This window comes from Saccopteryx bilineata, chromosome 4 (genome assembly GCF_036850765.1).
Source record: "Saccopteryx bilineata isolate mSacBil1 chromosome 4, mSacBil1_pri_phased_curated, whole genome shotgun sequence".
Lineage (NCBI taxonomy): Eukaryota > Metazoa > Chordata > Mammalia > Chiroptera > Emballonuridae > Saccopteryx > Saccopteryx bilineata.
In genome coordinates this window covers 90,415,249-90,487,337 of record NC_089493.1, presented here as the reverse complement: position 1 = coordinate 90,487,337, position 72,089 = coordinate 90,415,249, and the positions used below count along the sequence as shown (strand labels likewise).

The following is a 72,089-nucleotide window of genomic DNA, read 5'->3' as shown; positions in this document are numbered from 1 at the left end:
TTTGAAAAGATCAATAAAATTGACAAACCCCTGGCTAGTCTCACTAAGGAAAAAAGAGAAATGACTCATTTAAACAAAATCTGAAATGAAAAAGGAGAAATTACCACAGACATAGATATACAAAGAATCATACTAAAATACTATGAAAGATTATATGCCACCAAATTTAACAAACTAGAAGAAATGTATAAATTCCTAGAACTATACAATTTTCCTAGACTGAGTCACAAAGAAGTGGAAAATCTAAACAAACCCATAAGCAAAAAAGAAATAAAAACAACTATCAAAAACATCCCCTAAAATAAAAGTCCAGGACCAGACAGCTACACTAGTGAATTCTAACAAACATTCAAAAAAGATCTGGTACCTATCCTTCTCAAAGTCTTCCAAAAAATAAAAGAAGCAGCAATACTCCCTAACACATTGTATAAGGCCAACATAACCCTGATATCAATGCCTGGCAAGAACAATACAAAAAAAGAAAACTACAGACCTATATATATCTAATGAATACAGATGCAGAAATCCTAAACAAAATACTAGCAAATTGAATACAACAACACGTTAAAAAGTAATACATCACAATCAAGTGGGATTCCTTCCAGGAGCACAAGGATGGCTCAACATACACAAATCAATCTGTGTATTATACTACATCATCAAAATAAAGGACAAAAATCATAGGATTCTTAAACAGATGCAGAAAAGGCATTTGCTAAGATACAAAATCCATCTGTTTCAGACATTCAATAAAATGAGTATAGAAGGAAAGTACCTCAACAAAATAAAGGCCATATACGACAAACTATCAGCCAATATATACTAAATGGTAAAAAAATTAAGGCTTTTCCTCTAAAATCAGGAACAAGACAAGGTTGCCCACTCTCGCCACTCTATTAGAAACAATAAGCAAATACAGTCAAGTTGCAGGGTATAAAATCAATATACAGAAGTTTACTGCTTTCCTTTATACCAATAATGAAACTTCGGAAAATGAACTAAAAAAAGCAAAACAAAAAAAAAACCCAGTTACTTTTACAAATGCAACCAAAAAATTTAAATATCTAGGAATAAATTTAACAAAGGCTGTGAAGGACCAATATAGTGAAAACCACAAAGCATTATTGAAAAAAATCAAAAAAGACACAATGAAATGGAAAAGCATTCCATGTTCATGGACTGAAAGAATCAACGTAGTTAAAATGGCCACATTACCCAAAGCAATATACAAATTTAATGCAATCCCCATTAAAACCCTAACGTCATTTTTTAAACAAATAGGACAAAAAAATCACAAGTTCTATATGGAATAATAAAAAAATCCCAAAGAACCAAAGCAATCCTGATAAAAAAAAAAAAAGAATGAGGTCAGAGGTATCACACTAACTAACTTCAAATTATACTACAGAGCTACAATAATCAAAACATCATGGTAGTGTTAGAAAACCAGACTTACAGACCAATGGAACAGAATTAAGAGCCCAGAAATAAAAGCACATATACATGGACAAATAATCTTTGATAAGAGAGCCAAAATCACATGATGAAGAAAAGAAAGTCTCTTAATAAATGGTGCTGGGTAAACTAGAAGGCTATATGCAAAATAATAAAGTTTGACTGCACCTTGTCCCCCATACACAAAAATTAATTAAAAATAAATCAAAGACCTAAATATAAGATCTGAAACAATAAATTACATAGATGAAAACATAAGTACTAAACTTATGGACTCTGACTTCAGAAAATTTTTTATGAATTTGACCCCAAAGGTAAGGGAAGTAAAGGCAAAAATAAATAAATGGAACTATATTAAACTAAAAAGCTTCTGCACAGCAAAAGAAACCAACAACAAAACAAAAGGCAGCCAACCAAGTGGGAGATGTTATTCACAAACAGCAGCTCTGATAAGGCATTAATGTCTAAAATACAGTGACACACAACTTTAATTCATTTCATAGCCAAGCTCATGACTCAATTTGCTCATGCCTCAAATCAAATTTCCCCATTTAAATTAATGAGAATGCAATTAATGTGTTCCGGCCCCCAAAAACCACACAAATTTTTTGTTTTATATGCTTTTGAATAAAAAAATGTACTTTATAAATAACAAATACATATATATACACACACACACACACACATAGTAAGAGAGAATGTAAAGAAACTGGTTTATGAAGTGTATTTACCTTTAAGTACAGTCGAAGATGCTGGCAGAGGGGAGGAGATTGGCGGAGGATGTTTTCATTTTATGCGCTATTGCTTAACATAACTTTCTACATTTAATTTTAAATTTTAACTTACACACTATCTATGTAACTTTATTGCTAAACTTAATTGCTATTTTTTTACTTTGCTTAATCATCATCATTTTCTTCACTGACTTTTGGCTTTTTCACCACACTTTCCCCGCTTTCACTTAGAGGCCTGAAGTTTGTTTCTTCCTTCCTTTCAGAACGTTCAGCAGGCCATCTAGTGGAGGGTGGCTGAAGCTCGTGATTCAAATATCCACTGGTGACTTAAAGCAAAAAATCCCGTAAGTGACTGCTCATCTCTCACATTGCTTGTGATTTAAAGTGCTTGTGTGTCAAGGCACCACTGTATATAAAGAACTCACACAGCTCATCAACAAACAAGCAAACAATCCAATAAAAAATGGAGAGAGGCCTGACCAGGCGGTGGCGCAGTGGATAGAACGTTGGACTGGGATGACAAGGACCCAGGTTCGAGACCCCGAGGTCGCCAAAAGCTTACCAGCTTTGACCCAAGGTCGCTGGCTCAAGCAAGGGGTTACTTGGTCTGCTGAAGGCCCGCGGTCAAAGCACATATGAGAAAGCAATTAATGAACAACTAAAGTGTTGCAATGCGCAACGAAAAACTAATGATTGATGCTTCTCATCTCTCCGTTCCTGTCTGTCTGTCCCTATCTATCCCTCTCTCTAACTCCGTGTCTGTCTCTGGGAAAAAAAAAAAATTTTTTTTTAAAGAATAAAATAAGATGATTAAAAAAAATGGGGAGAGGACCTGAACAGACACTTTTTGCATGAAGACATGCAAACAACAAATAGATATATGAAAACATGCTCATCTTCCCTAGAAATGTGCATCAAAACTATAGTGAGAATTCACCTCACACATGTTAGATTGGCTGTTATCAACAAGACAGATAATTAAAAATGTTGGAGAGGCTGTGGAGAAACAGGAAGCCTCATTTATTTACTGCTGGTGGGAATGTAAACTGGTACAGCCATTATGGAAGATAGTAATGTGGTTTCTCAAAAAATTAAGAATAGAATTACCATCTGACCCAGAAATCCCTTTACTGGGTACCTACCCAAAACTCGAAAACATTGGTACACAAGGACACATGCACCCCCATGTTCATTGCAGCATTATTCATGGTGGCCAAGACGTGGAAACAACCAAAGTGTCCCTCAATAGAGGACTGGATAAAGAAGTGGTATAGTGTATATATACAATAGAATACTATTCAGCCATTAGAAATGATGACATATTGCCAGTTATGACAAGATGAATGAAACTTGAGAACATTATACTAAGTGAAATAAGTAAATCAGAAAAAGCTAAGACCTATGTGATTTCACACAAATGTGGGATATAAAACTGAGCCTCATTGACATAGATAAAGTGAAGTGGTTACCAGGAGGAGGTGCACAGGAGGAGAGGAGTAAAGGGGGACAAATATAAGGTGATGGAAAATGAGTAGACGTAGACTTTGGGTGGGCACACAATGCAACTAACAGATCAAATGGTATAGAAATGTTCACCTGAAACCTATGTACTCTTATTGATCAACGTCACTCCATTAAATTTAATTTCTAAATTAAGAGAAAAATAAATGTGAGAGAAAAACAAGCACCTTTCTTGTTTCAGCCACTGAAGTTTCACTGTCAACCCAATTCTAATTAATACACACAGGAACAAGGGAAGAGAGCAAAATCATGTGAGGTGTAGGTTGTTACAATAAAAATGAGACCATCAATAACCCCAAATTGATGAGGCTTGCGGAGATTTAGGTTGCCCAAGCATAGGCCAGGTGTAAATTTTAAGAATTACATGTAAAGATATAATTATAAAAACAGAAGCATCACAGCTAACACTGTTAGACAAATGGCTAACCTCTTCTAACTAACTACTGTCTTACCCCACTTTACCTCAAATGTTCTGGCAAAGGAGAACAACAAAAGAAAATGCTGATTAATAAAAACAACTCTTAGTGGGGAATTATAAATTGCGATGCATCACTGACTATTTATAAGCCCGGAGGACCACAGAAATTCTTTGGGCTTCATTAGTCTCAGATGATTCTTATCAATCTTGAGACTATTACAAGCAGAGGTGAGCCTCTTTGGTCAGTCATTAGGCTTTCTTAGCCCCAAGCCAAGACCCAAACTGACATTCCCAATGCTCTGCATCCTCCTAGCCACCTCATAATTGACTGTCACAAGTCACAAGACAGCTTTGTGAGGTACCCAAAGTGCAGTTAGTTATCTACTGCACTTATGAATTTAATAATAAAATATGCATCTGACCAGGTGGTGGTGCAGTGGATAAAGTGTCGGCCTGGGACGCTGAGGACTCAGGTTCAAAACCCCAAGGTTGCCAGCTTGAGAATGGGCTCATCTGACTTGAGTGTGGACTGACCAGCTTGAATGCAGGGTTGCTGGCTTGAGCGTGGGATTATAGACATGACCCCATGGTAGCTGGCTTGAGCCCAAAGGTCACTGGCTTGAGCAAGGGGTCACTGGCTCTTCTGGAGCTGCCCCCTGCCCTTCAAGGCACATATGAGAAAGCAATCAATGAACAACTAAGGTGTCATAATGAAGAATTGATGCTTCTCATCTCTCTCTCTCTCTCTCTCTCTCTCACACACATACATACATGCGCGCACGCATGCAAAATTACTACTACTACTACTAATAATAAAATATGCAAGTTAAATTTAAAAGCCAAAGAAAGAACTATGGGCTTTAATTTTTAATTTTAACCCAATTAATTCCCATTGTTAAAACCAAAATAAACTTCTTAATAGGTGTTCTGAAAAACCACCTGTTTTGAGTATATCAGAAAACTTGAATCAACCCTCAAACCTTCTGTTCCTTAATAGCCTGACTCTGTTGGCATGCCCTTGGTTGCTCTCAGTGCTTAGGATACAGAAATATCCTGCTGCTGGATGGCCTGGAGCCGGCCCTGGTCCTTCTGTTTCTGGCTGAGAAATAGACGAATAGAGTGATAACCTTACTGGGAGATCCCGGGGACACAGCTTGGGCATGATCAAAAGACAGAGTTGACAGGTTAAAAGATAATAATGTAAGCGATAAGTAACGTTCTGACATGAGTAGTATATGCACACATTGGCCTCATTATTCAGGATATATCAGAGGTCAACTGTGCTTCCTAAGTGGGAACAGGTATTGATTTCCTTCTTATTTCAAACAGTAATGATAAAAATCATAAAAGTAACATGTCCAGGTTTTAGTAGCCTGTAAAATAAGGCTAGTTTCCATTAAAAAACAAACTTTAGGCCCTGGCCAGTTGGCTCAGTGGTAGAGTGTCGGCCTGGCGTGCGGGGGACCCGGGTTTGATTCCCGGCCAGGGCACATAGGAGAAGCGCCCATTTGCTTCTCCACCCTCCCCCCTCCTTTCTCTCTGTCTCTCTCTTCCCCTCCCGCAGCCAAGGCTCCATTGGAGCAAAGATGGCCCAGGCGCTGGGGATGGCTTCTTGGCCTCTGCCCCAGGCGCTAGAGTGGCTCTGGTTGCGGCAGAGCGAAGTCCCGGAGGGGCAGAGCATCGCCCCCTGGTGGGCAGAGCGTCGCCCCCTGGTGGGCGTGCCGGGAGGATCCCAGTCGGGCGCATGGGGGAGTGTGTCTGACTGTCTCTCCCCGTTTCCGGCTTCAGAAAAATACAAAACAAAACAAAACAAAACAAATTTTAAAGACTTCAAATGCCTATGTCCCAAATCAGGAATGCAATTTCCCTTTAATGTTTTGGGTAACTTCTCAATTTACTGGGAATGCTGACTTTATGTCATTTCACTGGTATTTCACATCCTTCCCATTGCTCTCTCTGTCCAGGTGTCATGTCCACTGTCCTGTCAGAGGCACTGGTGATGCTGCTTCTAACATTGCCTCAGCTTCAGGGAAGAGAGCTCTGTTTCCCTTTTACTGTTAGATCCCAAGATACAGTATTCTTTGCTGAATTGGGCAGATAAGAGCTGCAATTAGGTGAAAATGTCTTTGGAATTAAATTTTAAGAAAATTGGAATTTAAAAAATTCAAACAGGGCTCTGGCCGGTTGGCTCAGCGGTGGAGCGTCAGCCTGGCGTGTGGGGGACCCGGGTTCGATTCCCGGCCAGGGCACATAGGAGAGGTGCCCATTTGCTTCTCCACCCCGCCCCCTCCTTCCTCTCTGTCTCTCTCTTCCCCTCCGCAGCCAAGGCTCCATTGGAGCAAGGATGGCCCGGGCACTGGGCTCCTTGGCCTCTGCCCCAGGTGCTGGAGTGGCTCTGGTCGTGGCGGAGCGATGCCCCAGAGGGGCAGAGCATCGCCCCCTGGTGGGCAGAGCATCGCCCTTGGTGGGCATGCTGGGTGGATCCCGGCGGGGCGCATGCGGGAGTCTGTCTGGCGTCTCTCCCCGTTTCCGGCTTCAGAAAAATACAAAAAAAAAAAAAAAAAATTCAAACAGTAGTAAAATATGCAAAATTTAACATAGTTGTATAAACCTTTTTGTTTGTATTTGAGGATATTTCTGAAGGATAGAATCCTACCAGGAAACTTCATGGATTACACGCATATTTGATTCATGACTGTCATAGAGATGTACATTTACATTTTGTAAGTTATAACTATTTTATACTTCGATTTTAATTTATCTAAATTTTTTCTGGATCAAAGCAAAATTACATTTTAAAACCCAAAGTACACTGAAAATGTTCTCCCCCAAAGCTATATCAATACATACTCTCGCAGAGTTTCTCTAAGTTCTTCTAACATTGATATCAAATATATCATAGTCTATTCTAATATTTAAAAAATCTAATTTTGTTTGTCGGGTTAGTAATGAGGGTTAAGCATCACAAATGTTACTCGGTCTGAGAAAGCAATCAATGAACAACTAAGATGTTGCAACAAAAAACTGATGATCGATGCTTCTCATCTCTCTCCGTTCCTGTCTGTCTGTCTGTCCCTATCTATCCCTTTCTCTGACTCTCTCTGTTTCTGTAAAAAATAAATAAAATAAAATATTGATGGAAGTGTCTGGTTGTGTTTGACTTATTATTTGAAAATAAAGAAACGAAAAAGGCCTAATGATAGGGTTCTAAAATGTGGATGCTCTGGCCAGTGGCGCAGTGAATAAAATGTTGGTCGCTGGCTGGATCTTGGAGTCACCCTCTCCATCCCTTTCATCCCGAGGTCCCATACTGTTACAGCCCCAAGCCCCATGAGCCTCTGTGTTTAGGGCCTGGTCAGGAGATTGCCGGTTTGAACCCGGGTCAGGGCACGTATAGGAAGCAATCAATGGCACAACTAAGAGGAACAGTTCATGCTGCTTTTTCTCTCTATCACACTCTCTCTCTCTCTCTCTCCCCGCCCCCCATCCCTGTTCCTCTCTCTCAAAACAATAAAATGTGGAGATGGTAATTTTTTGAAAGGAATTAAATGAAAAAAAAGTTCTGATAACTTTGTTTATGAGATGAGCTTTGGAATAATTTAAAATAGTAACAGGAAAATAATTATGAGTCACCAACTTGTACCTATATGTTCATTTCTTTCCCTCTCAAAAGTTAAGGGAAGTAGCCCTGGCCGGTTGGCTCAGTGGTAGAGCGTCGGCCTGGTGTGCAGAAGTCCCGGGTTCGATTCCCAGCCAGGGCACACAGGAGAAGTGCCCATCTGCTTCTCCACCCCCTCCCCCTCTCCTTCCTCTCTGTCTCTCTCTTCCCCTCCTGCAGCGAGGCTCCATTGGAGCAAAGATGGCCCGGGCGCTGGGGATGGCTCCTTGGCCTCTGCCCCAGGCGCTAGAGTGGCTCTGGTTGCGACAGAGCGACGCCCGGAGGGGCAGAACATCCCCCCCTGGTGGGCAGAGCGTCGCCCCCTGGTGGGTGTGCCGGGTGGATCCCGGTCGGGCGCATGCGGGAGTCTGTCTGACTGTCTATCCCCGTTTCCAGCTACAGAAAAATACAAAAAAAAAAAAAAAAAAAAAAAGAAAAAGTTAAGGGAAATATATTGTAACATCTGATGTTGGAATTCAACTGTTCCACAGAGATACATCATTTTGATTTTTATCACTTGAATAATGCATATTGTTGAAGAGTAAGAGTACTACTAAAAAATTAATCATATTCCATTATCCAAGTGAATTATGGTTAACTTACTAGTATATAACTTTCCATATTTTATTCAGTAATATAGGTGCTGAAATACATACTTAAATGTATTAAGAAAGATTGAGAGGTGAGAAAGTGAAACACCCCGTTTACAGTTCCAATCATGAGGCTTACCTCACACATATTGTAAATTCTACATGGAGAGGGGGGAAGTGGGTGTTATTTTTGAGAAGTAAACACGTAAAAGAGGAAAAATCAGAACGACCATAAATTCAGCACCTTCCATTTGCCTAATATTATACACAAACACACATACACACATGCACAGTGTATACACACACACGTATATATCTTTTAACAACACTGAATGATCTTTATTATAAAGAGAAACTTATTTGCCCAAGACTTTGAAATTAGTTCTATTTACAAAGTCCATTCAACTTGACATACTGAATTGTCCCCACATCTCTTTGAAGATTGCACTTACAAAACATGAAATGGAAGCAAACATCACAAAACAGATACTAGAGGATATCTTAATATTTAATAATTAGAGGTTATTAAGACCTTAAATTAGTAATTCTGAGTTATTTGCAGAGGTATTCCTTTAATGAAACAAAAGCCAGGATGCTCTGAAAAGTAACAATAAAAAGGAATAAACATTCGAAACTAAATATATAAATGTTATTGCAGGAATCAAAGGACAAAAATGTCCAGACAACTTGATGAAGAAAGTAGGATTTATTTAGCTGGTGGAGCAGCGTGACCCCCAAAGAAGCAACCAACTTGTATTCCCCGAAGTTAGATTTTTTACATTTTATATACCTTTAATAGAATACAGGTTATCATGCAAGGGACTCGTGATTCAGGTATATGTCACTCTCTTGACTCCATGAGGGGAGGGTAAGTTTCAAAGGGGAAGGGGTTTCTGGACCACTGGTCTCAGCTAAGTACAAGTCCTGTGTCCCAGTAGAGGCCAAACTCTATGTCATCAGGCATCCCTGATTCGACTTCCCCGTGCAGTGGGACACTCCTGCTCATCAGCAGGGCTGGCAGCCTCTTCGAGACTACTCTTGAGGTGGCTATGAGGATGCTACTGTTAAATGCCACTGGAGGAAAGACACGACCGACACACAAATTAGTTGCAATAATCAAATAGGCAATTTATTACTCACAAATCCTTTTGGTGTGCCTGGGTACAGCTTAAGGGGCCCCGTCAGCGTGCTCCTCTCGGCCGGCTTTGGTCAGAGCTCAGAGTGGAGTGGAGACAGTCCACATCAACGTTGGAGTCTGGGCGACTACTGCAGCAGGGGGCCCCTCAGCTTTAGTACCCTTTCTGGCCAACGCCTTTTATCAGGTGTCAATCTACAGGATTATCACCTCAAACCACCCTTTTGGGAGTTCCTCACAGGGAACCCCCTTTATGTCAATCTACTGAAATGCTTACATTAAATCACTTTTTAAGATGTTCTTATTTTCATTAATTTACAGAGTTAATGTAAATAACACCAAGACACTTCTTATCTATGTATAACTTCACACACACATACTAACTGGGCTCTGCTTGAAAGTCAGAGTCTGTTTATCACATTACAGAGTTATGGCACCAAGTTACTCCTTATCTATGTATAACTTCACACACGTACTAACGGGGCTCTGCTTGTAAGTCAGAGTCTGTTTATCACATTACAGAGTTATGGCACCAAGTTACTCCTTATCTATGTATAACTTCACACACGTACTAACGGGGCTCTGCTTGTAAGTCAGAGTCTGTTTATCACATTACAGAGTTATGGCACCAAGTTACTCCTTATCTATGTATAACTTCACACACATACTAACTGGGCTCTGCTTGTAAGTCAGAGTCTGTTTATCACATTACAGAGTTATGGCACCAAGTTACTCCTTATCTATGTATAACTTCACACACGTACTAACGGGGCTCTGCTTGTAAGTCAGAGTCTGTTTATCACATTACAGAGTTATGGCACTAAGCCACTATATTAATTCTTATCCAATTGGCATAACTTTACTTAATTTTAATAATTTTTTAATATCCTTTTAATTACTTTTATATATCATCCATATCTTTATATTTCTATATATTTAATTACTATAACCTTATATTACTACAACATTCCACCCGCTTATAGCTTGCTGGGATCATTACAAAACTATTTTTTATTTCTTTTTAAACATATATTGCAAATAGGATTACACACCTTCAATCCAAATACAATCACAACAAACAGGCATATAAGTATTATTATTTCCTTAATTCCAGTCCATATAGATATAAAGGTATGAATACCTTGTTCAATATAATATACTGGATTTAATAAATTCCATGTTGGATAACAACTCAGGGTTGAAAATATAGATCCTATAGTCTCTATAAAAGTACATGGTTTACCCAGTCTTTTTGCATCATGGTCTGCGATGATGCTCACACTGTCAGCTATCAGTCTCAGTTCCTTTATAATGTTCTGTTCTTGTCCAGCTTTTGAGATAAGTTTTTTGGTCTCATTATGAAGTACTTCAAGTTTTTTTAAGGTTTCTCCATAATCTTTTTTCCCGTTCATATGTTCTTCCTGTAGTTCACTGAACGTGGTTGTTGATAAATATTTCAATATGCCGTGAATTGAATATGATGAGTATATCGTTTTTTCGTTAATTGTTACGTTCATGGTGTCAGTGATTAGTTTGCAGGTGTCCATTGAGTTGTCTGCGATGTTATCCGTTGTCCAATTCCCTGAGTTCACAGTGTGGTCCCAGTAGGTCAGGTTGGTGTTGCAGTGTACAAAAGCGAAGTTTCCTAAATTATAAAATGCTTCCCTCGGGGTGGTTTCCACCACGGGTCAATCACAAAAGTTTATGTCTAGCTGCTGTGTAGTTAGTACATTAGGAAATTTAAAAGTAGTCACAATAGCAGTAGCAGTAACAGCGTTGTTATTATTGTTAGTATTATTAGCATTACACCCTAATATTACATTGACAACCAGGATGAACCACCTCATGATCATATTAGATGATTTCATTCTGGTTTGGCCAGTTTCTAGGTTGTCTCCTATGCACTCTATATAGGTGTTCTATTATTTTGCTTTCCTACTGTTTTCTCCAGAATGTTCCATGGTCTAAAATGCAGAGAGTATTATTATTAATTTTAGAGCAGTGGAATATCTATGTTTCATTGCTCAGGCAATTTCTATTGGCACACCAGGTTATATGTAGAATTATAATCGTATATGCTCATAAGAAGTACCAGGATCCAGATTAAGAATTTTACTAAATTACACATTCTCAGTCATTTGGTGTAAGGTTATCTACTTTGATCTATTGTATTTGTCCCTGTTTATTTACTGTCCACACAGTGTTGTATCCTGCGTTGCAAATTATTTCCTGTTGGGAAAGAGATGCATCCTTAGGGGACTTTACTATTATTATTTTATACGGTGGATTTTTCTTAATTTTAGGTATACTTCCCATTTTAATTTCTGCTTTTCTAAATGGGGTTTAATCAGTTCTTCCAGGGGAGAACTTCTGTTTACTCTTGGTCTACTATTTAGGGCAAAGCATGCTTCGTTAAGAAGTGCTTGTAGCCTGACCTGTGGTGGTGCAGTGGATAAAGCATCGACCTGGGAACACTGAGGTCACCGGTTCAAAACCCTGCACTTGTCTGGTCAAGGCACATATGGGAGTCGATGCTTCCTGCTCCTCCCCTCTTTCTTTCTCTCTCTCTCTCTCTCTCTCTCTCTCTCTCTCACACACACTCTGTCTCTCCTCTCTAAAATGAATAAAGAGAAATTTAAAAAAAAATTCAAAAAAAATTAAAAAAAAAAAAAGAAGTGCTTGTAAATTGTTAAATTTTCTGTCTATTAATAATGTATGACATTTGGCTTTTAATAATTCATTACATCTCTCTATTATTCTTGATGCTGTTGGGTTATATGGCATATGAAAATTCCAATCTATATTATTTATAGCAGCAAAAGATTGTACTTGGCTGGCTGTAAAATGGGTTCCTTGATCTGAATCTATGATTTTAAGAGTTCCAAAGAATGTTTTCCACATATTTAATGTCTTAATTGTAGTGGCTGCTGATGGGTGTTTTGCTGCCAAGGCGAACATTATTCCCGTATGTACATCAACCATCGTACATGCATACTTTTGTTGGAAAGGCCATGACTAGGGTCCAATAAAATCAATTTGGGCTTGAAAATTTGGTATTTGGGATCTATCTAACCCTGGTGGCTCTGTTGTCTGGAATGTATATACATTTTTACAGGCTATACATCTATTAATGCCTCTCTATATGTCTTCTATTTTTGCCTTTAAATTTCTGGTCCTACTGGATAAAGAAGATGTGGCACATATACACTATGGAATACTACTCAGCCATAAGAAATGATGACATCAGAACATTTACAGCAAAATGGTGGGATCTTGATAACATGATACGAAGCGAAATAAGTAAATCAGAAAAAAACAGGAACTGTATTATTCCATACGTAGGTGGGACATAATAGTGAAACTAAGAGACATTGATAAGAGTGTGGTGGTTACGGGGGGGGAGGGGGGAATGGGAGAGGGATAGGGGTGGGGAGGGGCACAAAGAAAACAAGATAGAAGGTGACAGAGGACAATCTGACTTTGGGTGGTGGGTATGCAACATAATTGAACGACAAGATAACCTGGACTTGTTATCTTTGAATATATGTATCCTGATTTATTGATGTCACCCCATTAAAAAAATAAAATTATAAAAATAAATAATAATAAAAAAATAAATAAATAAATAAATAAAAAATTTCTGGTCCTAAACCATTCTATCATTGCTATTTGTCCTGGATGTCCTAATTGGATATGAATTTCCTTTATAAACTCTGGTGAGAAATCTAAGTATTCCTCTTGTATTTTATATTTATCCCCTTCCCTTTTTAACTTTATTGTAGGTATTGGGGGTATTTTATATTCTCTTATATCTTCATCTTTTTGTAACCTTAACTTTATCCCATATGTTTTTGTTGTATCCCTAATATTAATTTCTTCATTTACCTTAATTCCTCTTGCTAGCTTATCTACTATTTGATTCCCTAGTGTGGTTTGAGAATTATCTATGGCATGAACTGATATATGGGTTACATAGAGCTTAATGTGTGATGTCAATTCATCTAGTTTTTCCCAGTGTTCTCTGGACCAGAGGTCCCTTCCATTAATTTGCCAATTATTTTGTTTTCATTTTCCTGACCATTCTGTTATTCACTTATATACTGCCATTGAATCAGTAAAAACATATATTGTGGGTAGCCCCCTCTCCATAGCATATTTCACTGCCAGAAGGACTCCTATTAGCTCTGCATGTTGAGCTGAGTCAGTCTTTCCTTCCCTCTTGAGCGCTGTATTTGTTGCCGAATTGAAAGCTGCTGCTCTTCATTTGGCCAAGTCACCGGCTACGGAGGCTGATCCGTCTGTAAACCAGGCATTTTTCAGTGAGGGGCTATATTTAGGCCCCACCGCCCCTAGATTCTCGGGCACCCTTTGGTTCTCGACAATCTGTCTTGGGGGATCTATCTCCAGTTTGGAGACTTCCTCTGTGAGAAGGGCTGGTTTGCCAGTGCTCGTTATTTCTCTAGAGTTTATGTACCATTTCCATGCCAGCACTTTCTCCTCAATTTGAGTATATGCCAATTCTTCGGCAGACATTTTAAGCCATGCTTTGAGGAGTAGTAAGGATCTGGCTATTATTGGTTTATGTCCTGTTCGTGGCTCTGTATGGAGGAACGCTGCATATAATACCCATATATGTTTTTCATAGGGTGAATATTTATTGTGGCAGTATGGGAATCTTTGGGACCAGAAACCTACTGGTATTCTTTGTTTATCACATGGTCCTTTTTTATATAGGCCCCAACATCCATGAGTTCCAGTGAATATTTTATCTAATGTGATTGTGTCTTCTGGTTTTGGTGCTGCTAATTTTTGATGGTGTTCTAAATATTCTTTTAATTGTTCTAAGGTTTCTTGTTGCTCGTTCCCCCATGTAAAATTTATTGCCTTCCTAGTTACTTTATATATTGGCTCTGCTAATGCTGATAAATATGGGATATGATTTCTCCAGTATACAAATAATCCCATTAATTGTTGGGCTTCCTTTTTATTGCTGGGGGCCTTAATGCTAAGTATTTTGTTTACTACCTTTTCTGGTATTTTCCTACCATCTGAGCTCCATTGAATTCCTAAAAATTTTACTTCTGTCCCTGGGTGTTGTATTTTTTCTGGATTTATTGTCCATCCTAGTCCTTTCAATTATTTTACTAATTTGTCTAAATCTTTCTGAAGATTTTCTTTGTTTTCACTATATATTATTATATCATCAATATATGTAATAATTTTGGATTGGTAATCCTTTGGATTTATGCTAGATGCCAGTAAATTATGTGCAATTGCTGGTGAATTTTTGTATCCCTGTGGTAGTCTTTTACATTGATACTGCTTTCCTTGCACATGAAGGTTGTAATTGGTCTAGAATTCTCATGAATGGGTATTGCAAAAAACATATCTGAGAGATCAATTGCTGCCATAAATTTTGGATTGTCCTTTTGTAAAATGTTAATTACTTCTTGTGCTTCAGGTAAGGTTTCATCTATACTAGGAGAATTTGTGTTGATATTTCTATAGTCTATGGTAATTCTATAGGTTCCATTTGGCTTTTTTACTGGCCACACTGGACCATTATATATATGTGATCTTTCTACCTCAATTATGTCTTCATTTATTAATTTATTTATGGCCTCTGTCATCTCTTGATGTCCACCTTTTAATGGGTATTGTGGGGTAAAAGAAACTTTTAAAGGTTCTGGTAAAAATATAGGTTTTATTTGCAACTGTGCTAAATTTGTTAGAAATTTATGCAATCTTAGTGTATATATTTTTAAGTCTAATAAATATGGTAATATATTCATTCCTATAATATTTTGAAAATTTGGGTTTACATAAAAAGTTATATCCTTTGTTAATCCTTTATAATATATAATTCCATCTCTTGCTGCTGCTATTAATGAATCTCCTGTTATTCCTTCAACTCCAATTAATCTTTTTGAATTATATATTCCCCTTAATGAGGAGACTTGGGAACCTGTATCTATGAGGAATTGTGTTTGAAATTTTTTACCACTATCTGGAAATTTTACTTCAAAGGTAATATAAGGTCTGTTATCTCCTGGTTTGTGTATAATTGTACTGCTAATTTCTTTGCCCTTGCTTGTATTTGCCCCCTTGTTGTTCCTTGGGGGGCCATTCCAGTTTTTTGACTGTTTTTGCTGGAATGGGTTATTTATATTTTCATTTTGATCGGAGAAAGGATTATTCTTATTGTTTCTCCAATTTTGGTTTTGATTTCCCTATTGTTCCCTAAATTTGAAAGGGTTATTTTGATTTTGTTGATTAAATGGATTATTTCTTTTCCAATAAGGGCCTTGATTTTTTAAAAATAGTTGGGGTTTCCCTGTTTTATAGGGTCCCTGTATGATGATTTAAAGTTATTATTTTTATTATTTATTCTCTTATATTGGAACCTATTTGTGGTTCTTCTCCCTAGGTTTGGCATGGTTGTGTAATATGTAAATTGATTTTTTCCATTTAAGTCCTCATGTAATTGTATCCTCTCTCTAATGTCCTCTGCTATGGATGCTCCTTGTAACAAGTTTTGTAAAGGTATTTTATAATTTTCGGGGGCTCCATGTATAAGTGCTCTGATAATCCCTGATGTATTTTTATTTTCCCATGGGTTCTCTAAATCATCCTCATATATGCTTAGTAACTGTATCTTTAAATCTTCTATTTCTGTCCATCTAGCTGTTATTGTTCCTGGTGTTAGGTCTATTGTAGGGTATGATATTTTCCATGCTTCCCTAATCCAGTTCCATAATGATGTTATTCTGTCCTTATTTTTGTCTATTAGTAATACAAGTTGGTGTTTAATTTTTGGGTTTTCAATTGCATCTATTACTGCTTTTAATTCTTTTGTAGATAGGAGGGTTGTATGTCTTCCTTGTTCATAAATTTTTATCAGTCAATATACATTTGTATTATTTCCTTGAATTAATGTTTTTCTTAAATCTGCTAGCTCTGTTCTGGTGTATGGATTAAATTCAATAGTTTTCTCATTATTAGCATCTTCTTGTTTAATAGTTTTCTTTCTTGTTATTACTGGGTCTGCCTTGACTCTTGCTAATACTTTCCCTGGTAATTCCTTGCCTTTGTGTCTATCTGTATCTATTTGTTCGATGGTTTGGAGGAGAATTCCTGTAATTTCCTTTCCTTCTGCCCTCTCTATAATGGGGTTTAAGTTGTTTGGGTTTTTAAGGTCACATGAGATATTTTCTGCGACTGGAACCTTAAATCTTTTCCTTAGGGAGTCCTCAGTCATCCTCCAAGGACTTTTCTGAAGTGGTGTTATAGGAGTTCTTTTGTTTCTTAAAGATTTTTCTAAAGAAAGTTCTAATCTTTTTCATTTTCCTTCTCAATGCTAATTCCTACTCCATATCTTCCAAATGGGTAAAACTTTTTTGGATTAGTATGTGGATATTTGAAACTAGTTTCTACTCTATACTTCCTCCAGCACTTTCTTAGGCCTTTAGTTAGTTTTAGCTTTAAGCAATATAATCTATATTCATGAATTTGCTCAGGAGCTTATTTTTTAGATCCTTTTTAAAATATTTTTATAATTTGTGGGCTTTAGAACGGTTTTCTCAGAGTTGTCTATTCAAGAGTGACAACCATCTGCTGAGTCCACCTTGGGATATTCACTCTCCTTAGTATAGGCCGGTCAGATGGAAGAGGTTTCCTTCAGCTTCCAGTGAATGGCCACTAAACCATATGAAGTTTACAAATATCTCTTCACTTCTGCCCTCTGGTTTTAAGCCAGAAATTTCCAATTGACACTGCCTTTTTTTTTATAAGGCTGAGTGCCGACTATGCCAGTTGTCCCAGTAGAGCCCAAGCTCTACGTTGATCAGGCATACCTGATTCAACTTCCCCGTGCAGTGGGACACTTCTGCTTATTAGCAGGGCTGGCAGCCTCTTTGAGACCACTCTTGAGGTGGCTATGAGGATGCTACTGTTAAATGCCACTGGAGGAAAGACACAACCGACACACAAATTAGTTGCAATAATCACACAGGCAATTTATTACTCACAAATCCTTCTGGCGTGCCTAGGTACAGTTTAAGAGGGCCCTGTCAGCATGCTCCTCTTAGCTGGCTTTGGTCAAAGCTCAGAGTGGCATGGAGACAGTCCACATCAATGTTGGAGTCTGGGCAACTACTGCAGCACGGGGCCCCTCAGCTTTAGTACTCTTTCTGGCCAATGCCTTCTAACAAGTGTCAATCTATAGGATTATCACCTCAAACCACCCTTTTGGGAGTGTCTTGCAGGGAACCCCCTTTGTGTCAATCTATTGAAATGTTTATATTAAATCACTTTTTAAGATGTTCTTATTTTCATTAATTTACAGAGTTAATGTAAATAACACCAAGCCACTTCTTATCTATATATAACTTCACACACATATACCAACTGGGCTCTGCTTGAAAGTCAGAGTCTGTTTATCACATTACACTAAGTTATGGCACTAAGCCACTATATTAATTCCTATCTAATTGGCATAACTTTACTTAATTTTAATAGTTATTTTTAATATCCTTTTAATTACTTTTATATATCATCCATATTTTTATATTTCTATATATTTAATTACTACTCTAACCTTATATTACTACAACATCCTGTTCTTCTTGCTTTGTTTTACAATCAGCTCCAGGCAACCTTTCAGAGAACTGTAGTTAATCTATAACTGGCTGACTCAGTTAGCCCTCCAGGTTCCTTTCCCTTGCATTCTTCTCTTCCTTCTCAGGGAAGGAGAGGCCTGACCTTCCTTCCTCAATGTCAGGGGGAACAAAAGAATTAGTATTAGTCTCAAAAAATAAAGTCAAAGAAATTTCTAAGAATTTAATTCTGAAATATGAGAAAAACATAAAGAAAGAATAAGAATTATAGCAGATCAATTCAAGAGACCTGCTATTTGACTTATGAAGTTTCAGAAAGAAAAGAGAGAGGAAAGGAAAATTAAAAGTTTAATGAAGTAAATTTCCCAGACCTGAAAATTTGAGTGTCCTGATGAAACCTTATCATCACCACCAGCATTTCTCCCTCAGTACAGGAAACAATGACCTATACAAGTGCACATCAATGGGAAAATTGAGAAAACACATATAACAGGATCCTAATGTTGTAAGGTACCAAAAAGTTGAACATTAATATTGATATTCTGGGAGGAAAGGTCAGGCTTTTCTATCAGGCTTTCCTGTCCTGTTCCTCTTTTGGGGAGGGGAGGGAGAAGAATGTAATAGAAGTTTCTGGCTTGCAAGAACAATGGGTCATTTAGTTTTAAATCTAAAATAAAGGTTAACTGAGAAACTTCTTCTCTTTCATAGGAGGCAGAATTTACATACCGTCTTACATTGATTGTAGTTCTTCCCCCTTCCTGGAATCTTGAAAGTAAAATACCCCTAGGCTAGTGAGGGAAGATAAACCCTAAAATATTTGTAAACATCTTTGATTGTGTTACCTTGAGAGTCTTAATGTTTCTGTGTATCCCCTAAACAAATGTTGTCAGTTTGTGCCATAATGTCATGCTCTCCCCCACCCGTGTGTGATCATGGGTATATAAGTGGCCCCTGAACTATTTTTGGGAACTGCACAATTTGGGTCTGATGCCCTGTGTCAGCCATATGTGGCTGGCATATTTAATAAATCTCCTCCTTTAATAAAACTCTTCAAAATTCATCTGGACTAGGTGTCTCTATGTGAACTCAATGAAATGAGGTACAGTGCCTATCAGAATCTAGGGTGCGGTACATTATAACATATGAGGGCTCGTCCAGGATCCAGTATTTCACATCACCAGATAGAGACACCCTGAATCGGACAGACTCTCTGCTGAGCTGCCCGGCCCCACTTGAATCTCGAGGAGAGGCACGCCACCGGATACTTTTCAGGGCTCCCGGTCTTCCTGTGGGGTCCGGACAGTTCTCTGGTAGAGGCCTCCTGGTTCCCAAAATCGACAATTTGGATAATTCGGCAGAGAAATCGGGGAGGTAGGTAAAGCAGCTCTTTTTGCTTTACTGAATTTTCTGGCTTTCCTCTGAATTCTTGCTTTCACTTTTCTGTGTGGGACTAGAAGTAGATAGTGTGGATTTGAGAGCTTTGCTGAGTTGTGACTCCAGAGATGTGGAACTCTGATGGAGTAGGTAGGGCCTCCAAAACTACTTTGCTGTTGCCCTGGCCGGTTGGCTCAGCGGTAGAGCGTCGGCCTGGTGTGCGGGGGACCCGGGTTTGATTTCCGGCCAGGGCACATAGGAGAAGCATCCATCTGCTTCTCCACCCCCACCCCCTCCTTCCTCTCTGTCTCTCTCTTCCCCTCCCGCAGCCAAGGCTCCATTGGAGCAAAGATGGCCCGGGCGCTGGGGATGGCTTCTTGGCCTCTGCCCCAGGCGCTGGAGTGGCTCTGGTCATGGCAGAGCAACGCTCTGGAGGGGCAGAGCATCGCCCCCTGGTGGGCAGAGCGTTGCCCCTGGTGGGCGTGCCGGGTGGATCCTGGTCGGGCGCATGCGGGAGTCTGTCTGACTGTCTCTTCCCGTTTCCAGCTTCAGAAAAGAAAAAAAAAAACTACTTTGCTGTTTGTAACTAGTCTATAGTCTTTGTAACTAGTCTATAGTCTTTCTGTTTTGGGGTGCTGCAAAATAGATCAGATGTGGTCAGCATATTTGCAGTATGCTCTCCAAGACTGAGACGTCGGTGGAGAGTTTCAGTTGGTCCTGCCTGGGTTTTGCTAGGTTATACTTCTGGTTATACTCTGGAAGGATGACTGGTGGGATTGGGTCCTGCTTGAGGCTCTAAGAGATATCTGTTTCTCTCTGAGAGGTACTAGTGGAGACTTCATCCTGCCCAGGACTTCCAGAGCTATCTAGATGAGGCTCTCAGTAAAATGCCATTTAGTGGAAACAATTGTTTCTGGTATGAGAGGAATGGGGATGGAATCAGTCCATAATTAGTCTGTCTTATGCCTTCAGAGACATCAGTTTCTCTATGAGAGGTACTAGTGGGATTGGGTCCTGCTTGAGGCTCTTGGGGATATCTGTTCATACTTTAGAAGGACACCGGTAGAGGCTGAGCTAGCATGGATTGATTAATCTCACCTTGGACTGCCAGAAACTTCTCTGTGTTTGCTGAGATCTCATCCTTTCTTTTCCTCACTTTTGTCTAAAATTCCTGAGTTAAATCTAAAGTCCTTGCAGGGATGTGGCTTGTGTACACCTGAGAGGCCATGAGGGAGAGCCCTTTCCCCATCTAGGAAAGCGCACGTGTGTGTGTGTGTGTGTGTGTGTGTGTGTGTGTGTGTGTGTGTGTGTGTGTGTGCGCGCGCGCGCATAAGTCCTTTGTTTAATGTCTAAATGTGTCTGTTTTAAGGCCTGGCTTGGGTCTTTTGTGTCAAAATTGGAAGCTTCTGACTCAAAAGCAATCTTAAGTGGTGAACTATTATTCTCTTTGTTCTCAAATTCTAGCTTCGGGGTACCCTGTTAGATTTCTCCCCTGAAGGAAATTATTCTCTTTGGTTGGCTTCTTCCCCTTGTCTTGTGTAATAATTAATATCTCTATAGTCAAATACTCTTATTCCGGGTGCTAGCTAATTATCTGTCCTAATCTTTCTTGTTAGTGCACTAATTCTTAGATTCTCCTGAAACAAGTTTCAGTTTTGTAATAGGTAATAGCAACAGGGACTTTTAATCTCTGGCTATTAAGAGCAGTTTGGAACATCATAATTAGGAATCCAGGCTTTCCCGATCAGTTTCCATACATTGATCAATGGCTAAATTTAACAATAAATCCACCTCAGTGGCTAAAAGCTTGCTCAATACAAAAAGAGCTGGCAAAAAAATAAATAAATAAATAAAAATAAAAAATAAACAAAAAGAGCTGGCAAGCAAGCGATTTAAATGAAAGAAAAGAAAAAAACTGAGCAAAGACAAGTGGTGTGTGGACCAAGGGGGTGGGGCTGTGGCCGAGGAGGGGCAAATGTAGGCATGGTCCCTCCCTCTCCCGCCATTCTCCGGTCTTTGCCATTGCGTTACACCCAAGTGGAAGGCAAACAGTAAACAGCAAACCAAGCACTAAGTGGTGCCCCCCCCCCACTGCCTCCAGGCACATGGTTAGGCTAGGATTCAGCATGCTGGGGTGACTGGGAAAGGCAATCAAGTAAGGGTGAAGTAACTAAAAATATGGAATGGAAACTAGTTTCAAATATCCGCCTACTGACCAAAAGAGGTTTTGCCCATTTGGAAAATACAGAGTAGGAATAGTATTAAAAATCAGAACTTTGCTTTAGAAAATCTTAAAGGTAAGAAAAAGGATTTAGAAATTAACAAACCGTAGGTGTGGACCTTGCTAGTTAATTGGCAGTTTCTTAAATTAAATTGCAGCTCCAGAAGGAGTAATAAAATCATGAGTGATAGAATTATAGGGAATAGAATTATTAGAAATAAGCCCTCTGTGGGTTTGGGGATAGTGGCTTGTTGCCCTCCACTCGTGTAAAAATGAGGAAAATGTTCCAACACTCTCCAGCGGGCTGAGGGGCTGTTGGGTCCTCTACAAGTCTCTCAGTTATGTAGAATGCATGAAGTTCATAAGGGAGACCCACTGCATTAGCCATAATAGTAAAATTGTAAAAAGGAATTTTCAAGGAATTGCGGGAAAAATTGGAAACCTAATATAGGCTAAAGCAACTCACTATTGGGAAAGTAATTTTGTAAAATTTGTATTTCAATTAGCTGCTCAAAGCAAGGCAGTTAGTTTGCAGGTAGCAGATTGATTCAAGTCCTGCTTGGGAGAAGCCTCATTATCTTGCTAAGAAGCTTGGCTGCAGGACAAACAGCAGGAAAAAAAAGGTAGGTTAAAAGCAGCAGACTCCGCTTCCAGTTCTTGGAGTCTGCTTCCCCCTCAGGCATCCATCCTGCCCCTCATGATTGACTTACTAGTGTAAATTACTGTGGGTCAAAAGAAAGTTAATATCTCTTTGCCAGGTGGGTAGTTTGTACCAAGAATCCCTTATTGTATAAAAAGTATTCTCCATGTTAAAATGTATATATTGTTTCCAAGGTTTTTTGTTAATTCTTTTATTTGCTGTTTTATAGCCCTGTGATGTTGAAATCTTAGTTTAAATATTAGAAATTGTTAATAGTGTCTTCTTATGTAATGTTTAGTTTATTATCATTTTGAAACAATATTGTTCAATGCTAAGTAATACAAGAAAAGGAGTCATATCCTGGAATTCCTGCAAATCTATTTTTATCATGCTTTTGTTAAAATTTCTTTTGAATGCTAATGTACTGGATTATTCAGCAGCGAAGAGAATCTGGAATCTTAAAGGACATACCAAAACCTGTTTTTCTTGATTTAATCCAGCTAATAACACTGCTCTTGTCTTTTTCCAAAAGTTTATATAAACAGATAAGGACCCCCAAGACCTTCAGTGAGATCTTCTGAGTATGGCTTTTAAGGTCTATAATGACCAGAATAGTAACAGAAAAGGCAATTAGAGCCCAAAAGAGATCAGGAAAATACCAGTTTTTGGCATACACCCTTAAAGGCTCCAGTTCCCCGAAGGGGCTTCATAACATTCTATCAGGGCCCTGCTTCAAGAGTGGAAAGAAAGGTCATTGAGCTAAAGCCTTCCAGGTTTCTCAACCCCACCAGGGGATGTGCCTTTGCTGTGGGAAAAAGGGACATGAGAAGGTAAGCTGTCCCTTTGCTCCATGGAGGGAGGGTTCAGTCTCTTCCAGCCCTAATCCAGCTACCTGTGACCTGATGTTGCCCAACCTGCTGGAACTTGCCACTGAAGGCTAAAAGGTGCCCAAGGCCATTGACCTCATCTCACATCACCATGAATGAGCCTAGAGTACTTCTTCCAAGTAGCAGGTAAACTGATCTCATTTTTTGTAAACATAAGGGCCATTTACTATGCCTTGCTTAATATTTGATTTTTATTTATCCCTTGAAGATCTCTACTGTGGGTGTTGACAGTCTGATTTTTATTGCTTTATTTAATGTATAGTGTCTCCTTTATTCCTCTTGTCTCAATGCCCCCATGCCTATTTTAGGCTTGGACCTGCTCCTAATTCCAACTAGAAGCAATGGTCATTAGGACTTGGACTCTAACTACAGAGTGTGGAATGTAACCACAACTTCAGTGCCTTATGGACTTTTCCTGAATATGTGTGACTCCTGGTCTTTGGGACATTTCTCAGACTAAAGGGAAAAATTGGGTTACATTTGTAAATAATATAAAGCAGTGTGTCAACATAGACTTAGTGAAATTATGTTAACATGTTAAGAACATTTGTGACTATAAGAATTTTATTTTGAATCCTGTTACATTGGTTAGAACTTTATTTTTGTTAAATAATCTAGTAGGCTTTAGTCATTTAATTGTATTAGAACACTTGTTATAGTATTCATTAACATTAGCTATTTGAATTTTATTATTAATTGTATGTTTTTCCAGTCTGCCTCAAAATCAGAACATAGTAATTCAAATGAATAGATGCCACCCAAAACCAGTGGGGTCTTGGGACCCTTATTTCCAAAGGTTTATTCAAAACCAATTAGAAAAAGATTTTGCAAATCAGGAAAGGAATAATTAGAAAAGCCAAACTTAGAATCTATTAGAAGGCCTAATATCTGAATGTTTAGTTTATGCCCAAGTGAATACTAAGCAAAATAAGGAAATTATAGAAAAAAAAACAGAAAAAAAGGAATTTTCCCAAGTAAACATTTAAAATAGACTTTAATAAAATAATTGATAATTGTTAGGAAATTGCTATATAGAATTCTTCCCAGGTTTAGCTGGCCCATTCTAATGTTGGACTTACATTAGTGTCCACAGTCTCAAAGCTAATAGGAAAGAAACCCAATATTAATTAGAAGCTAATTTGAAGTTACATTGTTCCCACAGGCACCCAAAAGTTTCAGGGAAAACAAAATGCATGAATCAAATAGTAAAAGAAACATAACCACCCCTTCCCTAAGTACTTGCAAAATTTACAGGTTACACAGCAAACTGTTCAAAAGACTGTCCAAGAGGCACTTTCAACATTACCAAGAGATCCAGTACATCATCCCAGGACTGACTCTCACGTGGACAGGTCCACACACCGTGAACCTGACAAGTCCCACTGCTGCTAAGGTAGAAAAATGGTGTGCTCTACTCCAACCACAAACCGGATGCAAGTTGGTCTACATATGGTGAATGTATGAAGAAACTCACTAAGGACTCCCTTTTAATCAGACTTTGGGAAAAGGGAAACTAGAATAAAAAGAAAGTCAACTTAATCGTTACTAAAGGTTAAAGGTAAAATTGTTACTAAAGGTTAAAGGTAAAATCTATTTTGTCAGATATAAGTATTGCTATCCCAGCCTTTTTTTATTTTCATTTGCATGAAATACTTTTTTCTATCCCTTCACTTTTAGTCTGTGTGTATCTTTTGTTTTGAGGTGTGTCTCTTGTAGACAGCATATGTACAGATCCTGTTTTCTTATCCATTCAGCTGCCCTATGTCTTTTGATTGGAGCATTTAATCCATTTACATTTAAAGTTATTATTGATATGTAGTTGTTTATTGCCATTTTGTACAATCCTCTTTTTCTCAAAAAGTTTTTTCTTTTGCTCTTTTTATAGCAGGCCCCTTAACATTTCTTTCAGTACTGGTTTGGTTGTAATCAATTCCTTGAAGTTTTTTTGGGTTGTTTTTTTTTTTTTTGTCTGGGAAACTTTTTATTTCTCCTTCAATTTTAAATGATAGCCTTGCTGGATAAAGAAGTCTTGGATGTAGGTTCTTACTTTGCATCACTTTGAATATTTCTTGCCAATCCCTTCTGGCCTCATGTGTTTCTGCTAAGCAGTTGGATGTCATCCTTATCGGGGCTCCTCTGTGGGTAATTAACTGCTTTTCTCTTGCAGTTTTAGTATTCTTTGTCTCTTAACTTTGACACTTTAATTATGATGTGTCTTGCTGTAGTCCTCCTCATTCTCTTTTTATATATAATCATACCACTCACAAGAAAGATGGATTTAGATCTCCTGGCCCTTAAATCAATGTTATTATCACTATACCATATAAACTGTATAAACTTTTTGCAACTTATATAAAACTAATTGGTCTTTATAACAATTTACTTTTAGTGAAATAAAGGACAGGATGAATAAATGGGACTATATCAAACTAAAAAGCTTTTGCACAGCAAAAGACAGTATGAACAAAATAAAAAGACAACCCACACAATGGGAGTACATATTCCCCAATATGTCTGATAAGGGGTTAATAACCAAACTTTATAAAGAACTTTTAAAACCAGGAAGGTAAATAATCCAATTAAAAATGGGCAAAAAACTGAACAGACATTTCTCCAGAGAGGACATACAGATGGCCAATAGGCATATGAAAAAATGTTCAACGTCACTAATTATCAGAGAAATGCAAATTAAAACTACAATGAGATACCACCTCACACCTATCAGACTGGCGCTCATCAACAAAACAAGACACAATAAGTGCTGGAGAGAGTGTGGAGAAAAGGCAACCCTCCTGCACTGCTGGTGGGAATGCAGACTTGTGCAACCACTGTGGAGAACTGTATGGGGTTTCCTCAAAAAATTAAAAATCGAACTGCCTTTTGACCCAGCTATCCCACTTTTAGGAATATAACCTAAGAATACCAAATCACTGATTCAAAAAGAGAAATGCGCCTCCATGTTTAGTGCAGCATTGTTTACAATAGCCAAGGTCTGGAAATAGCCCAAGTGTCCATCAGTGGATGAATGGATTAAAACGCAGTGGTACAAATACACAATAGAATACTACACAGCTATGAGAAAGAAGGAAATCTTACCTTTTGTGACAGTATGAATGGACCTGGAGATTATTATACTAAGTGAAATAAGCAAGGCAGAGAAAGAAAAATATCATATGATTTCACATGTATGTGGAATCTAATGAACAAAGTGAACTGAGGAACAGAATGGAGGTAAAAGTGGGGTCACAGAGATCAGAGGGACAGCAGTCAGAGGGAAGAGGGATGAGGGGATGGGATCAGAGAAGGGATTCCATATACATAACACTATATACATAACATGAGATATAGATATCAGGACAGCAAATCCTAGGGGGAAGCGAATTAGGAGGAGGGGGTAAAGGGGGTATAAAAAGGTACACAGGGGTGGGGGGTGAGGGAGTTATATTCAGTGAGACACTTGAATCCATGTAAACACAATAAATTTAAAATTAATAATTTTTTTAAAAGGATGAAGGCATGTTAGCCAACGTTTAATAATGAGCCATTACAAAATAAAAGTTTGATATGTATACATTAAGCACCTAGAATGTAAAAGACATTCTGCTAATTTTTGTTCAGGATATTCCCCACTTACTGATAAACAAGAACTGAGAATTTATTTACCCATGATCAGCTAGTAGACGTTAGAACTGGGATCTGAACGTAGCGAAGTTCCAGATTTCATGTTTTTAACCATTATACCACACTAACATTTTTAGACTCTACCCTGCCTGCTTACCTGAACTGAACTTCAACCTGAGCCCTTGGCTTTCAGCTCCTTCAACTAACATGAATTTTCCTTCTCTTCTTTGGAATATGCACATCTTTAAGAACTAGCATTCATAAGGCCATACCCTTGGTAAAGGTATTATTCCAGGAGGCTTAAAAGCAGAGCCAAAGATGGAGACACTTGAGCTAGTGATGCATTGAGGAGAAAACTTTCAGGAAATAAGAGAAGCAAGATAGGGTAGAAGAAAAACCTAAACAAAGATGTAATTTTAGCTTCAAGTCTTGCCTCAAACCTGACCCCACAGGAAGCTCTAAAATATGACAGACATAAAATTAAGGCAAGAGGTCCAGGTTCTTGTATCTCTATCAGACAGTCATTGGCTGTGGGCCACCCTTGAGGGAAAAACATAACCTCTTAATCATTGCCATCGAGGAAGCCCCCTCCAGCTAGAGAAGGCTTTCCAGAGAAGAGTGCACTGTGAGTTCTCAGCACATGACCAGCAACTGAGGGATGCCTACACCTCCCAGTAAAGGATACTGTGTTTATGCCTAACTACTTAACCTTTGGATATCCTTTCTTTCACCTGGGAAGTACATTTGCCTAACCTTGGTTTCCTAATGTAGTTGCTAGCTGTCTGTTGGCCTAACTTAGCCAGAACAGTGCTGAATTCTGAATCTAAGTATATCACCTTCCCTTTTCCTATCATCATTATCCCCTGTGGGTCTCATTTTTAGTAGTCGTGCTATAAGGACAGATACCCCAAGTTTGAGTTTTTTTATTTTTTTAATGAATGGATACCCAGTAATTACCACACTGCCAACCTCGTGTAAAAACACTCCCAGAATAAGTGCTGTTTTGCTCATTGCTTTTCTCATTGTCACCTATAAAAGTACTGAAAATCCCACTTATTTTTTGAAATTTTATATCCTGCCTGAACAGGCAGTAGTGCAATGGATGGAGCGTCAGTCTGGGATGCAAAAGACCCAGGTTGAAACCCTAAGGTTGCCATCCTGAGTGTGGGTTCATCTGGCTTGAGTGCAGGGTCACCAGTTTGAGTTTAGGTTGAGCACAGGGTTGCTGGCTTACGCATAGAATTGCTGGTTTGAGCGTGGCATCATAGACATGACCCCATGGTCGCTGGCTTGAACTCAAAGATCACTGGCTTGAAGCCCAAGGTTGCTGGCTTGAGCCCAAGGTCACTGGCTTGAGCACAAGCTCACCAGCTTGAGCATGGGTTTGCCAGCTTGAGCGTGGGATCACCAGTTTGGGCATGGGATCATCAGTTTGAGCATGGGATCATAGACATAACCCCATGGTTGCTGGCTTGAGCCCAAAGGTTGCTGGCTTGAAGCCTAAAGTTGATGGCTTGAGCCCAAGGTCACTGGCTTGAGCAACAGGTTACTTGCTCTGCTGTATCCCCTCCCCACCCTATCAAGGCACATAAGAGAAAGCAATCAATAAACAACGAAGGTGCCACAGCAAATAACTGATGCTTTTCATCTCTCTCCCTTCCTGTCTGTCTGTCCCTGAATGTCCCTCTCTCTGTCTCTCTCATTTAAAAAAAAAATTATATCCTTGTGTACAGGAATACACAGTAAATTTATAAAGATATAATTCCAAACACCAGTTTTGTGCTACTACTGGAGAGCTGACATTTTCTAATCGTGGGGCATCCCAGTGCCTCCAGAAATCCTGTATGAATAGGTAAGGCTGTCAGGCCTCAACGTGAGCATTCACGTTTCCTTCATATTCCCTTCTGCTTATCCTTAAAACCACCACTTTTCTCTTCCCCTATATTCTTCCCCTATATTCTCAGTTCCCAGTGAAAGCCACCCTGTTTAGTTTAGTGAGGAAGGCAGAACATTTCTTACTCCCTATTTCCTTCGGGGTTTGATTATATATTTAGCCAATTTTTCGCTCAACCATACCTTCGGTTGTATTGCGAAACATCTGGAGGCTCCAAGGATAGGTTTTTCTGTTTCTGGTTGAAGATCTTGTTGAGTTTTGGGGGAGATTTATCAGTATCACTTCCTACCGTGCCATTACTCTGACGTCATCTATTCTTTCCCTAAATCCAACTTTTACCTGGTTTCTGAATCATAATTCTAATTAAGAGCTAGCTCAACTGCTCCTGGAGGTGACATCTCTGTGATTTGAATCACTTTCTGGAGATTAACTGAAGCCAGTTTGCAAATGTGAAGAGGAAAAGCAGGCTTGTGTGCAGAATACAGGTACAGGGGCAGAAACAGCAAGAAATGACATGCTAAATCAAAGTATTGCTAAAAATAGCAACAACTCGGTCCTGTGGAGTCCCTTTTCATCCCCAGAAGTGAGTCTCTGTCCAATTACATGGCTTTATCACCTTGGGAAAAGGGGATGAAGAAGGCTCAGCTTAGTCTACGCCGACTTCCCATAGCCAGTACCTTGAGGGATTTGAAGAGAGTTTGTGTCAAGGACATGATACATGAGACAGTACCTTGGATTTGGCTATAAGCAAAGGTGCTTCTAGGGTGAGTGTGGTCCTAGAAAAAGCTAGGGAGTTGTGAGGTATCTCTTTTATTAAAGCATTAATCCCATTTAGGAAGGCTGAATGACCTAATCCCCTCCCAAAGGCCCCACTTTCTAACACCATCACATTGGGCATTAGGATTCTTACATGTGAATTTGGAAGAGAGTTTGTGTCAAGGACATGATACATGAGACAGTACCTTGGATTTGGCTATAAGCAAAGGTGCTTCTAGGGTGAGTGTGGTCCTGGCCAAATTGTAGGAGGTGAGGGAGAGGGGTGTAGGGCCCTATCTTTATAAACAATTTGATTTTTAAATATATTATAAAATTTGTGGCAGGGGAAGGACACACATTCAGACCACAGCACCCAGAGTATGCAGGAAAGTGAGAATGATCATTCATTTCGTGGTCATGAGAAATTTGCCATTTGGAATTTTAGAGTGTAAACATAAAACAACACATCTTCCAATCATATCTTCTCTTGAACTCTTTAGGCCATAATCACTGCATTCCTAGGGTCTAACCTCTTTCATAACTGACCACACAACATTTCTATCTTCCATACATTGCCACCAGCCAGGAGGCCAGGCAAGGAACCCATGGCCAGAGTGAAAGAGCAGTCCTGTTTATGCAATTAATGACTATCCTGCATCTTGCTTAGGTTAAGACCAACCCAAGAGAATATACCTATCACCCATCAACAGAGCCAAGACAGGACATTGATCGGACATGCTCCACTGGTACTGCAGAACGATGGTCTCACAAGTCCTTACAGGAGACAGGAGGAGCCACCGCATAGTTCCATGTAGTGTGGACCCTACAAAGGAGTGTGGTAACCATCCTGGGTACCAGCAGTTGGGGGTTCACAAGAACAGGAACATGTGCTGCTGTCCCTGCCACCATCAAGTGCTATGGACCAGGAGTAGCAGTAGAAACCTGAATGGGTGAAAGCCTCCCACATATATGCTCAAGTCTAAAGACTAGTAGTGACCACTGGTGACCCAGAGTCCTAAATTATCCTGCGTACAGGATGTGTTTGAGTCACCCAAAATCAACATGTCAGCACTGTTCTGGTGACCTACTATCATGTGATCCTACAAAAAAATACCACACCATCCAGGAGAAGCCATTCACTTACCAGGCCACCCTCCTGGAACCAGGGTCTGGCTTCAGGTCCCTAAGGATGACCTCACAGGTGCAACTCCCAGAACTCTTTGGGGACAGCTAGTTGAGAGAAATGAGACTCAAGCCCACAGGGGCCAGTCTAAGTTTAGGGTACCTAGCTCAGATGGCATTGTTTGTCCTAGGCAGTCCCAGTGCCTCTAGTCCTAGGCACTAGAGGGTGACTTTCTACATAAAAGACAGTTCAAAATCTAATCCCTGAGAGGATAGGTTCAGGGCAGGGGCCTTGTTCACAGTTCAGTAAAGATTGCAGGAATTCTACAAACCCTACATATGCAAATAATAGCCAATGTGCCTAAAACTGAACCCCATGCTAACAGTACTGCACTTTGTACCATAGTACAACCAGAAAGATGCTATCAGAATGCTAATTGCCCTCTATGGGTAGTGAGCCCAGCAACATCACCACCAAATAGAGTTGCCAATTCACTGAGCCTACTATGAGTCATTTGATCACATATAACCCTCACAACATCCCTATAAAATAAGCACTATTGTTATTTTGTTTCACAAATAAGGAACTTGAAGTTCTGAGAACCAAGAGTCATTATCCGTCATCACGATTGTTTGTAAGTGGCAGACTTTAATTTTTCTCTCAGGTCTATCTGGTTCCCAAGAACTGGTTCTTTTCTCCTACAGCATACCACATGAGATTAGTTGGTAATCCGAGTATAGATTATTTCATAATGTCAATGTCAGCTACACTTCAATCTTTAAAGCGGGGCCTGTAATAACTCTATTAGATGCACAAAGCTTAGAAAAGTCCAGAACAACTTTTTTTAGAAACACTAGTGCTAGAAACTGTTTATTTAATGATTAAGGAGGAAAAGGAGGAATTTCAAGGTGAAATAAATTCAGAAATGCTTAATATGTTTTCTGCTTCTTAGAGATTCACAAAGCATGTTAATATTAAAGATTGTGAGATGTGCATAAAAGAAATAGACTTAACTCTGTTAACCCAGCATCTCTGTTAACCCAGCATCTCTGTTTATAGTCTTTGAAACACCAATTTACAAAAACCTGCCACAGTAACAGAAGCTCCAAGATCCTTGGGTTCACCTGATGTCCAGATTCCAACCCAGATTAATCAAATCAATCTCTCTGAAAAAAACCTGGGATTATACTTATGGTATTTTTTTAAGCTCCTCAAAGTGATTCTAATGAGCGGCACTTCCTGCCCAACAACACTGTTCTTAAGAAGTCATTGCCAGAACAGAAGAGTCAGAGATATAAAGGGAAATGTTGAATCAGAGGAGTCTGAGAGGCCACTAGAGTCAACACACTTAGGTGGTTGCCTGCCTGCAAGAACAGAAAGGATAAAGGAAACTGGGAAATGAGTGAGGAAAGTAAAAGCCAGGTCAGAGTAAGCCGAACCGTTCCTTCCCTTCAGTCTCCCATTTATGTGTGTCCCTGACTCTTAACTATGTTACAGTCTAGGAGGGTGAAGCAGAGAAAAACCTAAAGTGAAGATCAAATCACACAGCAAATCCTTATAGCCCTTTTCTCAGATCCCTCCTGTACCCATGCATGTCTAACTACATTATTTCTGATTGATTTAAATTCAGAGGAAATAGACTGAGGCATCCACTCAAATCCTCTATTTACTCAACCCCATTACTTCCCCTTGCCTTGAGTAGATGCAAACCCTCTCTACTGAAATTATTCTTTCATCAACTTTCATTTTTTGTGTGTGTGTGGCAGAGACAGAGAGTCAGAGAGAGGGACAGACAGGAAGGGAGAGAGATGAAAAACATCAATTCTTTGTTGCGGCTCCCTAGCTGTTCATTGATTGATCTCTCATATGTGCCTTGACCAGGGGGCTACAACAGATTGAGTGACCCCTTGCTCGAGCCAGCAACCTTGGGCTCAAGCTGGTGAGCCCTGCTCAAACCAGATGAGCCCGCACTCAAGCTAGCGACCTTGGGATCTCGAACCTGGGTCCTCCACATCCCAGTCCTACACTCCATCCACTGCGCCACAGCCTGGTCAGGCTCATCAATTTTCTTGTTCTTTTTTTTTTTTCTTTTTTTTTGTATTTTTCTGAAGCTGGAAACGGGGAGGCAGTCAGACAGACTCCCGCATGCGCCCAACTGGGATCCACCCAGCATGCCCACCAGGGGGCGATGCTCTGCCCATCTTGGGGTGTCGCTCTGCCACAGAGCCATTCTAGTGCCTGAGGCAGAGGTCACAGAGCCATCCTCAGCGCCCGGGTAAACTCTGCTCCAGTGGAGCTGTGGGAGGGGAAAAGAGAGAAGAGAGGAAGGAGAGGGGGAAGGGTGGAGAAGCAGACGGGCGATTCTCCTGTGTGCCCTGGCTGGGAATGGAACCTGGGACTTCCTCACACCAGGCTGATGCTCTACCTCTGAGCCAACCAGCCAGGGCCTATTTTCTTGTTCTTAAGAGTGAAAAAGCAGAAGAGGTGCTGAGTGAGAATGAGAGTCTGTCTGAACCCATTCATTCTACATCAGTTGAGCACCCAATATGAACACTATTGTACTGTCTGGACCAAATTTGGCAAAATGACTCTCTCTCATTTTCTTTCTTTTTTTTTTTTTTTTTTTTTTTTTGTATTTTTCTGAAGCTGGAAACGGGGAGGCAGTCAGACAGACTCCCGCATGCACCCGACTGGGATCCACCCCGCATGCCCACCAGGGGGCGATGCTCTGCCCATCCGGGGCGTTGCTCTGTCGCAACCAGAGCCACTCTAGAGCCTGGGGCAGAGGCCAAGGAGCCATCCCCAGCACCCGGGCAAACTTTTGCTCCAATGGAGCCTTGGCTGCGGGAGGGGAAGAGAGAGACAGAGAAGAAGGAGAGGGGGAGGGGTGGAGAGGCAGATGGGTGCCTCTCCTGTGTGCCCTGGCCGGGAATCGAACCCGGGACTCCTGCACGCCAGGCCGACGCTCTACCACTGAGCCAACCAGCCAGGGCCTCTCTCTCTCATTTTCTACTCATCACTCTCTTTATCCACCTTCCCCCCAACCCCCTATGCCAGACTCTGACTACAGGACCAATATCTTCTTACCTGGCACTGCATAAGCAATCAGTGTTAGCTGACTGAATTTCTAAAAGTATTTAGAGAAAGAACAGAGAGGGCTTAAAAGAAGAGGAAATGGAGAATAGAAGCAAGAGAGAAAAAAAAGGAGCAAAGGGGAAAAAAGAGAAAATAGAGGTGGAAAAAGAAGCAAAGCATAGAGGCAGGTACTAAAAGGATAGAGAAGTGTCAAGAAAAAGAGAGCAATCTTTGCCCCAACACAAGTTCTGTCTTGATCTGTAGACCATATCACCTTGCCAGCAGAACCCTAGATCCCCAAATCTAGGTCCTATATTCAGATTCAGGAAAATAAACCTATTCCAAGTGGTGTTTCAGATGCAGTCAGAGATGCAATTACTTTAATCTGCAGATGCAGCAGAGAAGTGCTGTGTGTAACATTCAGGTTTATTACCCAGGGTGAGTAGCAGGGAAGGACAGGGGTAAAGGATGCATTAAATTCTCCTAGTCACGCTCAAAGGCAAACAGACCAGGGAGCAGGCTAATGACTAGGACCACAGGAGGGCCTAGAGCAGTTCCTCACTAATCTCTTTCCAGGGCAGGAGATAGGATCTGAGAGAGGAAGAACTTGGAGAATCGAGATATCATTAACCCATTCTGCCGCTTCTAATCTCAGGAACAAAATGCAAGTTAGGGGAACCCCCCAGGCAATGACGAACTCTGTTTTCTTGGGGGAATTATAAAAATTGGCCAGCTTCTCTCCCCAGAATCTCTTTTTTGCAGACTACCTAAGAGGAGGAAAACAGCATGAGAAAGAGAAAGTGTAAAGAGGAAGAGGAGAAGGTGAATCAAAAGAAGAGGATAAGTGCTCGCTTCGGCAGCACATATACTAAAAATTGGAACGATACAGAGAAGATTAGCATGGCCCCTGCGCAAGGATGACACGCAAATTCGTGAAGCGTTCCATATAAAAAAAAAAAGAAGAAGAAGAAGAAGAGGATAAGTTGCTTCATTATCCAGATGTCACCTGGACCTTCATGTCCTTACAGGATATAATAATGAACTTTTCAAAAATGAAAGTTAAGTAATTGCAGTGAGGAGTGACTTGGCCTGGTTTGGATAACTTGCAAAATGTCAAATCAAAAGGACGGGAGCTTTTGTGACATTTGCCTCCCTGGAGCTCACAGGCAACAACGGGACCCTTACAGACAGCTCTGACTGTCTCAAGCTCCTCGTGGATGAATGTGTACTGGTTAATGCAGGTGTGGTTGTGCTGCTTCATCTTGTGTGCCATCAAGGCATTGCACTCTCGGGCCATCAGGTCAAGCCTGGGATAGTCTTTGTTGTTCTGAGACAGAGCCTCAGCTCTGAGCATCTTGTTTCCTCCGACTTCATCTTCATTGAGGATGGTCTCTTCTGGCCAGCCGGGTTGCACCACTCCTTTGTGGCTAAGCAGCAGGGCGTCTGTTGTTCGGGTGCCCTCTCCCTTCTTAGTGGCCTCTGCCTTGTCCTGTGAATCCCTGGACCAAAATTCATCCAGCAATTGATCGTTCTCTTCCAGGACTGCCGTGGCCATCTGAAGCCCCAACCCCAGACCCATCCCCAGGCCCAGCAACAGCAGCAACAGCATGAAAAAGATTTGCACCAGAGTCAGCTTCATGTTGCCTGGAGGGGAGGAGGGGAAAGCAAGGATTGGTTTTTGAGATGAAACCTGGCTCCAGTAGAGACCCTGGACTCCTTTAAACCCTCGCAGCATAACTTTTGGGGTCTCCTCTCCTTTCCCTATATTACCCTACCCCATCAAGGCACCTCCTGTCACTCCCCACCACGTTCTCTATTGCTGTGCAATAATGTGTGGATCCTGCAGAGCAGGAAGAACCAGAGGAAGCAGTTCTGAAATTGGTCCACATGTGGGGAAGGTTACATTAACTGACTCTTAAGCAGAAATTAGTCCCAAGTAACCTGAGAAACTGGTTGGGAAGACAAATAAGTACAGTGTCACACTTCCTTTGAGAGAAGTTTTTGTGATAGCCCTATTCTCAATAAAGGGCCAAAATTACCGTAGGATACCACCTCTCTTATTTTTATCCCAAACTTATTTTTGCTCATTTAAGTCGTTATTACTCTTTTGGTTACCCACTCTTCCCCAAAAAAGATTAAAGGGAACAGAAAAAGTACTATAGTCCGCTCTTGCTCCTAAGCCGAGGCAATGCAGGGAGGTAGGAGGTGAGGGAAAGGGGAGATGCTCAACTCCACATCTCACCCTGCTGAAATTACCTTGTCACCCCAGATCTCTTCTACTACTAAAGCTCTCTTAGCACTTGCATATTTTCTACTGATTAGTTTTGTGATTTTAGGGAGAATTGGAATAAGAATGAAACCTAAGAAAACCAAACAACTGACTTGCTGGGGTTCCTCTACTGATCAAGATGCTCATGAGACTTGAAGGGGGGGGGCAGATGTCTTTTTCCTTCTGGGCCAATCTCAGCCCCTTTCAAAGAGAACTTCCCTAGCAGGAAAAATTGCTCTAGTCTATTGAATAGGTAGGACAATTATATCACACAGCATTTGAAAATCGTTCTATGATTATTTAAGAGAATATCTTTGTTCTTAAAAAATGGACCCTGAAATATTAAGGGACAAAGGGGCATGTTGTATACAAACTATTCTCAAACTCCAAATGATTCAAAATATAGATAATATGTATGTGTGTACATGTGTGTTTAGAAAGCAAATGATTTAAAAAAAAAGTGGGGAAAAGTTTTTTTACATAATGTATCTGAATTAAAAGTATTCAGGAATTTCTTGTATTATAATTATAACTTTAAAGTTGAAACTGTTTCAAAAAATTTTTTTTTCTTTTTTAAAAGAGAAAGAATAGTCCATGTTGCTCCCTGGGGCACCCAACACCACTGTGACTTACCTACACACTTAAGTAGCTTCAAAAACTTTTGTTTCCTCTTGTTTAACAAGTTCTTCTCTCCCAGGGTTCCTTCTCTCTGAGAAGTGTCCTGAATGTTGGTATTCAGAAAAATGAGTATCACCTTGTGGTGCATGGGCTCTTAAACCCAGACTTATTCCTAAACACATCCCCTCCCACTCCTCCACCCAGCATTGAATAAACACACTCAGCCAGCCAATTCTCCTTCTTGCTCCCACAAACACTTTGAAGTAAGGCTCTTTAGACATTGAGACAGGCCCAGACATTCAAGACAGGAAATGTCGCAAGCCTGCGAAGCTGAAGTTGCCGTTGGATTTTGTAAATAAAGTGCTCCACTTCTGAGTTACACCCAGTTTTCTGAGAATCATAGCACACTAATCTTGCCCATGAGTTTCAAACCAAGTCATTTCCTTATATTCTCCATATGTTCTTCCTTTAACCTCTAGCTGTAGTTTTGGAATATCAAGATCTTTGGGCCTTATTTGGGTCATCTCATCAAAATGACTATTTTGCTTTTCACATTTTACAACAGTTGAACATTTGGAGTATTTGAGTCGTCATGAATTTTTACACATTTTTCCCATGAAGCCTCTCCAAAGAGAAGCCTTTCCATTCTCCACTCCTGCTTTCCAGCCCTTAGCCAACAACCACATTCCCATAAGAATACTCTGATTTTTCAAACCTAATAATTTAGCTCCAGATAAGGGAATATCCAAAGCGATACCATCTCTATTGGTCTCTGTGGCCTGGGTGGGCAAAACCAGGAAGGTTACAATGTTGATTCCAGTCACTTCTTTAACATCACGAGATAATATTTCTAAAAGCACTCTGGAAATCATTAAAGCACCATACAAACCCTCTCTAGACATAAACAAGCCCCTTATAGGAAGATGTTTTACTTTGCATTTCGAGCAGGAGTTTTCAAATGCTCATCTGGAAGCCTCTTTGGTAATCTGCAAAGTCTGCCAAACTGATCTTTTACAATCAGTGCTGATATTGATCATTTACAACAATAATAATCACAACAACTATCAATACTGAGTACTCGCTTCATGCAAGGCATTATTTCATTTTGCCTTCATAATTAGCTTGTGCTATTTCTCTTTGGCGCCAATTTTGCCCATTCATTCTGCTGAGGTCTATTTGCAAAATGAAGAGGAAATAAGGAATCCTCTACCGAACCCAGCAGCTGCCTAGAGTTATCAGGGATCACATATTCAACTACACTCATCACCTGCCTCTTTATAATTGTGACAGTTTTGTTCTTGTTAGGGACTGTTTGAAAGTAAGCCTTGATTAAATATAAGTAAAGATCTATGTGTGTGGTCCTAGTATAACCTTTAGACTGTGCAGGTTTTTATTTTTGTTTTTTCCTCTTATGGCTACAGTTTCCTCATTTTCCAAATTTGAACACTACCTCTCAGTGATGTTGTGAATATTATATAAGATACTGCATGTAAAAGGATAAAGGTATTAGTTAGTGTTGTTATTGTTACTGCTATTACCAAGCAAATACCAACATACCCACATTACTCTATCAATGTCATTTTTCTATTTAGAAATAACTCATATTAAGGACTGCAGCTACCAGTATTGCTCACTGTTTCTAGAATAAATCAAACAACATCCTAGAATCTCAGAGTGAGATTAAGGCTGAAAAAGACTGACATTTTATTTTACAAATAAAGAAAGTAACTCAGGCCTGGCCTGTGGTGGCACAGTGGATAAAGCGTCGACCTGGAAATGCTGAGGTCGCCGGTTCGAAACCCTGGGCTTGCCTGGTCAAGGCACATATGGGAGTTGATGCTTCCGGCTCCTCCCCCTTCTCTCTCTCTCCCTCTCTCTCTCCTCTCTAAAAATGAATAAATAAAAAATTAAAAAAAAAAAAAAAAAAAAAAGAAAGTAACTCAAAGAGATTAATGTCTCAGATGCTATAGACAAGTAATGGCAATTTTAATAGTAGAACTACTGACTTCTAATTAAGCAAAATTTATAATGATAAATTACAGGTAGATAATAGGTATATCGAGATAAAACAAATGCTCTGATTAAAAAACTGACAATGAATCCATTTAAGACTTAGATTCTAAGCATAAGCACTATTTCTCATTGTATATTCATCTAAACTATAAACTTCCACTTGCAGTCAAGATGGAATAACAGCAACTAGAATTTGCCTGAAACTCCTATAAAAATGAACAAATTAGCCCTGCTTCATTGGCTCGGTGGATAGAGCATTGGTTCAGCAGCAAGCAGATGTCCCAGGTTCAATGCCCGGTCAGGGCACACATGAGAAGTAACCATCTGCTTTTCTCCCCCTTTCTCTTCCCCATCTTTCCCTCTTCTTCCACAGCCAGTGAGTGGTTCCATTGGTTCCAGCATTGCTGGCCCCAGGGCTGAGGATAGTTTGGTTAGTTTGAGCATCAGTCCCAGACAGGGGTTTGCCAGGTGGATCCCGGTTGGGGCACATGTGGGAGTCTGTCTCTCTAGCTCTCCTCCTGACATTTAAAAGAAAAAGAAAAACAATTTTAAAGAAAAAATTATATGATACAACAGATTTTCAAAACAAACAATTAAGGTCAGTGATCACCAAGAGATGGGAAACAAACAAGCTAGGCTTACTCCCTGGAGTTTCCAGGGCACATGGCAAGAGGAGGGGAACCCAGGCAGATGCTATCTGTCTCCCTAAGCTGAGGAGATAGGCTGGGACTCCAAGGATGACAATGTAATTAGAGTTCACAGGACAGAGCACAAGAGGGAACAAGACTGCAGAGGAAGAACTCCAGAGATCTCCAATGGAGTGATATCATTAAACATTCATCAGAAAACTCACATAAAATAAAATAAAAAAAACAGATAATACCAAACACTGACAAAGATGCAGAGAAACTGGATCGCTCATACATTACTATTGGGAATGTAAAATGGTATAGTCATCCATGAAAATAATGTGGCAGATTCTTAAAATACTAAATACACACTTACAGATTTACAACCCAGCAATCACACTCCTGGGTATTTCCCCCAGAGAAACAAAAATATATTTCCACACAAAACCTTGTACACAGATTTTTTTTTTTAATTTTTATTTATTTATTTATTTTTTACAGAGACAGAGAGTGAGTCAGAGAGAGGGATAGACAGGGACAGACAGGAACAGAGAGAGATGAGAAGCATCAATCATTAGTTTTTCATTGCACGTTGCAACACCTTAGTTGTTCATTGATTTCTTTCTCATATGTGCCTTGACCGCGGGCCTTCAGAAGACGGAATAACCCCTTGCTGGAGCCAGCGACCTTGGGTTCAAGCTGGTGGCCTTTTGCTCAAACCAGATGAGCCCACGTTCAAGCTGGCAACCGAGGGGTCTCGAACCTGGGTCCTCAGCATCCCAGTCCTACGCTCTATCCACTGCACCACCGCCTGGTCAGGCTTGTACACAGATCTTAACAGCAGTTTATTTGCATCAGCCAAAAACTGGAAACAGCCTAAATATCCTTCCATACGAGAAGAGCTAAACAAACAGTGGTACTGATATACCATGGAATATTACTCAGCAATAAAGAGGAATAAACTATTGACACCCACAACAACCTGGGTGGATTCCAAAGGCATTACTCTGAATGAAAAAAAAAATCAAATGGTCATATACTATATGTAATTACATGACATGGAGAACATAGTGGTTGCTAGGACTTAGGATGGTGGGGACAGGGATATAGATGTGACTGTCAAGAGGCACCACAAAGAAGATTTTTGTGATGATGAAAGAGTTCTGTATCTTGACTGCAGTGGTGGTTACATGAATACACACATGAAATAAAATGATATAGAACTACATACACACACACGTTATTCTTGTTTCAATTTCTTAGTTTGATATTATAGGAGTTAGGTAAGATGTAATCACTAAGAGAAACTGGGTGAAGAATACATGGGACCTCTGCGTAGTATCTTTGAAACTTTCTCTGAATCAATAATTATTTCAAAATAAAGTTTTGTAAGTTTTAATAACCATTACAGGAGTTCTGCCTAATAGCACAGCAAAACACTCGAGACCTTCGATAAGACTGTTATTGACATTTTGGTGCGTATCTTTGCAGTTTTCTCCCACACCACCCAGCCCTGTGTCAATGTTAAGTTCAACAGATCTACCAAAACTACAAGTTAATATGTCAAACGGCAGTTGAATAGAATGAATATAGGAGTCTGGAGTTCAGAAGAATCTGAGCTGCAGATACAAATTTTGGAAACATCAGGGTATGAAAGTCATGAGACAAAATGAAAGTGTCAAGAGAAGGCTGGTTTTTTATTTTGTTTTATTTATTTATTTTGTTTGTTTGTTTGTTTGTTTGTTTTGCATTTTTCTGAAGCTGGAAACAGGGAGAGACAGTCAGACTCCCGCATGCGCCCGACCGGGATCCACCCGGCACGCCCACCAGGGGCTACCTCTGCCCACCAGGGGGCGATGCTCTGCCCATCCTGGGTGTCGCCATGTTGCGACCAGAGCCACTCTAGCGCCTGAGGCAGAGGCCACAGAGCCATCCCCAGCGCCTGGGCCATCTTTGCTCCAATGGAGCCTTGGCTGTGGGAGGGGAAGAGAGAGACAGAGAGGAAGGCGCGGCGGAGGGGTGGAGAAGCAAATGGGCGCTTCTCCTGTGTACCCTGGCTGGGAATCAAACCCGGGTCCTCCGCATGCTAGGCCGACGCTCTACCGCTGAGCCAACTGGCCAGGGCTATTTTGTTTTATTTTTATAAGTGGAAAAATAATGGCTTGTTTATTGATAATCAAGATCAAATAGAGAGGAAAAACTGATAAGACAGGAGAGAACTGCTGGAGCAATGCTTTTAAGTGTTCAGACTCTAAAGGTGGATTGCCTTGGCTTATGTGTGTAAATATGTTATTTTATCTATGAATTACAGTTCAGGATAGTAAAGAGGACATGCAACATGTTTGCTGTAAAAGGTTGGATTTGGTATACATCACTAGTTTAAAAGAATTAGCAATGGTCAGGGGTCTTGCTACACTGTGCAGCCAGGAATTTTCCTTCATTTTATAGTTGCAGCTACTTCTGCCTGGTAACAGTTGACTGGCTATCAGCCCCAGCTCAGCCTTATGGCCCTCCAGTTATGAAGAGTTGGCTTGTCGGGAGCCCATCCAACCTTGCTGTCTGACACAGTCGCAGCAGGAAAGAAGCATTTGCACAGCATATGCTTTTTGGGTCGTATCTGGGCATTTCCTTTGGCAATTCTTTTCTTATTAGGGATATCTGCATTCGCTATTGGGATGGGCCCACGGTATGATTCCAACAATACTGTACTTTCCCAGGCTACTCGAGACCCTGAGGTCAACCAGTCTGTGAATATGTCTCTCTAGAATTACTCCAAAAGTAACCACATGAATATCCCTCAGAGCACTCCAACCCCCTGCGTTCCTTTTCAGAAAATTTACCAGCAACTCCAAAGATAAGAGTTAGAGGCAATTATCAAGGTAATTGTACTTCCCACTGTCAAAGTTGTTCCCCTCAGGAGTTCTCTGAAGAAACCCAGCTAAAGAATATAACCTCCTTGCCTAAACCCATAGACACAGGAGGCTGGCTATGGTATCCCCCGAAAAGGGCTAGGTTTGTAGGGAAATTCCCTCCTAAAAATCAAAGTATGAGAAAATAAGTTGTGACTTATGAATAGGTGGGAAACAGAGGCTAAACACAAAAGCACCTTTCAGCCTTTACTAATTGATTGCTTAGCCCCGCTAGCCTTTTCATACTATAAAAGAATAGAAAAACTTTCCGTTCCTCTCATATACCTGACCTTCAGGTAGTGGAACGCTCTGAGAAAAATAAAGTTAGAACTTAACTAGTAGATGAAAATAGTAGACAAACATAATTTTACTAGACAGTAGGCCATTGGGTAAAGCAGAGTTATTAATCAATAATGACCTTTTAGAAGCTTAAGGATGATGCCAATATTGTTGTTGCTTCTCAAGGTATTGGCTTAGAATGGCTTACCACCTGATTTATAGCTTAAAGAAATGTACTAACCTCTTCCTGGAATATTTATCCACATTAAAGCAAAAATAACTATTAATCAGTGTATTCTGCATAACATGTGATAACTTAGTGTATAAAAATAAAGCTAGCCCTGGTCGGTTGGCTCAGTGGTAGAGCGTCGGCCTGGCGTGCAGGAGTCCCAGGTTCGATTCCCGGCCAGGGCACACAGGAGAAGTGCCCATCTGCTTCTCCACCCCTCCCCCTCTCCTTCCTCTCTGTCTCTCTCTTCCCCTCCCGCAGCCGAGGCTCCACTGGAGCAAAGATGGCCCGGGCGCTGGGGATGGCTCCTTGGCCTCTGCCCCAGGCAAGAGTGGCTCTGGTCGCAACAGAGCGACGCCCCAGAGGGGCAGAGCATCACCCCCTGGTGGGCAGAGCATCGCCCCCTGGTGGGCGTGCCGGGTGGATCCCGGTTGGGCACATGCGGGAGTCTGTCTGATTGTCTCTCCCCGTTTCCAGCTTCAGAAAAATACAAAAAAATAAAAAAATAAAAAATAAATAAAGCTATACTAGCAATTGGCAGAGATGCCTGGCAGATGAATTAAAGAGTTTGGCTCTCTCATTCATTTCTCGCGGACGCCATCTGTTCCTTTGGAGACCCCTGGACCAGGACTCCAGCATTGGCTAGCATGGGAGACATGGAAACAAAAGAAGAAAAAGAATGCTGAACAATGTTTTACTAATAAGGAATCCAACTCTGCTACAAGTCCCAAATAAACCAATAGCTTCTTTCCCAGGGTTTTTGTCACTCAAATACCTATCATATACACAAAAGTTCAGGCAGGGTCGGCCAGGGGAGGCATTTTTTTCAGAGATAGACATGTTTTTAGAGTTGACCCAATATCCAAACACTGACCTCCATTAAGATCCCAGAGTGCTCAGTTGTATACAGGGAATAGCATCAGTTTACCTTAACCCATCAAACACAAAGGGATCTAGCCTATTAAAGATATCTGGCAAACATCTTGCTAGTGAATGCTTCCTTATAATATTACATAGTGTGAGTCTTCTTATAGAAATAGTTCTGAAGGTAATGCTACACTCAAGCATGGCCATCCAAGGGCATAAGTAGAAACAAACCTAACCCATGCTCTACTCATTTAGTTATGTAAACTGGCCCAGAGAAGCAGGTTTTCTTCCAGTCCATACTAATACTGGATGTTGTTTAGGCTTTCTAGAGAACTAAATATATGGCTTGACATTTTAGCTCCTTTTTATATAAATGACCTCATGTAACCTTTTCAAGTCTCCCCCCCCCCCCCCCGGAAAGAATAACTAGAATTATTTCTTCTGTTTTACCATAAAATTGAGGCCCTGAGATGTTAAGTGAATGGCCACTTAAGTAGTGGGAGGCAAAACAGGAATGGGACCCTGATCTATTGCCTCCCACCCATTTCCTTTTCTTACACTCTCTGCCTTGCCCTTGATAGCCTGTTCAGTTGAGGTGATTTCCTCAATGATCTAGAGAACACTTGGTTAGCATTGATGCCCAAAATTATCTTGCGTATCTAAGATGGATCTTTTCTGTTATTATTAAGAATCATAATAATTCACATTTGTAAATAACAATACACAAACCTGCTACAGAATCCAACCCTTCTGACCTCTGCCAGATCTTTTACTGTTGTAATTTTTAGCCCCTCTCGAATCACTCTAGTTCCCCTGATTTGGGTTCCTACTTGCTCAGACCCTGCATAGCCCTGAGTCCATCTGTTAGATGACCCTCTGGGGGAGTTATTACACTAGGTCTTGTTCTTTCTAACTGAATGATTTTGGCAGCTTCTGTAAACTTGGAAGAGTTTTGTTAATAACATATTATCAATAAAAAAGACCACAACCATCCCACTCTTCAGGAACTTTCAGAACCAACAAAGTCTATAGAGAGAGCTACCCCAAACCACATCAATTTATGAATCCCTTTGCCAAGTTCTCTGTCTTTTCATAGCCTACACTCTGCTAGGAAAGTTGGATTGCATTCTCTATAAAAGTTATGTTCATCCATTTTTATGAATCAGTGTAACATTCACTGACTTCTTTGAAATAGGTTTAATAATTATCTATAGAGACATTTTGTCTAAATCTAGTTTTAAAATGACTTTAGTAGTTGGTTTTGCATGCCAAAGAAAGAGCCAAATTCCCCTGTAAGGTGCATTATTCTTCTTGTGACATTTCATAACCTTTAACATTTGAAACTGATAAGAGAGCATAAAAGTTAGAAATTAGACTTGTTGATTATACTCAATACGGGGCTAAATAAAAAATATTAAGTTAAAGAAATATGGCTATAAGGTAGAACATAGAATTTAAATAAGAAAATCCTCTACTCTGTATCCTGTTTTTAGTTTTTAAGAAGCAAGCAGCTTGATTTAAGAGTTTCTGCCTCATGAATTTTTGACCCCTAACCCATAAACCTTGTAATTTCTGCTTTGTTTCTCTCGAAGGAATGTAGGGAGTTATTTTACAGATGAGCTCCCAAGAAAACAGGATACCAGGCTGCCGAAGATAAGATCGAGGGCCCCCCGGTCTACCATTCCACTGACAGAATATCCTGGAGGACATTCCTGCACACCAGACCTCCCTGCTTCCTGCTCCCTGCTGCTGACTAACCAAAATTTAGTAGCAGATTATAAACCTCCCTAAAATATATATAATAGCTGAGCAACTGAGATAGTTAAAACAGTTTTTCGGATGTTAGTCTACTGTCTTCTTGGATTGCCGCAATTTGAAATAAAGGACACTCTTATTCCCACTCAGTCTCCATCTCTCATGAAATTGGCTGCAGGGCAACAGGCAATGCAATCCTGTCTTGTTCCAGTAACAAAACTTATCAGATACAAATAGACTCTGGGGATTTTAAGGCTACATGTAGTCACCTGTATGTAGTTTTTGTTTTACTCTGTTTGTCTGAAGGCTCAGGCCAGAATTTGAGCCTTCAACAAAGAGAGGCAATCCCACCATCTCATGCAAAAAGATTATATTGGATAATATAATATTTTATATTATAATATAATCTATAATATATACTATTCATGCTTTGAAGCATAGATTCTTACTTAAGTACAGGCTTTGGGTTAACATCACTTAGACAACTTGTATACCAAACCAGTGGACTAAGTCTAGATTTTCAGAATTAAAAAATATATATATATATTTTCAGAATTCTTTTTAATCAAAAAGCAGATGGTTTCATGAAATTGCTAACTCAAGATCCAGCAGAACAAGAATTAACTACATAGGACTATGTGAACTGAAAAAAAATTGTGGTTATTTGTTTGAAATATTGTTTTTCTTTTGTTTGTTTTTTGTATTTTTTCCAAAGTTAGAAGAAGGGAGGCAGTCCCACAGACTCCCGCATACGCCTGACCAGGATCCACTCGGTATGCCCACCAGGGGGCGTTGCTCTGCTGCAGCTGGGAGCCATTCTAGCGCCTGAGGCAGAGGCCATTGAACTGTGCTTAGTGCCAGGGCCAACTTTGCTCCAATGGAGCCTTGGCTGTGGGAGGAAAAGAGAGAGAGAGAAAAAGAAAGGAGCGGGGGAAGGGTGGAGAAGCAGATGGATGCATCTCCTGTGTGCCCTGACCGGGGATCGAACCTGGGACTTCCACACGCCAGGCCGATGCTCTACTGCTGGAATATTGTTTTAATGTTAACGTTGTTTTGGATATATAAAGAAGGATTTTTTTTTTCTTAAACTCTCTGTAATTCATAACAAATTACCGGGCTCTACTCTTTTTTTTTACCTGAAATAAACATTTTCAAATGATATCAGAGTCTCAGTGACCCACACACCCAATCCAAGATTTCAGAAACTTTTACCATTGCAATATAGTTATTTGCATGGATTTGGTAAGAATCTGTCTTCCTTTTACCAGAATATAATGGAAAAATCAGTTATGTAACCAAGGTTCCATTGCAATATAGTTATTTGCATGGGTTTGGTAAGAATTTGTCTTCCTTTTACCAGAATATAATGGAAAAATCAGTTATGTAACCAAGGTTTTGTACAGAATGTCATTTTTGAGAATGATGCTCATTTAATCCATTATAGTGAACCAATTCCTACAAAGTCCTCTCAAAAAAACTCGCCTAGGACCTGGCTTATGGTGTCCCAGCTTTGCATCAGGTGAGAGAGATCACTTCCTGGCAAGCCAGGAACTTTAAGAAATTATGGGGATTTAGATAAGAAAGAAATTTACCCAAATTTATAGGTATTATAGGTGAAATTGGGTAGAAAGGGTTTGTTGCCTTGGTTTCTCTGTACTCAATATAGCAAATAACAGAGACTTTTAAAAGGCCAACCTGAGATTCCTTAAGGAAACTTACAGAAAGAAGTTAATTCTGTGACCTTGTCAATGAATGATATGTGGCTTTGGATTAACAAAGCAAACTTAAGGAGGCCTATATGGCAAATTAACTCTTGCTGCAACTATATAAATAATCAGGCCACGCCAACAGTATTGCCTTTTGATTTTTTTTTTCTTTCCAGTTTCCGGCATAAAGTATATAATCAACATTATTTATTAGAAGAATAAATAGCCCTGGCCGGTTGGCTCAGCGGTAGAGCGTCGGCCTAGCGTGCGGAGGACCCGGGTTCGATTCCCGGCCAGGGCACACAGGAGAAGCGCCCATTTGCTTCTCCACCCCTCCGCCGCGCTTTCCTCTCTGTCTCTCTTCCCCTCCCGCAGCCAAGGCTCCATTGGAGCAAAGATGGCCCGGGCGCTGGGGATGGCTCTGTGGCCTCTGCCCCAGGCGCTAGAGTGGCTCTGGTCGCAACATGGCGACGCCCAGGATGGGCAGAGCATCGCCCCCTGGTGGGCAGAGCATCACCCCCTGGTGGGCAAAGCGTCGCCCCTGGTGGGCGTGCCGGGTGGATCCCGGTCGGGCGCATGCGGGAGTCTGTCTGACTGTCTCTCCCTGTTTCCAGCTTCAGAAAAATGAAAGAAAAAAAAAAAAAAAGAATAAATATCAGGCTATGAAATTGTATTTACACCTCGTTCTGACTGTGAGGCAGTGATTGGGAGCTAGGGAGGCAGGGTCAGGGGCTGAACACACTATCCTTGGTTTCCTCTGTTCAATTCCCAGCTTTAACTTTGGGGAGAGGCAGAATCCATTAAAAATAAACTCATAATTAGCTTTAAAAAATATTTTAGGCATAAGTGAATACATAAATAAAAATAATAAAATAGGGAGGAGATATAAACCAAAATGAGCAAAGTGTTGATTATAGTTGAAATCGGTGGGCACTTAAGGATTAATTATATGCTTTTCTACTTCAGTGTATGTTTGCAATTTTTCGTAAAAAAAGTTTTTTAAAATCTCCTTGAAAGGGAAGGAAATTACAAAAAGGAAGTTTGAGGGCTTTAGGGGGAAGGATTTGAAGGATGAGTGAGTTCTGGTGGTTTTTCTATTTTTGAGGTTTTGCACCCAGGAGTTCAAACCACATTCTCACCTCCGTCTGCTTTCTTCTTCTGACTACCCAGTTCTGGAAAAGTTTTGCAAAACAGCAGATGTTTCAAGCAAGAGTGAGCCTAGTGAGAGAAGTACACAAGTGGCACTGTTTCAGCCCTGGGTGATGGCTAGCCACACACTTGTCCTGATGCTGAGCGCACGTGGCCTGAGACTGGGCAGCAGCTAGCTAACTACTGCTGCCGACCAAGGGGATGTGTATCGGGAGGATTCAACTAGACATAACGGATAAAGATTTATTCAAGGGTCTTGCAAACCAGAAACACAACTAGGCAAAATACCCCGAGTACTCTGAAGAAGAAAGAAAAGTTGAGGGTCTTCATAGTAAAAAGTACATTCTAGAAAAGAATCAACCCTGCATTCTTAGCCTCTGGGTTAGTCCAAGATTATAATCTTCCAGATGCCTGATGGTCTGGATATTAAATGTCAGGCAGTCTGGACATAAGAACATTCTTTTTTAAGTCTATCATGGGGTAATCCGAAAGCTATCTACAAGATATATATAAATATAACTGGAGAATGCAAAAGTTTAAGTTCCCAGGCTAGTAAGAACAAGAGTAGAATTGTATTTTCATGCCTCAGCCTACTTAATTTTAGTAATTTAGTACCTTGACTATAGTGACTCATTTTGTTTCTTCACTCTTTTCTGCCAGGAGTAGAATGGGAATGCAATTCTTTAAGGGCTGAGGAAGAGGCAGGAGAGGTGTGTATGTATGTGGGGGGAATCAGTGCTGGAGGCCAGGGGAGAGACACCAGGAAGGTGGGAAGCATTGCGTCCTCTATTTGTCATTCTCCACCCCCAAAAGTGACTCAGGAATCCCAGAGCAAGTGGAGTCAGCCTGGCTCTGAAAGAGAGGAAGCAAAAGAGAGTGAATATTGCTCATTTGCATTAGACTACAAATAGGCATTCAGATTCTCTTCAGGGCCCCTTGGCTGCACACAGGGCTAGTCTTCTTGGTAAACAGGAGAAAAAATCACCTAAGGACTTGATTCTTGAGGGCTCTTTTCATTATGTTCCCCTCAAAAATCCCTCTTACTAGCTGTTCACACTGTGTATGATTCCACCACTTGAAATACATTCCTTTAACATTCATTTTCTTTCCCTGACTTTTTTTTTTTAATGAAATTACCCCGTAAAGTGGTCTGGTTGTTTATTATTGGAGCAGCTTTTTCACTTTGCTCAGTGACTGCGGCTCCTCCTTGGGCAACAGAAGCAAAGGGGGAGGAAGAAGTGGCCTATAACTTCAGCATTGTGTGAAAGAAAACAGCCCAAATCAAGCAGACTGCAAATCCACCCATGGGAAAGCACCCTGCAAACAGCTAGCCACTAAAGCTGCCAGGAAAAGCTCACCTTCTACCGGCAGCATGAAAAAAACCCAACTGCTACAGGCTGGGGACTATGCTCCAAGTCGTTACCGGAAATTGACCAGCTTCTGATCCGGAAGCTGCCTTTCCTGATGTTGGTGAGGGAGATCACCCAGGATTTCAAGACTGAACTGAAGCTTCAGGGTGTCGCCATTGGTGTGCTGCATGCAGGAGGCTAGCGAAGCACACCTGGTGGGTTTATATGAAGATGCTAATCCATGTGTCATCCACGTTAAGAGAGTCACCATCATACCCAAAGACATTCAGTTGGCTCTCTGGATACGGAGAGAGCGCTTAAGTGAAGGCAGTTTTTATGGTGTTTTGTAGTAAATTCTGTTAAATACATTGGTTTAACTTGTGACTTTTTTTGCAAGAAATTGTTTATAGTATGTTGCATTTACACTTAAGTCATTCTATCTTTCACTCAGGATGAATGCAAAAAGTGACTTCACAGACCTCAGTGATATGAGCACTGTTGTTCAGGAGTAACAGGTTGCTAATCTATAGAAGAGAAGGTTCAAGTTCTTGCTTCTCAGATTTCTGTATGTTAATGACTTGTTAGGTAACTATTAAGGTACTAGAATTGATAAATGTGTACAGGAGCTTTTTGCAATAAAACTGGTTATGACTTTTTTTTTTTTTTTTTGACAAAGACAGAGAGAGAAACAGACAGGAAGGGAGAGAGATGAGAAGCATCAATTCTTCATTGCAGCTCCTTAGTTGTTCATTGAGTGCTTTCTCATATGTGCCTTATGGGGAGGGGAGAAGCTCCGCAGAGCAAATTACCCCTTGTTCAAGCCAGCGACCTTGGGCTTCAAGCCAGCAACCATGGGGTCATGTCCATGATCCCACACTGAAGCCAGCATGACCCCCACTCAAGCTGGTGAGCCCATGCTGAAGTTGACAACCTCAGGGTCTTGAACCTGGGTCCTCTATGTCTCAATCTGATGCTCTATCCACTGTACCACTGCCTGGTCAGGCAAAACTGGTTATGGCTTGATCCAAATGTTTAATACTTGGGGCTGTTAAGTCTGAACCATGCATCACTGTGATAGAATGTGGGCTCTTTTTTTTTTAAGGGTGAAGATACTAGTCTTAACCACAGTGCAACCTACAGTTTCCTAAAAAAAAAAAGAGGAAGAAGTAAACCTGAAAGTTATAAAATACACCCTGTGCCTTTATAATAGCTATTTTATATATTGTTGTGTCAACATTTTCAAACTAAATGTTCTGTATTTACATGGGGGGAATCTTATTGTTAAGGTGTTTGTAATTTTGGGGTCCAGTTGGTTTTCTCCTAACTAGACTGCACTTGTTTTCATAGTAGTAAAATGCTGTATGAATTATACCTTGCATAAGTCCTCATTCTACCACACGTTAAGGGGATTTTATTTATAAGAACTCTAGAATATAATACAAGTTATTTACATTAGCATCATCTGATACTAATATTCTTAGCTAGTTAGTGCAGCTTTTCTTTGTGTTGTGGTTAGTCTCATGTTTTTCTTCCGTAAGAGAAAACAATAACCAAGTTCATTTCCTTGTGGAGTTTGTTTATAGTAACCCTTAGAGTAGACTTGCTGTAGGGAAGGACACATAGCTCTAGCTTATTGAACCTCTGCCAGTTAAGATAGCCTCTAGTTAGGTTACATTTGGTACATGGTCTTGGGAAAATCACATTATAGAGATGGTCTTCCAAGTGGTTTTTTAATTTATCTTTCTATTGAAGTTTTTACATCAATTATATATGTTCAAAATATATAATTAAATTTATAAATTAACTTGTTTAACCAAAAGAAAAAAAAAGAAAAGAAAGAAAAAAGGAAACTACCCCCAAAAGCATTGACTCATTTAATTGGGCTTGTAATCATATCAACTTAGCATGATTTTCTATAGGCAAATCATTGCCTCTGGGAGATGAAAAGAAATTAAAAACTAACATTTAGTAAGTGCCAAGGAATTGTGTTAGGCATGGTATTTATATTATCTCATCTCACACTGTGAGGTAACTGATACTATATCCCCATCTTAGAAACATGGGAACAAAGTGGTAGCAACAGTCAGTAAAATATCCAGGATCATACAGCTAGTAAATGACAGACGCAGCATTTGAACTCGATCTGTCTGACTAAAACTGTGGTCTCGGAAGTTGCAGTGTAAACAGAAAAAACTATAAAGATAAGGAGATAGGCTGTCAGGGGAGCCTGGGTTGGGGATTCCTGGCAAGCTTTGAGGTTCAGGATAGTACTAGACACGAAGAGTGAGAAGGAAAGAACACTGGCAAAGAAATGCCTCTGTGTGTGTATGTGTGGGGGTGGGGGTGCGGGGGAGTGTCTGCTGGAGTAAAGATGACCATTTGTGAAATGGCTGACAGATAACAAATAGTATTGTAATACAACTCTTTTAGAATGGCCATAACATACTGAAAGAGTGAACTTCATAGAGAAAAGACCAAACTTGCAAATAGTTGTAACTATATGACATTTCAATGTCATCAGGTAGTCCACAAACAACTGTTAGTGAAGCCACACACTTAATTCAATTATCAGATGCCTCTGAAGTAAAAACAGAAAAATATGTACCAGAAAAACTGGTGGCTTTAATCTTGAATCACCAAGGACACTTCTTACTATTGAGTCTCTAAAAGCTACATTTTTAAAATACGGTGATTTCTCTTGCTTAGACTGAGACGAGGTAACAAAGGCATTCAGAAAGGGTGTCAGGAGGTGGAGGCAGCACCATTACCCAAACCACACTGGGTACGTCCTGTTCTCAACTCACAGGTCCACATATAATTTTGTCTGTCCATCTTGAATTCCAAGTTAAACTATAAACTTTCAATAAAGAGCTAGCTACATTAAAAAAATATGCAATTATAAATTAATTTGCCCTATGCATTCTCTTCCTGACCTAACTGGGAAACCAAATGATGAAGAGATGTTTGCTTAGTGAGCAGGGCTGGTGAGTCATAGTCATTCAGGACAGGGTGTCAGTGGGAAAACACTTTTGACTCAGAATTAAGGACTGAGCCGGCATCTTACCCCTGAACAGTGGTGGTTTACAAGGAAGCAATTTTCAAAATTAGAATTTTCCTTTCTAATTTCTAAGCTTTTCAGTCTTTTTCTTAAAATATATTAGTATGCTTATTGGTTTATATTCTTTCATACTCCACCTGTTCCAAGATAGGATTAAAGAGAGCTTGTAAAACTATCTATGATAAATGATAACACAAATCAAATTAAAGTAAGAGAAAACAGTTAGGGTACCATTTGATTGATCGCATTTTAGTTGTGAGGATGTTAAAATCGCTGTACTTCCCTATGCCTGCATTTTGGTCCTCACTACTAGAATCTGTGGGTTCTTACTGCCACCTCCACATACATACTCTGGTGAGAGATTAAGAGTTAAGGTGACTTGATTTTTACAAATGGTAGCTACTATTTATCAAATGCTGACCTGACCTGATTTAATTCTCAATACCAGAAATTTCAAGATTTTGAGAAAATTTTGCTATTATACTCGTAAATCACCACAGTTTAATTTTCCCATTTGTATTAAGAATTAGACAACCAGGATTGCCAAAATGGGTTAATATAATTCAAATAAATTTAGTTTTAGTTAGCATGTTGTAGTCTTAAGAGTAAATTTGTGGTTTTCCTTAAGATTTCTGAAACATTAAAATTATTCACACACCTCCATGTTCTCATTCTTACATCTAGGAATATTCTTGAAAGAATAGCCAACACTTGCCTCACAGATAGATAGATAGATAGGTAGATAGATAGACAGATAGATAGATAGATAGATAGATAGATAGAGTTTATGTAGAGGAAGTAGACATGGGTGCCCCTAAATATGCAAGTCATATATTTTCCTGAACAAAAATCATCCCGCGGGAGAGTAAAGAGGCTTCCTTTCTCTTCCTGAAAATGTGTCTGATGCTCTGGTCAGGTAATGCTAAAACAGTCAAGGCATCTAGCAGTCCAAGAAGAAGTATTTTTGTTTGTTTGTTTGTTTTGTTTTGTTCCCATGAGAAGCCCTTACCACCTGGAAGAGTCACCAGATGGACAAGCCAGTCCTATGGGCATGATGCTCCTAAAGGCAGGTTACAGAGCCCAGAAAAGGAACCACTCACCCAGGAGAAACTCTGCCTTTTCTGTACTTTGTTGAGATAAGAGACCAGGTTCCCTTGGGGCAGCAGACCCTAGTGCAGAAGTTAGCTTTTGGTGAAACACAAATAAGATGTATTAGCGCACAGTAAGATTTGGTGAAGGAGTGAGGAAAGGAAGGAAGGAGAGCAAGAAGAAGGGAGGGTGGGATTCCCCAAAGCTCTAGCCGAGAGCCTGGAAGACAGCAGTTGAGATGAGCTCAGGGGAAAGGAAGAACCCTGAACTCTGAGAGATGCCCTTCTGACAGGCCTCCAGGTTCCCATGCTCTTGGCCAGTCCCTTATCCCTCTTCCCCTCTCGCAGCTAGTGGCTCTGTTGGTTTGAGCGTTAGCCCTGGATACTGAGGATAGCTGGGTTGATCCAAGTGTTGGCCTTAGGCGCTTAGGATGGCTCAGTTGATTTGAGCATCGACACCAGATGGGTGTTACTATATGGATCCAGGTTGGGGCACAGTGAGGAGATAAAGGAGCTTTTTATTTCTTCTTTATATTGCCCAGTTGGTCTATTTCAATATGTGTTGTTTTATAATCACATAAAGTTTTTCTTGTTATTGTTGTCCTGTTGTTTGTGTTTTTGTTTTGGGGTGCTTTTTTTTTTTTTGCAAGAGGGGGAGAGAAAGAAAGAGAGAGGAAGAGAGATGAGAAGCATCAACCTATAGTTATGGCACTTTAGTTGTTCATTGATTGTTACTCATATGTGTCTTGTGCCTTGATCCTGGGGCTCCAGCAGAACCAGTGACCCCTTGCTCAAGCCAACAACCTCTGAGTTTCAACATATGACCTCAGAATCCTAGGTTGACGCTCTGCACTGTGCCACCACCAATCAGGCTAATCACATACGATTTAATCTAGTTTTAAGTGTGTGTGTGTGTGTGTGTGTGTGTGTGTGTGTGTGTGTGTAAAGTTTTAAATATATATATCAATTTAAAGGATACAGCTGGGACACTTCTTTCTGCCCCTGTAGCCTCTCTCAGTGCAGCAAGCACAGCCCCAGCAAAGCAAGCTCCCCACAAACCACATTCTCAAGTGCTGTAGTGTATGTCACCAGCCCCATAACCCTCTCCCTGAAGAACACATAAACTACTGCACACACACAAAACATCTTCCCTCTAAACTGCCTCCCTGAACTAATGGCTTCTTTCACAATGACTGAACCTCTCTCTGTGCAAGGCTTCTTCCCACAAACCACTCCTGCCCCAAAGTTCCTGCGTAACCCTTCCACCTTCCATCCTCTCTGCAACACTGCCTCAATCCCCTCCCCGGTGAATTCCTCCTGGTGTGCTGCTGCTGAGTTTTCAATTGCTGAACTATGCATTTCCTTCCTTGTCTGGTAAAGTGCTGAATGTTTTCAATGTTATCTGGGGTTAGTCACAGTTCCCTACTCTTCCTAATTTAGCCACCACCTCCCCATTCTCCACTCCTACTCCAAACTCCTCCCCTCTCAGCCTGCAGCTGGGCTGCAGAAATGGACATATTTAGATAGGTAAATATTGAAACATGGAAGTACAGTAAAGCATCCTACCTTCCTTCGTATAACTAAAGTGTTGGGAAACTGTACTACTGTTATTTGGGCTTTTTCAAACAAGTTCAAATATTTCAAGAGACTTGATTTGAACAAAATTTTAGAGGTTGTAAGGTCAAAGATTTACCTTTATAACTTTGCCAAATATTCATCTAACCCTGCTTCAACACTTCAAGAACATAACTCAACAATTTCTTCCTTTGAGGAGCCCTTCAAATATTGAATGGCATCTGTCTTCCTGTTCTAGTCCTGACTCTCAAAGCTGCATAGCATAAATTCAGTTCTCCTTTTACATCAACAATTCTTTTAAAGTGTTAGAAGACAGTTCTTCACTACCTAGTACATCTTCAATGTGCCACCAACCTTAACACCCCCCAGACCTTTCATATATTCAGCCTAAACATGTAATGTGTTTTGACACATTATCTACCCACATCATTTTCTGTAAAGTCAAAGATATGAAGACAAAAGTCCTGAATCTGAGTCCCAGCTTAGCCATTCCTTTGTTTTGTGTGATAGGGAAAAAGTCATGTAATCATTCCTTATGCTTTTCCTTTTTATCTAAAAACTGAAAATAAGAATAATATTAATGATGCTCATTCAATAGTCTCTGTAAGTATCAAAACTAAAAAAGACAAAGAATGTAAATCTTTTGTAAACTGTCATACTTTATGTACATGTTACATGCTGTGGTTATTCACATAAAAGGTCCAGTGTCTTCCTCCCTCTCATCACAAATTAGGTCCTTCTCCACTTGGCTTTTTTGGTAAAATTTGGCCACACACTTTACTAGTCAGCATCAATGGCTCTTTTGAAATGACAGTGATTACTCCCAAGGGAATCAGTCTATTTATAATACAGCTTTTTTTCTTTTTTAATGCTTCAATATAATAGCTACAACTTTTCTCTGTACAAGCCATTTCTCCACATTGAATCAGCTTCATAATTGCTTCCTCCCCTCAAAACCCCAAAGCATGGTCACATTATACAAGAATGTCTCAATGTGTGTAGCCTTTGGGGTCTCTAAGCTAGATTTGGCACTGAGGTTATGGAAAGAAAGAACTGTGTTCCCTCTAATATCTTTGAAGAGTATAGAACAGAGTCATTACCCCCTGCAGGGATCACCTTGCAGAGCAATTTCTCTATTTCCTCACACTGCTGCTTTCTTATGGACAGTACCTAGTCAAAGCTAAACTCCCAATGTGGACTCATTTCCTTTTATTATCAAAGATCCATATCACATAGCACAGTTGTAACTGTACTATGAGCAAGTCATACGGTAGTCTATCAATATCAATTAAATTTGTCCCGTTTAACTTCCATCTTCTCTTCTCCCTCATATCATATCCAAATCCTAGTTTGTTCCTCACCATTTCAAAATATTTTCCATCAAAAAAATACAAAGATGCCTGACCGGGCAGTGGTGCAGTGGATAGAGCACCACTGGGATGTGCAAGACCCAGGTTCGAGACCCCGAGGTCGCCAGCTTGAGCGAGGGCTTATCTGGTTTGAGCAAAAGCTCACCAGCTTGAGCCCAAGGTCGCTGGCTCGAGCAAGGGGTTACTCGGTCTGCTGTAGCCCCATGGTCAAGGCACATATGAGAAAACAATCAATGAACAACTAAGGTGTTGCAATGCGCAACGAAAAACTAATGATCGATGCTTCTCATCTCTCCGTTCCTGTCTGTCTGTCCCTGTCTATCCCTCTCTCTGACTCTCTCTCTCTGTCTCTGTAAAAAAAATAAATAAAAATAAAAAGAGTCCTGTCCATTGAGCCCACACCTTAAATAGCAAAATTTCTCAAGGGGTTGTTTATACATGCTGTCTCTATCTCCTTATCTCTCATTTTTCTGGTGTTCGCTCCAATCAAAGTATAATCGCTGTTGTTCCACTGAAACTACTTGTCAAGGTCAACAGTGACCTTGACCACTCTTTTCACTTGCCCTCTAAGATATCCTACTTCTTGGTTTTTCTCTTAACCCATTAATGGATCATTCTCAAACCACTTTGCTGGATGCTTCTCTTCATCTTCATTTCTGTCCCTGGATGATATCATCCATATCAGTTGCTTTAATGCTATCAATAAACTAGTGACTTCCAAATTTATATATCTAACTTATATCTCTTCTTTTTGATTCCAGACTCATTTTCCAACTGCATACTCCACACATCCACCTGAAGGTCTAGACTTTCCAAACTGAACAGCTGCACAAATAAAATTTGTTCTCCCTTAAGGGTCTCATCTCAGGAAATGCTAACTCCATTCACCTGATTATCGTCCCAAACACTTAAAGAGATATTTTTGATTTATCTCTTTTTCTCATTCCTAACTTCTAAATCATGTCTGCTGTACCTTCAAAATATCTCCAGCGGCCCTGGCCGGTTGGTTCAGTGGTAGAACGTCGGCCTGGCGTGCAGAAGTCCCGGGTTCGATTCCCGGCCAGGGCACACAGGAGAAGTGCCCATCTGCTTCTCCACCCCTCCCCCTCTCCTTCCTCTCTGTCTCTCTCTTCCCCTCCCACAGCTAAGGCTCCATTGGAGCAAAGTTGGCCCGGGCACTGAGGATGGCTCCTTAGCCTCTGCCTCAGGCGCTAGAATGGCTCTGGTTGCAACAGAGCAACGCTCCAGATGAGCATAGCATCACCCCCTGGTGGGCATGCTGGGTGGATCCCGGTTGGGCGCATGCAGGAGTCTGTCTGACTGCCTCCCCGTTTCCAACTTCAGAAAAATACAAAAAAAAAAAAATCTCCAGCATCTGACCTCTTCATACTACCTCCATTGCCACCTCTGGTCCAAGCCAAAACCAACCTTCAGCATGGTCTTCAGTGGTCTCCTCTCTTATCTCCCTACTTCCATTGTTGCCTCATACTGTTGATTTTCTACAAAGCACCAGTGAAGCTTGTTTTAAAGGTCAATCAGTTAAAAAAAATTATTTCAATAGCCTCTTTTCATGCTCCAAATAAAAACCAAACTTCTTACCATGACCTACAGTACCTGACTACATCTCCAACCTTATCTCCCACCACTATTTCTGCTGTTCACTCTCCTCTGAGAATACGGTCTGCTTGTTCTTGCTAAGTTGCTAAGTTCCTTCTGAACCTTTATGCTAGCAGCAGTACCTTCTGCTTGAACACTCCTCCCTAATCACTGCATTGCTTACTTCCTTATTAATTCAGGCCTCTGTTCAAATGCCAGCTCCTCAGGAGGGACTTCCCTGAGCCACCCTATATGAAATCATTCGTTCCTTTATTACTTTCTTTTTAATAGCCTTACTGAGATATATTTTACATATCATAAAATTCACCTGTTTCCAGTATTCAGTTCAGTATTTTTTAATACAGTAACTCTATTCGTGACCTGAACAGGTGGTAGCGCAGTGAATAGAGCATTGACCTGGGATACTGAGGACACAGGTTTGAAACCCCAAGGTTGCGGGCTTGAGCATGGGCTCATCTGGCTAGAGTGTGGGGTCGCCAGCTTGAGTGTGGGATCATAGACATGACCTCATTGTCTCGCTGGTCTGAGCCCAAAGGTCATTGACTTGAAGCCCAAGGTTGCTGGCTTGAGCAAGGGGTCACTGGCTCAGCTGGAGCCCACTGGTGAAAGCACATATGAGAAAGTAATCAATGAACAACTAAAGCGCTGCAACAAAGAATTGATGCTTCTCATCTTTCTCCCTTTCTTTTTGTCTGTCCGTCTCTCTCTCGCTAATAATAAAAAAGATAATCCTACTTATGGTTGCCACCATTACCATAAATCAATTTGGGAACATTTTTACCTCTAAATAAGATCCCTTTAATTAATGTAATGTCCATTTACATTAATCTCCATTTCTACTCTGAGCCCCAGGAAACAACTACTCTGCTTTCTATCTCTGTAAGCTTGCCTTTTCTGGACATTTTGTACAAATAGACTATATGTTCTTTTGTGTTTTTTTATTATTTTATTTAGCATATTTTGGGGGTTCATCCATGACATAGTATATCTCAGTAGTGTTACCCTTTTCTGTTGACTAGTATTCCACTGTATGAATATACATTTGTCTAGTTGTTCACTACTTGTTTTGGGTTGTGCTATTATGAAGTATTGCTGTGAAGATTTGTGTGTTGGTTTTTGTGTGGATATGTTTTTATTTCTCTTAGATAACTACCTCGAAATAGAACTGAGTTATGTAGTAGTTTTATGCTTAACTCTTTGAGAAAGTGCTAAACTGTTTTCCAAAGTGGCTACATCATTTTACATTCCCACCAGCAATGTATGAGTGTTCTTGCTCCTCTGTGTCCTTGCCAACATTTTTAATCTTATCTATTATCTATTATAGACATCCCAGTGAGTGTGAATCTCATTGTAGTTAATTTTCTTCCTCTATTACTTTCCATACCGTTACTTTATTTTTTCCTAACATTTATCATTATCTTACTATTTTAAGTGTCAATACTGGATACAGGTTGATGACAGAATCTGACACAGAAACCACTTGAATAAATCAAACAGGCTTATCAAAAAAAAAGCACAAAATAAACTCAGTTGACTCAGAGAGATGAACAAATTTTCCAATTCAGACAGAAGTACAAAACATCTTGACTCCAATACCTTCACCAGAGTGTACATTGTTATTGAAAACTCTAAATAAATGGGAATCATATTAGATTATGAAAATGTAACAATGTCTCTCAGTCCAGCCTAGTTGTACTCATAGCCCAGAATCCTTCCTCAGACAGAGGCACCCCATGTGTCTAAGGGTTACTCAATGCACACTATCACTGGGTACAGTTAGCCACATTTCTAAGTCATCTATCTGTTTCAGACTCTCCAGGTTAGTATATTCCAGTCTGAGAACATTTCTAAACCCAGTATTGTGGAAATAAACAAAGACCAGTTTCATAGATCCTTGGGAGTCCTGCTGACAGGTCCTCAGGTCAGCCATAAAGCTATCCTGAAGTGAACAGTCAGAAGGTAGAAAATATTTTAGAAGGTGGGCAGCCATAAAGAACGGAAAATTTAGATAAAAGAAGACAAAAACCAAAGGAAAATTGGTAGCAAATATCCAGAATCACTCTGACCGTAATTCCAACTTTGTTTTTTTTCCTTTTTAAATGAGTGGTTTCTATTCATTTGTGAGGGAGAAGGGAGAGTTGGCAGAGTAATAATCCAAGGAAACCTGATAACTTTCTCCTGCCCCCCCAAAATCAGACACACACATATTTTGCATTTCAGGGGCTTCACAAGATTCCTAATGTCCTATCTATGATGTCCAAAGTGAGAACCTTCCCACTTCCAAAACAAGCATATCAAAAACCACTACTGTACCAAATATCAACTTTATCCCCTAATGGAAACAAATTATTTTCATACTTTGTTTGACAGAGTTGATGGAATGCTAACAGTGGTGGTAGCTATATATTATTGTATTATTTGAGGAGAGCACTGGGGATTAACATAATGAACTAGAATTAACCTTAGACAACCATTGATGGTAAAAAAAAAAAAGAACATTTCATCAAACTAGAACAGCTCAGGCTACACATAAAGTAGTATTATATTCCTAATAATCCTTTACTATAAAATTATAGCAGCTCAGGTAGAAACAACTCAAAATAAAATAGGAAAAGGAAAGACTGAGGTTAAAATCAAATAGCTGACAAGCAAAATGGCATAAGAAAACACTAATAACAGGAAAAAAGTGAACAAGAAAAAAGAAAGACAAGTGAGATAAAATAAACTTCCTAAAATAGACAAACTCAGAATGGAAGTGAAAACCTGATAGAAGAATTAGGGTTCTTTGACCTAAATACAAAAAGAACAAAGGCGGCAGACTAACCCAAACATCGAATCTAATTTAGGCCAAAATTTAAAATCTGGCAAAAAGATTAAAGACTGGAAGTTTTTAATTTTTATTAAAATTCAAATTTACAATGACAGAAGAAGCAGGCAGATAGTCAGTGTTTGTTCAAAGGGTGTCCCTTAGAAACAAAAAGTAATTATGAAGAGCAGAGGCCTATTTACAAAGAAAAAGGCCTATTTACTAAGCTAAGCCAATTTAAGCAGAAGGCTCAGCACAGAATGGATGGTTCCAGACTCTTCTTGCTTTAAAGGGGCAGCAAGTAACATTATCTTTGTCTGTATTCCTATGAGTAATCAACAAACCAAGTAGGAAATGGCTAAAAAAAATTAAGAACATGTTCTTCCTTTGCTTCTATAAAATTAGAGATGACAGACATGTATCCTTGAGAGCATGACTTAACTCATCAAAAAGTCACACTAATTTATCGATGTGAAAAGATCTCCAGGATATATTGATAAAATAAAATAGCAAGTGCAAAACAGTACATATAACATACTAGCTGCTGTGTATAATAATAACAGGAGAAAATAAGAATATGTATTTTATTTGTTCATATTTTTGTAAATCTTGAAATAACACACAAACTAATAAAAGTGGTTACCAGTGGAGGAGGGCAGAAAGGGCAGATGGAGGCCAAGATGAAGGTAAACCTTTTCACTGTGTACTTTTAACATTACTTAATTTTTTTTAACTAGGTAACTATATCATCTATTCCAAATTTTAATCTAAAAAATAGAAAGCTACTCTTTTGGCCTAAATGTATATTTTCATTTCTAAATTTCTCACTTTGCCTTTATACTTTATAATAGCATCTTCTTTTAAATACTATAAAAGACCTCAACCCGATTAAAAACTAATTACTTGCCTGCCTGGTGGTGACACAGTGGATAGAGAGCATCAACCTGGGACACTGAGGTCCAAACCCCGAGATTGTGAGCTTGAGCACAGGCTCACCACTTTGAGGGCAGGATCATCAACATGATCACATGGTCACTGGCTTAAGCAAGGGGTCACTGGCTTGGCTGGAGCTCCCCTGTGGTCAAGGCACATATGAGAAAGCAATCAATGAACAACTCAAGTGCTACAACTAAGAGTTGATGCTTCTCATCTTTCTTTTCTCTCTCTCCCATTTTGGGTGGAAGTAATTCTACCATCAAAATAAGCCTTCCTGCTTCCAGGTAAGCTTCAATTCATGAAAATATTAGTGTGATTTTCATCTGTCAGTTCTAAGCTTAAAAGATTTCAATGACTAGCCATCTTGCCTCAAAATGTAAGTTCTTCCTTCTCAGCCTGGAATCAGAACCCTAAACTATGTTATCCCTCTCTACCTTATCTCCCACTGCTCCCATTAATGGTTCTTCAATTTAATCATTTTAATCTGTTAAATGATTAAACATTCCGGAATTCACCTGCATGTAGTGCCTTCTGCCGATCCTCTTCACCTCTCTTTGCTGTAAGACCTAACTCAAGTCTCACCAATCTTTTCCCACTCCTTCACCCCACTGTTGGTTCTCTCTGAATTCCTGTAGCACAAGCTATCATTGACACTTAACATGTGCTACTTTTCACATATTATTTAGCATTTCTTTTTCAAAAAGTTAGTCCTTCTTACCCATAGTTCAGTAGAGGAAGCCAACTCTAAACAATGACAATATAACATGAAAAACAACAAGGCATAGAGGGCACAACGAATTCAAGCTTGGTTTTCCTTTTTTACACATCTATCCTGTTTCCTATCTAGATTGCAAGCACTTTGCCTTATTACCAATTCATAGGTTTTTAGGACAATGTTCTGTTCAAAGCACATGATTAATAAACATTGTTGTTGTTGATAAAGATGACCATGATAAGGTCAGGTCATCTTGATGACCCAACTTGATGGAGAGTGTCTGTTTTGACATCTGTCATGAGATTCAGGAAAAACAATCTATACTGCTCACAAAAATTAGGGGATATTTTATAGCTTCATATTCATTTTGAAATATCCCCTAACTTTTGTGAGCAGTATATTTTGTAGGCATCCTGCAGGGCCCTCTGGAGAATAGTCTGATTGCCAGTTTTTTCCAAGAACAATCCTTTAGTGACTCTCCAAGACCTCCCTCCCTTGACTTTGTGCTTTTATTCTCTTGTTCACCTAAACTGATACACTCAATTTGGGCTGGATTACTTGGCACTTCAAAATTGAAGACATTTAATAAAATGTGTAGCCATACAATGGAATATTATTTGGTTATAAAAAGGAAGTACTGATATTAATACATGCTACCACTTCGGATGAATTTTGAAAATGTTATGCTTAATGAAAGAGGCCAGTCACAAAAGTCCATAAGATTCCATATATTATTCCATTCACATGAAAGTTCAAAATAGCTCAATCTATAAAAACAAAAAGTAGATTAGTGGTTGCTTGGGCTACTGCAGTGGCTGGCAAACTGTGGCTCACGAGCCACATGCAGCTCTTTGGCCCCTTGAGTGTGGCTGTTCCACAAAATACGTGTGGCCTCTACCTCGATAAGAAATGTACCTACCTTATAGTTTAAGGAAAAAATCTGGCTCTCAAAAGAAATTTCAGTCGTTGTACTGTTGATATCTGGCTCTGTTGACTAATGAGTTTGCTGACCACTGGGCTAGGGAGATGGGGGTGTGGAATAATAGCTAAAAGGTACAAGATTTCCTTTTGAGGTGATAAAAGTTTTAAAATTGACTGTGGTGGTAATCGCACTTATCTGTGAACATACTAAAAATCATTGCTCTATATACTTTAAAACGGTGAATTTTATTATATACGAATCCTCTCAGTAAAGCTGTTTTAAAATAGAAATTGAAGACACTTTGTGTTCATGTTATTTCTCCCCAATGCATATGCCCTCAAACCTAAAATTCTAGTGAATTAACGTTCAATGAATACTCATCATCTACAGCTACTTTCCTTGTCATACCTCTTAGCTTGTATTACAAAAAATGCATAATTTGGTTTCTGTTGTTTTGGGGTATATTTAATGCCCTAACCTAAATATAGTATATACATTTAATGTATGTATATACACATAAGTCAGTCCTACTTTTTGTACTGTTAGAACTAAGAAATTAAGACTTTTTAAAAAAATTTTTTTTAATTTATTCATTTTAGAGAGGAGAGGGAGAGAGAGGAGAGACAGAGAGAGAGAAGGAGGGAGGAACTGGAAGCACCAACTCCCTTATGTGCCTTGACCAGGCAAGCCCAGGGTTTCGAACCGGCAACCTCAGCATTTCCAGGTCGATGCTTTATCCACTGCGCCACCACAGGTCAGGCCTAGACTTTTGAATTAGGACATTAAATGCATAGTTTTCTTCTTGAGTCTAGTATTCTATCATGAAACACAACACTCTCTACTAAACCTAAAAATCTAGAAACACCCTTAAGTAGTCCACTCATTTCTTATATTTTTCAGGTGGCACCATTCTGGTTCCTGATCCATCTCACCAAGAGGAGGATCAAGAGTAAGAAAGTCAAGCATCAAATGCAGCTCTCTGACCTCCAAATACCTGTCTGCCCACGTCTCACTAGAATCCCTCATGTCCTTTGTTCTAGTCACACCTGTTTTGACAATGATCCACAAACATGCCTAGTACTTTTCCACTGCATATAATCTGTCTGTCCTTTGGGCTCTTACCACGTGACTTATACCTTTTCTATACATCTTATATTAACAGTTAATGATTTTACAAATGTATCTCTCTTAAGATTGTAGGGCACCCTTGAGGATGCTATGTTAAATGAAGTAAGTCAGAGGAAGACAAATACCATGATTTCACTTTTATGTGGAATCTAAAGAACAAAATAAAAGAACAAACAAAACGGATATAGGCTCATAAATACAGAGAACTACTGGTGCCAGAGAGGTGGAGTTGAGGGACTGGGTAAAAAAAGTAATGGAATTAAGAAGTACAAACTGGTAGATACAAAATAGTCACAAGACTGTAGAGTACAGCACAGGAAATATAACCAATAATATTGTAATAACTATGTATGGTTCCGGACAGATACTTGAATTATTGGGGGGACCACTTCGTCAACTCCATGGTTGTCTGGCCACTCTGCAGTACACCTGAAACTAATATAAAATAGTGTTGGATGTCAACTGCACTTGAATAAAATTTTAAAAAAAAAAGATTGTCAGACACTTGAAGGCCATTTTAATATTAATTTAACATTATCTTATCTGAGGGTTAAATGGTGATACTCAATAACTTATTAAAAATAAATATCATGCCTGACCAGGTGGTGGCGCAGTGGATAGAGCGTAGGCCTGGGATGCGGAGGACCCAGGTTCGAGACCCCAAGGTCACCAGCTTGAGCGCGGGCTCATCTGGTTTGAGCAAAGCTCACTAGCTTGGACCCAAGGTTGCTGGCTTGGGCAAGGGGTTACTCGGTCTGCTGAAGGCCCACAGTCATGGCACATATGAGAAAGCAATCAATGAACTAAGGTGTTGCATTGAAAAACTGATGATTGATGCTTCTCATCTCTCTTCATTCCTGCCTGTCTGTCCCTATCTGACTCTGTCTCTGTAAAAAATAATAATAATTATTATAAAAATAAATATCATATATCTTATTAGATGAACAAGTTATGGTTGTGTATATCTCAAGGTCCTACATGCTTCCCTCTACACCAGCTCTCTCAGAGACAAATAACAGATGCTAGCAGACTGCCTAAAGTTTCAGGTAGGATTTTAGAGCTGGGTGGAAGTTCAAGAACCATTGAAGAAAGAGTGGAAACAGGGCCACTCCAGAAACCTCTTTTTTTAAGTGAGAGGAGGGGCAGTAGTGACAGACTCCCGCATGCACCCCAGCCGAGCTCTACCCTAACTAAATCCTGAATCAAAGGAGCTCTTTTTAGCACCTGAGGCTGATGCTTTGACAAACCGAGCCATCCTCAGAGCCTGGGGCCCACGCTGGAACCAATTAAGCCACTGGCTGTGGGAGGGGAAGAGGGAGAGGGGAAAGGGAGGGAGAGAGAAGCAGATGGTCGCTTCTCCTGTGTACCCTGAATGAAAATTGAACCCAGGACATCTATACACTGGGCTGATGCTCTATCCACTGAGTCAACCAGAAAGCTTTTGATTTGTGCTGCACTCAGCTAAGTAGGTCAAAAAATCTAAAAAATTTATTTGAAAGTTTTCAAAAGCTTTTCATCCAAAATACTTCTTCCATATTAGACAACTAGTAATTGAAATGTCACCATCAGAGAGGTTCATCCAGCACTATCTTTTATCAAAAGGCACATAGGCCTGGGAGGGTAGTGTGGTTTTCAAACATGCCAGCCAGCTGAATGCAAGTTGATAAGCACAAACAGAGCAGTGAGCCAACAAAGGGCCATGCCTCCACGTTGCATCACAGGGAGATTCTGACAAAGCAAAAATCAAGAGAAAGACTAGAGTCCAGAATGGAAGCAATAGGGGGAAAGAAAGTATTCAAAGAGAAGAAGCTGCGTATGAGGCAACCTCACAGGTTGCCTGGGGTTGACAGAACTCTAATCAGCAGTGAAGTAGCTGGCAGCAGATAAAGGAGTATTTGCCACTGCATTGTCAGAATGGAGAAAAGGGTACAGTTGCTATTAATTATGAAAGAGCAGCAGTGGAGAGCAGGAAATCAAGAGGAAATATGATTAGGGTTTAACAAGGAACTGGCAACACTGTTAGAGAAGCAGAAATCAGTAAACTAATTTGGATATTTTTGAGTGTAGACAGGAAAACAATCAAAAGGCAAGGGAAAGAGGCAAAACTGGTCTGAGGGAAGTGGCCAATATCTGCCATAAGTTAGTCCTTATTTTCTAACATCTACTCTATTTTCATCATCTTGCCTTTTTTCATCCTTTCCTGAATTTTCATATCACATCATCTCAGTTCTTAGCTACTTGTCTGTGAAGCAGATAGTCACACAAGAGATGTGGTCTCACAACCTTTTATGCCAATCTTGGCCAGTGCCCTAGCTTTATCCTAAATTGCACAAAAATAAATTATCACATCTTTACCTTTATTCTCAAAGTATAATAATGAAAGTCCAAGAAGTATTGGGCTGGTCCTTCTGTGGTCTCCAGTACTTTGGGGAGGCAGAACTGAGTCCCCAGGAATGTGAGAGCTTCATCTTAAAAAGCTAGCAGCAGCTATAAATATTACTGTATCAAGTTCAGTGGCCCAAGTCAAATCCTGGGAACATTGATGGATATGTAGTAGGGTTTGACCTGGGCTTCATTTCAGTTCTTGGGAAATAATTGGAATAGAAACTGTTTTGAGAAGACAGTTGAGTAAAAGAAGACTAGGAACCAGAAGGATCTGGTGGGAGAAGTAGGGAAAGTAAAGGATATGGATCTTCCTCTTTTTTCTGCTACTGCCTAAGGCCAGAGGCATGTCACCCCAGCAAGGGTCTAAAGTAGGTAGCAGCGACGAGGGTCTCATAACAGAGAGGACAGACCACTCCAGGGCTGGTTAACTGGCATGGTCAGGTGGTGGAATGCTAGCCATAAGAATGGAGACAAACTGTTCCAATTTCTGCGCAGCTTGTTTCCCGGTGTTTATTACTTCCTCGTGGTTGGCCTTCTCAAGACTTTCATAATCCAGGATGACCTTGTTAGTGATGAGGGAGAACCCAAAGACTCGAAGTCCACAGTGCCTTGCAACTATAACTTCTGGTACTGTGCTCATGCCTGATGGAGAGCAAGGAAAACCAAGTGTCAGGATCCTCAAGTGACTCTTCCTCACCCTTTAACTCATCTCTATTCATTAGCTCATTGACAATTTAACATCTCAAAAAACAACCAAAGAAGCAGCTAAATTAGTGTTGAGCTTAGGTTATACTGTATGGCTAAAAGAGTAGGGCTTCAGATGGCCTCACACATTCCTCATAAATATTACCACTGCAAAGCTTTATTTCTGTAACTATCTGTGGTAATTTTGAAGTCAGTCCTAATGATGCAGCTCCATCGTCCAGTCAAAGGTACAGTGGGTGGCTAACACATTAGTTAGACTAATCTTCGGAAACAGTTGTCAAATCAAGGTATGTCATTAGCACTACAGCTGTTAAAGCCCTTGATGCTGAGAGGGGAGGTCTGATGCTACAACACACCAAGCCTCACCACCTTAATATCTTTCTAGAAATCACTTTCTAGAAATTCAAACTTCCCTAAGTCAGACCTTCTCTCAATCCACCATCACAGGTCTATAATCTTTTACTCCTTCCCATCTCTTCACGTCTATAGCCAAGTATCCCTTCTCACCAACAGCATCAGCACCCAGCTTCTGCAGCATACGACACTCTGCTACCGTCTCAAAGCTGGGGCCCAACACCATGACGTAGGTGCCTTCCTGGAGCTCTCTCTTCTCCCCCATCTGTTTCCAGGTACTGTGAGCTTTCTGCCTCATCTCCCGGTCATAGGCATCAGACATGGCAGGAAAGCGAACTCCAAACCTAAGGCACAGGTTGGATTATCTCAGATTAATGGAATATAATGAGCTCTCTCTTCACTTCTAGACAAGTCCTTAAAAACTCCCATCCATAAACAGAAGGAAAATAAGTACCTTTCATCATTGGGCCCGATGAGAGGGTTCTGACCACAGAGACCAGGTAGGTTGATGTGATCACGGATCAGCATGATATCTCCAACCTCAAACTTGGGGTTAAGCCCTCCGGCTGCATTGGTGACCACTAGGGTGTCCACACCCAGAAGTTGGAAAACCCTTATTGGTAATGTTACCTTAGAAACAAAAGAGAAAAGATTAGAAACTTAAAATTTCACTAATACACTATGCAGATACACATGTATGAAAGGAGGGAACCAAAAATCCACCGGGCCCAGGTAGTTAGGCAATAAAGTGGGACAGAGAGCTCTCCCGCTTCTTCCAGACTGAACCAAACTTAGGCCTCCAACTTACCTTCCAGAGTGGGTAGCCTTCATACATGTGGAACCTGCCCTGCATCATCACGCAGGCTCTGCCATTCAGGCTCCCAAACAACAGTCGACCAGCATGACCTGGCACTGAGTATAAAGAAAGGGAAATGAATGGGATGATGTTTTCATATAACATATATCCACTGGTCACTTGCTATAAGTCAACTCACTATGGTCAACATGTGAGGGAGGATATAATTAAGCAGAAGAAAATGTTATTATCTTCACTTTCAGGAACTTTGGTCTGATAGAGACAGAGATTAATCATAAACTTACAAAACTACGCATGAGTACATTCTAAGATTAGAGCTATAAAGGTAAGTATGTTCAATATGAACATATATCAAAGGAAGAATTTTCTTTTTTAATTTCAAAAAATGAGAAAGTCATACTATCAGAAAATAAAAGTGATAAAAACAAAAAAGAATAAGTGGGTAATAATGAATGCAGTAATTATAGACTACTTTTCCAAAATTTCCAAAATTCTCAAAATATGTATTCCTATTTATTACCCTAACTAAACTATATGCATTTTCACCCCTGAAAGGAAGTTCATGGTATATTCTGCTTCCTAAACTGAACAGGAGTAAGGGGCTGAGTTTGAACCCATACAAGTCTTCTCAATTAGGACCCACAAAACAGTCCTATGAGAATACATCACAGGAGCACACAGGGGCATGAGAAATAACACCTCACACAGACATAACTATTATTACTATTTTCTTCATCTAGCATTTCTCTTCTAATGGACATTGCCAACTTTTCCTTTAAGGAATGGATGATCTGAGAGAGAAAACAAAAGCAAGGGGAAGAGTTGAGAGATACTCATAAACAGAAGTGTGTTTATTTGTTTTGAGAGGAGGGGAGATAGTGAGACAGACTCCCGCATGCACCCTGACTAGGATCTACTTAGCAATCCCTATCTGGGGCTGATGCTCGAATCAACTGAGTTATTTTTAGTGCCTGAGGCCAACATGCTAGGACCAATGGAGCTATCCTTAGCACCTAGGACAATGCTAGAACCAATTGAGCCACGGGCTGTGGAAGGGAAAGAGGGAGAAAAGAGGGAGAGGGAGAGGGAAAGAAGCAGATGGTCACTTCTCCAGTGTGCCCTGAACAGAAATCAAACCTAGGATGTCCATATGACAAGCCAACACTCTATCCACTGAGCCAACTGGCCAGGGCCTGAGAAGTTTATTTTTTATTGGTTTTTTTAAAGTTCTTTTTGAGTTCTTTTTGTTGTTATTTTTTAGTGTGAGAGAATAGACAGAGACTGGAAGGGAGAAAGATGACAAGCATCAACTCATAGTTGTGGCACTTCAGTTGTTCATTGATTACTTCTCATATGTGCTCCAGCTGAGCCAGTGACCCCTTGCTCAAGTCAGCGACTTTGGGGTTTCAAACCTGGAACCTCAGCATTCCAGGTCAACACTCTATTCACTGAGCCACCACTGGTCATGTTTCTTTTTTTGTTTGTTTGTTTTTTATTGTTATTAGAGGGAGGAAGGGAGAGGAAGGGAAAGGAAGAGAGGGGGGAGGGAGAGGGCGAGAGAAAGAAACATCAATTTGTTGTTCCACTCACTTATGCATTATTAGTTGATTCTTGAATGCTCCCTGGCTGGGGACTGAACTCCACAACCTTGTCACATCAGGACGATGTTCTAACCAACTGACTTACCCAGCCAGGGTGAGAAGTCTATTTCTTTTAATCACCAGGAATAGAACAGAGGTGATAATTAGGAAAACTCAAGTGGAATATAAATAATGTTTTAAAAAATTAACCCACTTATCACTTAGTGTTGTGCCCTTCTCATTGGCGGTAGGAGTGGCAGGTGGAGCCAATGTCAGTCACTGTTATCCCCCTTACAAATTTTGCTCTTCTCAGTATTTCCTTCTCCAACCTCCATTTCCACCTCACTGCTCTGGTCTCCCACTCTTGCTAAAGGGCTTGAGAAATAACTGAAACATCTATTAAGTCATAACTCTCCAGGGAAAATACGAAGGAAAGTAGAAATCCGAAGAAGTATTAAATTAACCAAGTTAGTTATCTGAGAAATAAATAAACCATACAAGCTAATTTTTTCCTTTACTTGAAACTTGCCCCTATTTCACCGCACCCTTTTCTAAGCCTTACTTGTAGCTTTCCAGTTACCAGAATGCTGTCCTCAGGTCCCTCACAGCTCTGCTGTGCATAGGGGACATCTTCCCTTTTCCCCTTGCAAAGGGTCAGTGTGTTCCGAATTATTTATAAATATGTTTGCAAGAGTATGGTAGTCTGTGTGTTCATTTGTTGCTGTGCACTAGTATGTGCCTTATCCTAGAACTAAAGCTACAGGTGGGGAGACTAGAAATAGCAGGAGGGCAGTCCTGGCTGGTTGGCTCAGTGGTAGAATGTTGGCCTGGCATATGGAAGTCCCGGGTTTGATTCTGGACCAGGGCACACAGGAGAAGCGGTCATCTGCTTCTCTACCTTCCTCTTCTCCTTTCTCTCTTTCTCTCTCTTCCTCTCCTGCAGCCAAGGCTCCAGTGGAGCAAAAGTTGGCCCAGGTGCTGAGGATGGGGGCCTTGGCCTCAGGTGCTAGAGTGGCTCTGGTTGCAACGGAGCAACACCCCAGACAGGCAGGGTACTGTCCCCTTGTGGGTTTGACGAGTAGATCCCGGTCAGGCACATGTGGGAGTCTGTCTCTCTGCCTCTCCACTTCTCACTTCAGAAAATACAAAAAAAAAAAAAAAAAAAAAGAAAAAGAAAAAAAAAGAAATAGCAGGAGGGCACAGGACAGGGGAGGCTTGACTTTGTCATGGGAGATTACAGGTTTTTTCCATTTAAGCTGCAGAGTGATAGATATGAGCTAAGCATGTGAGTATGTGGTGACCATGGTGTATTTGGGAGAGGTGTTGTAGAGCTTTAAGAAACTCTGAGTCATTAAAAGATAAGAAATGTGTCATTATGTATTACCACTAACCCACACATGGGAATTTCCTTCTAAAGTCATTCTGTTTCATGGTGGTTTACTTTCCTCTCTTGCAACAGTTGTCTTTATAGTTCAGTGCTAGAGGAAACCAGGTCTGAGCACGGAAGCATTGCTCTCCCATCAGATCCCATCAGTATCCCTCAG

At 40.2% G+C, this 72,089-nt stretch overlaps 2 protein-coding genes and 1 non-coding gene across 4 annotated transcripts in view; 1 reads left to right on the top strand and 2 right to left on the bottom strand.

Annotated features, from left to right (window-relative positions):
• Positions 1-33,240: 33,240 nt before the first annotated feature.
• RNASE10 (ribonuclease A family member 10 (inactive)) lies at positions 33,241-36,707 on the bottom strand. The gene is made up of 2 exons (XM_066277292.1): positions 36,620-36,707; positions 33,241-35,361 (listed from the first exon to the last, which is right to left on the bottom strand). The coding sequence occupies exon 2, from the start codon at positions 35,354-35,356 to the stop codon at positions 34,709-34,711; it is 648 nt and encodes a 215-aa protein (XP_066133389.1). The 5' UTR covers positions 35,357-35,361; positions 36,620-36,707; the 3' UTR covers positions 33,241-34,708.
• On the top strand, positions 34,562-34,669 carry LOC136336935 (U6 spliceosomal RNA). The gene has a single exon (XR_010731669.1). It is a non-coding gene; the product is annotated as a U6 spliceosomal RNA (small nuclear RNA).
• Positions 36,708-61,573: 24,866 nt separating the features above from the next.
• Positions 61,574-72,089, bottom strand: part of PNP (purine nucleoside phosphorylase) — a 12,484-nt gene continuing 1,968 nt past the window's right edge. For both annotated transcript variants that reach the window (XM_066277291.1, XM_066277290.1), the window contains exons 3-6: positions 68,957-69,060; positions 68,603-68,778; positions 68,302-68,492; positions 61,574-67,731 (exon numbers count right to left, since the gene is read on the bottom strand). In XM_066277291.1, coding sequence (XP_066133388.1) covers positions 67,514-67,731; positions 68,302-68,492; positions 68,603-68,778; positions 68,957-69,060 — 689 coding nt within the window. In that variant the 3' untranslated portion in view covers positions 61,574-67,513. The remainder of the gene's footprint in view (positions 67,732-68,301; positions 68,493-68,602; positions 68,779-68,956; positions 69,061-72,089) is intronic.

Excerpts from the sequence above, each read along its gene's own strand:
- RNASE10 (XM_066277292.1), bottom strand. The coding sequence starts at position 35,356 with ATGAAGCTGACTCTGGTGCAAATCTTTTTCATGCTGTTGCTGCTGTTG.